Here is a 72,089-nt window from a genome sequence, read left to right on the forward strand (position 1 = left end):
AGGAATTAGGTAATCACAAGTGAAAAATTAGATACAAGCAGGAAAAAAAGTACATTGCCTTATATAGACTGATTGCTAAAAATATTATCATTAAAGGTCTTTCTTGTGGGCTCTCTGAAAGGGATTAGTTGAGTGATATTGGATACTGAGAGACTAGGTTTTCTTGTAAATAAAAAGAACAGATAGGTGATAGATAGATAGATAGATAGATAGATAGATAGATAGATAGATAGATAGATAGATAGATAGATAGAAAGACAGACAGATATTGCAGAAAACTCAGCTGGCAAAAAAAATGTAGATCTTGTAAGCAGTGGGCTTAGACATTTAGTTGAGATTTGCAAGCAGAATGGACATTATGTCTTGGCTTCACTTTACTGTATGTAGTGAGATGTGAGCTACATACTTAGATAGAGGGGGAAATTATTAATAAAGAGAGGCCAGAGTCTGAAGACTTGGAAAATCCTCAATTCATTTAGATTACAAAAGATTCTAAAGCCAAGATAACCTGGAGGTCTCTTACCTTTTAGACCCAGTCTCCAGAAGTGTGACAGCATTAGTTTCTGTTGTTTTAGGCAACGCAGTTGATGGTGATGTTAGGGTGGCCCTGGAAAACTCAAACTACTCAGATGCAACAGAACAGAAACAAGTTGAGGTATATTTGGAAGGACAAAACATTGGGAAGACACAATTTTGAATGCACAAGTGTGCTTTAAGGTATGGCTCTTGTGGATTACAATGACTATTAATTAATAAAAATGAAACTAGCCTATTCTGGTACATGGAAATATCTAAGGTAATATCTTCCTTGTTTGCCAGAGTCTTCAGAATTAGATGTCATTTTGAAGCTATTAGAATAATAGGGATATAGGAATATCAGTAAGGACTCACCATAGTAATGTAATGTATTCCCCATGAAAAATTAACCAGGAATCAGGTGTTGTGTATAAGAAGTAAACAAAACGAACAAGAAACAAGACAATCTACAGTAAAATAAATATTGAATAAAGTATAATAGAATGCCGCTTTCACAAATTAAAACTGCTATTGTATGCCACTTTATTTTAAAAGTCATATACCAGCTTATTTATTTATATATAAATAAAATACATATTAAAAATAGCATATAATCAAAAACTATATTTTACATAGCTAGAACACATTTGATGGAAAACTATGAAAACAACCATATAAATTCACAATACCAATGATCTATCACCAATCATTCACAGATGGACAGAATCATACTTTTTTCTTACCCTATTTTCAATATGTTTTGAAATATATGCAAATTGGATGAATTCATTACTAATCAATTCATAGACATTTTATGTGCTGAAAACTTATTTCTCAAATATACTCTTTATTTGTTGCACACTTAAAATTAAAACAAATACCAATGGAATAATGAAAAAAATCATCCAGTGAATGAAAATAAATGGCATTTAAATCATGTAAAATAAAATCTGTTACAAAAGGAAACAGTTGTGTTATCAATTCAGTAAGCATTGTATCATGATGGAATGATTTTTTGCCTCATCTTCGTGGGATGATGTGGGTGGAAACAGGATAAAGAGTGAAATTAAATATCAAATTTCCTCTTTGTTTACACAAAACTTCTTTTTGAAAAACATGAAAAGTAAATATACACAAATAATAAATGTTTCATTGAAATCTTCAGAAAAAATAAATAAAACAGAAACATTACATGAAAGAGAACTAGATGTGGTTGTTTTTATTTAATTACTTGGGAAATCTTGAAATGATTTGAATGTATACCTCAATGTCAGAAGAACTGAGACATTGAACAAGGCCCAGAGGGCAGGAAGAGAAAGCGGAGAGGAGCCAGAATGAAACTGAAGAACAGAGATGCAGGCTGAGGTAAGTAGTGCACCATGCAGGGTGGAGGGGGCTCCTGTAAGAAAGTTAACACTTTGTTATGAAGAGCATCTTACTAGTAACTTTCTGATAACCTTTTCCAGGGCTTTACATAGCTAAGGCTGACCTCAGTCTCACTATGCAGCCAACAAGGACTTGATCATCTGATATCCCTACCTCTGCCTCCTCAGTGTGAAGATTAAAGTATGCACCAATGCTCCTGCTTTGTGTCGCATGAACAATCCAATGAAGGGTCTCTTGCATGCGGGGAAAGCATTCTATAAACTTAGCTGTATCCTCACACCAAGTTTCTAGTTGTTGTAAAGCAGATAAGGAACCTCACTAGAGGTCAGTCATTGAATTCTATTTTACTTGACAAAAGTGACAGTTTCAAACCATCAAAATTAAAGGCCCTGCTTTCAAGCCTCCTGGCTATTGTGCTCATAATGACAGCTTGTTAGACTTGCGTAGGCCTCTCTGAGCTTAAAAGGCATCTATTTTGTGTGCTAGGAAATGAGGCTGACTAGAAATTCATCTGACAAATTCCCTTTTTCCGTACTAATGACATGAGGCATGAAGTGTTTGCACCTCTCTCAGAAGCAAACGTTCTTTCAAAGGTATTCTGTGACTTAGACAGAATGAGAAAATGCAGATTTCTCCTGTTCATCTGACAATCCACTGCTTCAATTTCAACTTGCTTTTTATTAATCAAATGGTATGAATTTAAACCTTCCCATACCCCCCCAAATATTGTTTGCGTAGCACAGACATCACTCACTTGTAACTCCTTTTCAATTTAGTCCTGTAGAAGTTAATAGCAGAGGTATATTCTGAGGAGCATGGTTTACCCGATGTGGGAATGTTGCAGTATGCTTACATAAACCCAGAAGGCACAGCCCCACAACACTGGGGCTGGTTATATGACACACAACATCACATATGCAAATCTTCATTGATGGAGGACTCTGCTATGAAACTGTATAAATGTAATAATAATGATGTTCAACTCTTAATTAAATTTCATAGTTTTACTAAAAAACTTAAAATTTTAGTTTTGAAGTTTATTTACTTCATTATTTATATACTATTTTTCATATAAAAATTTTAAATAATTATACATATTTTGTACTTATCAAAATTAATAAGCACTTTAGGTAAATCAAGAATAGTTAATGTAAGCTACAACTTCAAAGATGAAGTGAAAGACCAGATGAAACTTCCCCAAGATAATGGGAGAAGAAGCCCTGGTCAAGTGGAAAGGTACTGGAGGCATTCTTGGGGAGTCTCAGCAATGGTGGACTTCTAAGTGTATCTAAAAAAAGCACAGATCAGAGACAGGCCTGAAATCATCTACATCTACTCCGCACAGTGTGTGCACTAAAGAGATGAGACAAACATTTGACTTCTCTGTTCTGCCTTCCCACCAGCCTTCTTTGTGACATCTCGCGTAACAGATTAGAGGAGCTAGATAGTGAGAGCCTTGAGTGTTCTCTCTCTCTCTCTCTCTCTCTCTCTCTCTCTCTCTCTCTCTCTCTCTCTCTCTCTCTCTCTCTCTCACACACACACACACACACACACACACACACACATACACACACACACATACACACACACAGGGGGGGAGGAGAGGGGGAGAGAGGGAGGGAAGGATGGAGGGAGGGAGGGAGACAGAGACAGAGACAGAGAAAATAAACAGCAACATTCATACTCTCCAGGGTTCGATGAATTATCTACTGTGGTATTGAGATCATGATTCAATCCTAATCACTCTATTCTCCACAATCACGTTCATTTGTAACATATATTACAATAACTATCATATTATGGTATTAAAATGTGATGTAGATGAATTTTGAGGAACACCGTTGCATAATGAAATAATTTCTTATAAGAATCCTGGACAGGTGATTTAGAAAAAAAAGAAACCATTTGAGTTTTACAGTAAAATGGTAAAGCTGACTATAATAGGGAAAGGTAGAATCTCTCCATGTAAAGGTAATGTGGGCATTGAAAACCTCCAAGTGAACACAGCTGTGTTCTCTTGCCTCACGTTTGTGTGAATTATGAAGACTTTCTGATGCAGAGGAGAGGCAGGCCCAATTCTGAACTTGTCAGAATTTTAGAAATCAAAGTAGCAATTCATATTCTAATATCAAAGACTTCAAATCATTTTCTTCATATATTTCTCAACTGCATGAGAGCATTTTATAGGAATGATTCAACTAAATAAATGAGTGTGTGAGTCCTTCAGGGCAGGACTTGGAGTGATGTAAATGATTTCTACCGCCACTATTACATACTTCTGTTGATGTCACCTGTTTATCTCTTAAACCTTAGTACAACCAATGCAGTCAAGACATAAGTTATTTTGCTGAACACTCATCCTCTAAGATGCTTTTATTTGGGGGAGGGTTATTATGCAAGTATATGGATGCACAATTTTATATTTAAGCTATTTTATAACAGTTTCAAACTAATTTTATGTTTGAAGGCAATCCAAGCAAGTTTGCTTGTGTGAATAAGTCAATAACCAGTGTGTGTTAGGAGATCCTCTGCCCAATTACAGGCAGCTTTTGGTCCACTTGCAAATTTGTGTCAATATGCTTTATATACAAATATGTTTCTGTTTTAGGTCTTAATTTTATGTGTTTTCTAATATTGTGCAAGTTTCCAATTTAATTAATGAGATGATAAAGTATCTAAGGCAGGTCAATTTTGTGCCTGCTGGGGAGCTGCTAATGTATGTATACATGTGAAAATATCTCTAGGTTATATTTCAACAATGTTGTTTTTTACTTTGGGACGTAAAATTAGATGTACTGTTTGATTTTTTTATTTTTGTCTAGTTGTTTCGAGAAGGAAAATAAATTTAAGTGCAAAACAATAAATGATAACCTTAAATATTTTAATGTTAAATGATAACTTTTAAAAACTATTAATTTTATAGTTCCAGAGCAAATAATCTTTCAGGAGATAATTGATTCCTGAGTTAATGCAAATAAACACATATGATTTGCTGTTGACGACATAGACAATCAATATATTTGATTAAGTTGGCCAATATTGCCTTTCTGGGGATAAAGACAGAACCTACAAAGTTAGTGCACTGCTGACTTGGTTTTTTTACATATAAAAACCATGTAGAGTTTCCCCTCATTCTGCTCCATTTTGTTTCACTATAGCTGCAAAGGTACTGCAGAGGAGAGTGAATTTTATATCACTCTCATTAGTGATCAATTCCAGGAAAGTGGGACTTTGGATACAAAGATCTGCTTGGATTTCAGATGTGTCATCAGTTCTTGGTGACCTGCAGAGGGACAGCTGAGATGACTGGTGGCATTTCAGAGATCATCCTTTCTAGGAGCAAAGGCTCTTCTCTAACTGGCTGAGCTGTACACTGGACTTGATAAGCAGCTAGACCGGGACCCTAGCAGCCTTTGATGGGCAGGGCTGAGAGCAGGCTGCTGTGCTGAAGATGTTTGTGAGCTGAGAAGCCTTTTCTTCTCCTAATGCCATGTTTATTACTGCTTAAGCAGCTCAGTTAATGAGTGAGTGCACTCTCCTGTGTTTGTGTCTCTGCTTTGTTCATTACTACCCAAAATGTTTCCATCTTGCTTCTTCCTAACCAAGCATCCTCTCTAAACACAATTCCCTATCTTCTTTGTTCATGACTTGAGATTGAGATCCCACTTGTCAATAAAGCCCAAAAGCCACTTTATGCTTGAGGAGGGATAGTTCTGTGCTCCTTCCATCTGTTCTTTACAAAATAAAACACAACAAAATTTCTATATTAACATGTTACCTTTGAATTAGTTACCCTAATGTTTTATATGTAGCTTCGTCATACCAATGTTGATGTATCATTTAAAGGTATCTCTTGTGTTTGTGTAGTTGTAAACAAGGGCAAATTAATTTCTGATGAATCTCTGTATCTTCTCTATTATCTGTTCAAGAAACTGATTTCAGTAATATTCACATACTGCTGATAGTCAAAAGACCTCAAGAAAATTTCCAAAAATATCAGCATTCTGGTGTAACAAATTCACAAAGCAAAATAGTGTTCATGTAGCGGTTCAATGCCCGTACCTATAATATATTTGATACTATTTTATTATTGTGTAAAGAACAAAGAAAAATATCACATTCAGATAAGCAATAAATACAAGCTTTGAAAAGGCTTATGCACATTAAGGTGCAAACTCTAGAAATCACATTTGAAAAAAAAATGTTACATGTTAAATGTAAAAATGCACCTTTATGCATGTTTGAAATCCTCACTTTCAAATGGATAAGGAAGGAGAGGCATGGGACAGGATCACAAAGGTCCTGCCAGCAGGGTTTGTAGAACACAGATTCTGATTTCAACAAAGACAAACATGGGCAGGAGACCTGCTCTCTTACCCTGGCCATGGCTCAAGTCATAGCTGAGAAACACGAGATGGTACAGCAGGAGGCTAGCTATGGCTTTGTCATCCCTGTAAGCTTCTCAGCATGAGGAATATTGTGAGTCAGAAAAATACTTTGCGCTTCTACAATACTGATAGATTTCTCTTAAATTAAACATAATTGCAAATCAATGCACTTTCTAAAACTTGAACACACACACACACACACACATACACACACACACATACACACACACACACAAACACACATACACACACACACACACAAGGTGCAGAGCAAAAGAGAAAGGATGGGCTAGGACTCGTTGAGATATAAACCTTAAAAGATATTTGATGGTGTTTTCATCAGTTAGAGATTGTTGAATTTGGAGAAGATTCATATTTAAATTCAATTCATAGACTAAGGTAGATTATATAGACTCAAATTTCCCTATTTTAACAAGCAAATATAACTTGTTGATAACATAACCTTGCATTTTAATTTGGTGTAGGGAAAAATTAAAGAAATAGATATGTCAGGATTTATAAATGAACTGAAATTAAAAATGTTAAGACTTGTAAATTATGGCAGTTTATAATTATACTTTATTATCTGGTTTCACAATGAAATATATTTCGTATACTCTATCTGTTTTAGTTTGGCTTTCTGTTGCTGGGAGGAGACACTATGACCTCTGCAACTCTTATAAAGGAAAACATTTAATTGGGGCTATTTCAGGGGTTTAGTTCATTACCATCATGGAGAGAGGCTTGAGAGCACACAGGCAGGCATGGTGCTGGAGAAGTGGGTTAGAGTTCTACTTCTAAATCAGCAGGCAGCAGGAATAGAGAATAACACTGGGCCTCGCTTGAGCCTCTGAGACCTCAAAGACCACCCCCAATGACATACTTCTTCCAACATAGCCACACCTCCAAAGAGTGACACTCCCTATGAGCCTATGGGGGCCATCTGCATTCAAAGCATCACACTATCTATGTCTATTAAAGGCATACATAGCTAGTAATATTCATGTTTTAATTTTTTCACAACTTTTCAATTACTAAGCCTATAATTTTGTCTAAAACTACATAAGTATAGTTAATTTCCAGCATACAAATTAAACTTAGCTGTAATTAATAATCCCAGATTTCCAGATTCATTAAGGACTGCATATCTGTTGTCATTATTTATTATCTCACACTATGACAGTCATGGGCCCCATGGATTTGTATGATAAATATATCACTATCAGGATACTATAACTCAATTATGAACTTCAAAGCTCTTTCATAAACTAATATAGTTCACATATAAAAATGTCGTTCAGACAACCACTTTCTCCTCTTTAGATATTATAATAACCTGATTCAATAGTATAAAGTTTTGTACTTTTGTCTCCTCATCTTTGCAGGGAGGGGGCAGCAGGTCTGAGAGTAGGAAAAATATAGACATCTAATTACTTCTATGTATTTCAAAGGGATAAAATACTTTGCTGTTAAGGGAAGCAATAGATGTTTTGCCCTGGAACCAAATAAGCTTTCAGGGTTAGTGGAACTAATTTATGCGTGACCAGAGGATGGAAATGAATTATTTCATGGAGAGAAGAACTTTGAAATGTTGATGTCTTGGAGGTGAACATCTAAAATTACTCTATCTTCATTTTAGAAAATTGTAATTTAAATACATAATTCTATTTCAGCTTTGAAAAAATTCTGTTCCCAGCATAGGACAAAGAGTGGAACAGCAAGAATGTATATATTCTGTTAAAATCCTCCTGATAAGTTAAGAATGTAAGCAGTGAGGATGCTGTGAGCCACATTGTCCACAACAGCCACACCCACTCTGCAGTGATGTCAGAAACTGTGAGTGATTTGGGTCCTTAGTTTCTTTTAACCTTATGTGTGACCTGCAAACATTTTTGTTAATGGGGCTAAGAATACTATACACAATCATAAATATTTTAAATGGAAAGAATAGCATGTCTGAGATGACTCACCAAGAAATAAGCTCTAAACCCTCCATGTGCAATTAAGTCTTTATTTCTCCACTTTAAGCTCTTTGAATACCTGCTAGTGGCCAGGCACCATCCTGACACTTTAATGTATTAGAGTTCTTTAAGTATTGCTTCCCACTTCCAAAAAATTCCAATGTGCATATTTTTTTCTTGACAATAAACTTACCAAATAGCCTATTGCATTGACTGATTTACCCAAATGAATTATGTGTTCAATGTGTAGGTGAGAGGGAAAAGAAAGAGATGTGAGCACAAAGTCTTTGTCTCTGACAAACTGATAAGCAGAACACAAGGCCCAGAAATTCACTGCACAGCACAGTATAGCACAGACAGCAGCTGATCTCAGCCTGGATCTAGGCTGCTTCCACCTCACTGCCTGAAGTCTGCAAATCATTTCCACATTCTTGAAGTCATCTTCAAGTTTGACAGTTATCTTCATCTGATATATAAAGCTATTTATTCATTTAGCAATCAAATGATGTTGAACTCATAGAGATGCTTAGCAGTGTGTAGAACACATCCAAACTGCATCAGCGTGCAAAAAGAAAACATAATAGGACATGAGTATCAGGGCGTAACAATTCTCTACAAAGTGGTGAATGCCTCACCACATCCAGTCACCTTTGCTTTAATATAGTTACTCTAAAGCCTTTGCTTAAAAATTCAATTGCTGTATTTATTAAGGGCTTGAATTTGTGCTCACATGGATATGTGGGGCTCTTCATTATTCTAAACTTGACTGATAATCCATAGAAAGAAGGATGAAATATCAAAGTGATTATTCTGAAACTCAGTTAGTTAATAATACTGGAAAGAGGTCATTTTCTCCTTGCCCTCTGTGTTCCTTTTATATCTGCAATAAGAATCTCTCATTGATGACAAGTGGGCTTCAGTTCAAACAGCAATGTCAAGTGATTGGTGATAACTTCTTGAAGCCAATTACAGAAGGAAATTGTGAAACCAATCCACTGTCAGCAGGGAGAACAGCTCTAGAAGATTCTACAGTCTGCCTTGTGCCAATGACTAAGACTGGTGATGATAGATGTATTTGTGACACATGCCTGTGTTATCCTGGTATATAATACCCTGAGAATCTTCAGTTGATTTGGATTAAGTAAGTGGAAGACAGTTTATTATTTTTCTTACAATTGAGGTAAGCCCTGCATCTCAGTTATCACCTAATCTTACAGTATCTGGTCTTTAATTACTCACTAACAGAATCAATAAATCTATATAGACCACTTTTTTATGAGAGTGTCATAAAAGACCTTGCAGATGTATTAAGTGCCATTTATAATAATAATTATAGTCAAATATTATACTAAATGAGTCTACCATGACTTACTAATCTTTATCCTTGAGGACCTGAAAGTTTAATGAGAAGGAGAGTGGATAAAAGCAAAGCAGAAATATGGCAAGGAGTTCTCTGTTGAAAGAAAGTACAAGCAGTTTCCAGAACTCGGAAAACAGGAAGTGACTCTACAAGGTGAAAGACAGTGGTCCTCCCAAACAAGGAGTCAGGAGTCTATACTCTCTATTTCCTAGGATTTATAGATAGTGGGGAACTTGTATTTCATTTTGTACATCTTGAGGCCAAAAGTGAGTAGATGTGACCTTCTGACTTAGGTGAGTCTACATATTGAGTATTTCTCTTGAACAGAGTAAAGAAAATACATACCTGGGCTTAAAAACTATATATAAAGTGAATATTGATATTGTGGAATAATCCTTTTGTACACTGTGAAGATGTGTTGCCTCATTGGTTTAATAAAATGCTAACTGCCCAATAGCTAGGTAGGAGAGCCAGATTGAGAGAACCTGGAAAGAAGAGTGGAGTCACCAGCCAGGTGCAGAGGAAACAGGAGGTGTAAAAGATAAGGTAAAAAGCCATGAGCCATGTGGCATCATATAAATTAATAAACATAGGTTAATTTAAGTTGTAAGAGCTGGTTAGTAATAAGCCTAAACTATCAACCAAGCATTTATAATTAATAATAAATCTCCATGTCATTTATTGGGGAGCCAGTGGTCCCAAACAAACAAAAAACCAAAAAAACCCACCTACATACTGGTGGATTGTCTTTACTTAGATTTAACAGAAATTAGAAAGGGGTACATGATAGGAGAAAAGAGGCTTTATGAAAAGTGAATGAGCTATGAAATAGAAGATATGCAATATAAAAATATGCATTCATGCAAAATATGAATGATGGGGCTATAAAATTACAAGTGGGTGTGAGCAGACAAAAATATGGGAGAGAGTAAGGGAGAAAAACAACCAGAACTATGTATATATATATGAAATGTCATAAAGAATCAGATTACTAAGTATGCTAATTTAAAATGGAAAGAAGAGTATGAATGCTATTTTGAACTATTAAATATAATATTAATTAGCATATTACTTTTAAAGATCTGGCATATGCCAAGTTATAAAATCTCCCAAAGTAACTTAATTAGAGCATTTACTTATATAGAGTGAATCGCCTCTGTAAATATGTTTTCTCATATTTTTTGTTATAAACTATTAGTCTGTCTCACCTAAAACAACAGAGGACAGGAAGATAATTATGTCATTACTCAATACCCACTGGGTGAAATGAAGCTCTTATCATATTCTCAAGAAAAGACTTAGTCAGGTGTACAATTCTATGGGTCATGTTTTCCAGCCTTTATTTCGATCAGTAAATGGAGTTTGAAGTCTTCAGGGGCCCAGGCAAGGTGGTTTCTGTAGCTAAGAATAAAAGGAGAAACATTCCATTTAAATCATGGTTTTATTCATAGTAGTTGACAAGCTCACTTGGAGAGTCCAGTCTTCATGTAAACATAGAACAGCCAATGCAAACCTGCAGAGTCAAGGAGTTGTGTGCTTTACAAGATCATCACTGGGAGTGAGTGCCCCTAGAAAGGCAAGAGATCATCAGACTGAGCAGTCAGTAGAGACTGTGTGGAGAAGATGGGATTTAATAATGTTCTAAACAACAAATCAAACTTATAAAAATGTAGAATGTGACACATTTCAAATTTGAGAAGTGAGCAGAGCTGTGCAAGTTTGAATGTAGGGCTCACAGTATCTTTGCTATAAGAAGTCAAGAGAAATGTTTATTGACTTTAGCCAGTATGGAAATTATTACATGAGATAGTCTCCTGGACTATCTTGTATGTGGGATGGAAACTATAAAATGTGTGTCTTCACAACAAGCAGAAACACAGAAAGATTCCTTCTCCCTAGTGTTCTATCCCAGACACCATAATTTAGAGAACCAGAAGAAATCTGCACAGCTAAGCCTCCTTATAATAAATCAACCTGGGATATGTTGTCAGAGCCCTGACTTTTTTGTAGAGCCCAGATTCGTAGCCTCCAACTCCTAGAGCATTCTGAAAATAGAGACAAATCAGCTCACCTCTGTGGGGTGAAAAATGAGTGTTTCCCTTGATGCTACTTTGAGTGGTTTAGCTCTGTTAGCTGTTTTTTCTGCTGCTCATGAAGAGATTTTCACAGACAATGCAACTTAATTCAAACAAGAACTCTAGTTAGCAACAGAAAGGCATAGTCACTGCATTCTCTCAATTTTTTAATTAAAACAAAAATGTCACAGTTTTCTGAGGAAATAAACTAGCAGTGCTAATCCCAAAGATTCCAGGAACAAGGACACCAACCCAAATTATCATGGTCAAATTAAGTAAAGAAAGATTTTTTATTTGTATACATAGGATGGCTCTCTCTCTAAAAGCACAGTTTAAGTGATCATCATTGGACATGAAGAAGACAAGGTTTCTGCAGCTCAGGATTAGGGGGTTTCCTGGAAGAGGCACTTCAGAGCCATTTGTAGTTAAGGTTATAGGTGGAGCAGAGCCCAATTCTTTGATTTTACAGAGATTTAATCATAAACAGGAATGAGCCCAGTTTGTCTTTATATAAGACGTTTTTTAAGCCTAAAATCTAGGAAAACTGGGTCATCAGGAGATCAATGACAGCCATACTGAATCCACAATCAAATTCTATCAGTTCTTCAGTTATTTCACATCAACTTCAAATTAAACTGAGTGATTAAATTACCACTTCTCACAGTTTCTAATCCTAAGGTTTGGTCTTCTCAATAGGGGGACTAGCACGGAAAAGACAAGAGTTCTATGAAGGACACACACACACACACACACACACACACACACACACACACACACACACACTTTTCAGCTGAAAAGTAAATTGTCAGGTACCATAATTTTCTAGATAGTTGCTTTATTAAGGAAGTAAGATTTATGTAACAAATTCCTTCTTATAATAATTACAACTAAATGTTAATCACAGTGTCAAATATTTAGCTACAATTTTGTGCTTTATTTGTTTAATTAACATAAAAATATGTTTGTTATATATTTTGTTCTAAATTTGCTAGATGAACATAGTTTCACAATTTGATATAGTTTCACCATTTAAGCTGACAAGCATAGGCAAAAAAAAGCCTTCTAAAAACCATATGAAATAAATGATAAAATCCATATTTCATGTGAGAGTGGAGCTTTTATTGTTATTTTCTTACAATGTATCCCACAGTCCTTGTAAATGCTATTATTCTAAAAGCTGGGCACAGCCTCCTGTCTAACTTCCCCTTACTTGGAAACCCCAGCCTTTTACAGAATATGTTCTTAAACCTTATTACTGTGTCCAAACACAGCATAGTGAACAATGCCTTGGGGAACTGTGAGAGAGAGGCTCCAGAAAAAAATAAAAAGAAAAGCAGAAAGCCTCTTACCTCAGGTGCATTTTGTTCCCTGGATTGGTCTTGGATGTGACCTCATGCCTCCTGTGTTAAACATTTACATTCAATTTAAAAGACATGCTCATTCTTGTTGGATGTCAGAGCATAGATATAGAACCCAGTCTGGTGAAAGGATATGCGGAATGCTGTCCTCAGTGTACCCTGAATCTGGATACGGCCTTCTGCCTTGCTTTCATGATTTCCCAGATAAAATTTACAGTATGTGCTAGGCAATGTGTTTAAATTGATCTGTCCTGCTGGGAGGTGGTGGCACATCCCTTTAATCCCAGCACTCAGGAAGCAGAGGCAGGCAGATCTCTGTGAGTTGGAGGCCAGCTTGGGCTACAGAGTGTGTTCCAGGAAAGGCACTAAGCTACACAGAGAAACCTTGTCTCAAAAATACAAAAACTAACAAAAACTGATCTGTCCTGAGAATGGGCTACTCTGTTAATATTTAGTATTTGTTTACTGATGTTTATTTACATTTATTTTCTGAACTCAAATAGCCTTCCTTGGATCATTGCTTTCTTTGTTACATTCATGTATAAAATGTCCTGAAACTGAAGCAAGGCTCTCTGTAGTGGTATTTGCTCCACCCATGACCTTGGGCTCTAGGGCCTGAACGAGGAGATGTTTCCTCCTGTTGTCCATGACCTCTTAAAAGGAGAGGGAGAAGGGTCCCATTCCCTTTCTCCCTGCTCCTGCCTGAGAGGTGGATTCACTCCTGGTCAGTTCAGAGGATGACTTCAGCTGTCTACCCTGCTCTGTATTCGTGAGTGTATTTCCTCAATTTACCTTAATAAATTTCCCCAATACTTCTTAAACAGACTCCCATGGATTTATCGCTTTAGTTGTCTACAGCATTAGACTGTAGTCTGCCCCATCCTTTCAGGTCCTCAGATCATGGGTCCAGAAGACAAGATCTGCACAGGTTGGTTAAAAAGTCGACACTACTGCATATATAACAGAACCTATAGAAAATGTTCACTATAAACACAGCCTTAAAAAGTAATTGAATTTGATCTTTTGTACTGAAGATTCATTTCTCATAAGAAGGTAACTGTTATAGTTCATGAAGTATATTAAGCATAGACTCCATCAAGAAGCATTTGCTGAAGCTGCACTGAGTAAGTACCTACTGCATGCAAGTAATGCTATAGCAGGGACCACTGCACACAACTGCTAAAGACAGAGTCCCCAGGTTCTGAAGATCTCCCGTGTATAGGCTGCACCATGGGCATTCCCTCCATGAAAATGCCTGAATGAGACATCAGGGTCAAAATGCCTTTTTCTGAGGGAAGAGTTCACAACTTCCTTACACTGTCAGAAGATCAGTGACACTAAAGATCAATCAACCCTCATCTGGAAGCAACAGGTGAAGATTATTTGTGGAGCAGGCCGTTTAAGCTGACCAGCATAGGCAAAAAAAAAAAAAAAAAAAAAAAAAAAAAAAAAGGCTGTGTAAAAACCCTCTGAAATAAATGATAAAAAGCCTTATTTCATGCAAGAGTGCAGCTTTTATTTCTATTTTCTTGCAATGTATCCCACAGTCCTTGTAAATGTTATTATTCTAAAAGTTGGACACGGCCTCCTGTCTAACTTCCCCTTACTTGGAAATCCCAAACTCTCTACAGATAGCAACTAAACAGTGGAGTTACCAGGAAGCAGTGGCAGGAAAATCCATACAATCAAAGTGATTGCTTCAGATAGCCTGCCTTCAACCTTGCTTTCAATGGTTAAGACACCATTAGTGGAGGAAACGTTAACAGAAAATGGGTTTGATCTTCACATGTTTTAGTTCATTCATGGAGTCTCCCCTCTCTCCCATTTTCTTTGTACAGAGATTGACATGGGGGGAGTGTAGTGGGCAGCCATTCCAGCTTGGTTCTGGAAGTTCCAACCCCCATTGAGACTCTGGCAACTGTCGCGCCTACGAGGCAGGGCGAGGGGAGGCGCCGGGGGACCCGAGAGCTGGATGGGCCAGCGCTCGCTCTGGGAGCTCTCTCGGTGCCGGAACGTTGACCGGCGCAGACTGACTGTGCAGAGCTCCGGAGAACACCGCTGGACTGCATTACACCTTCCCCAGACCCTGCGACCTACCCATTACTTAATTTGTGAGTTACGCCATTTAATAAATATCCTTTTAACTACGTGGAGTGGCCAAAATAATTTCTCCAATAGGGGAAGGGCTTGGTTCTGCCTCAACTGAATGTACCAGGCTTTGTTGACTCCCCGTGGGAGGCCTTCCCTTTTGGAGGAGTAGATGGGGGGAGCAAGGGAGAGAGGGATGGAAGGGGGAACTGTGGTTGGTATGTAAAATGAAAAATAAATTTTAAATAAATAAATGAAAGACACAGTAAAGTTGATTAATTGGTATTTTTCTGCATTAAAGTGTAAATGATTCAGGCTTCATAAGCCACAGGGTCTCCTGGTGTGAGCCAGTGTGGGGAAGAGCTATCCTTTCACTGCATATTCCTCAGGCCTGGAAAGAACAGTTGGAAAATTTGTTTGAACCAGAGCTTCTTAGATCCTCTTTCCTGATTAAGCCAGTTCAGTTCCTCTCATGTTGGCCTCCTGCTTTTCTTAACGAAATGAACAAATATTTCAGGGTCAGTGTGACCTAAGGCTCAGCACAGAGATCTGTTAGTCTTATTTCATCAAAGATGATTGTTCCCAGTGCTGGGGGAGTCTCTTTGGAAGACTGAATTTGTGAAGCCCTGCAGTTGGTAGCTGTTCCAGATTTGACCTGAAAGTACCATCCCCAGGAGGCTTCTGGCAACTCTCACGCCTACCTCTGACCTGCCCTTGAGGCAGGGCCGAAAAGGGAGTGCTTAAGACCTGAGATCTGGATGTGTGGGCTGTCTTGGTTACTTGTGATCCTGGATGCTGGATGGTAGACTGAGCAGAGTTCTCCAGAGAACACTGCTGGACTGCACTGCACCTCTCCCGGACCCTGTAATCAACCCCTTTACTGGCTGTAAATTACCCCCAAATAAACTTCCTTTTTAACTATGTGGAGTTGCCTTAATAAATCCCCCAATAAAGCCCTGTGTTAATTTCTCTTCTTGAATTACATGGTGCAATTTACAGCTGGTCAGTGCCTCGGTACACTTTATTTAGCTGTTTACTGACTGTAATGGTAGCTGTAAGCTTTACTTCATTTCTTCTTTTTTTTACTCAATTTTTATCAAGAAGTACTTTAATTAATCAAGGTTATTTATTTTTAAGATAATGTCTCTCTATGTAGCCCTTGGCTGCTCACGAGATTTTCTGCATAGTTCAGTCTGGCTTTGAACTCATGGAGATCGGCCTGCCTCTGCCTCCTGAGCACTAGAATTAAAGGTGTGCACAACCCTACACAAGGCATAAATGAAGTTTTTACTTTGTTTTTGAAGAAAGTTGACATATAAGTATTATACTGCATCCTCAGGCAAGGAAAATTACTCCTATTATGTCTTACACTAATTCATGACTGACACATTCAGTAACTAACAGCATTTTGAATGAAGTTCTCTAGGTTTTTATAGTAAATATGAAAGGCTAAAGTCATGCATTGAAGAGCATCACTCTGCTTCCCTTCTGCCCATTTTCTTATCCAAGGATGAGAACAACATGGTACCCAATTGTATATTGATGCCTCTCTGGTGGGGAAAAGCTGAGCTTTCCAAGACATCAAAGCCATAAGCAACACATATTACTCTTTGTGATGTAGGAAAGAACCAGAAGTGGGCAAGGAAGAGGAACAAACAAAGTCCAACTCTCCTTTTCACCAGCATTCTGACGAAAAGACCAAGTTGAGGATCTCAGGGTTGGGACCTTTCCCTCGTTAGAATACTCTGAAGCTGAACACCACTGACTTAATGACAGAGTGCCACTTCTTTCCCTGAATTTTCCTCAGCTTCAGGTTTTCCCATTGTAATGTTGATTGGAAATGGGAATTATTAAACACAGCTCTGCTTCATGCCTCTCTGCTGGAGAGTTTATACTTGTGTATGGTCTCCTCCTTACATAATGCATCTGGGAAGTGCATGAAAGTTTGTGCAAAGCTAAGTCATCCCTCAGGAGACAGCTGAGATACCATCACCTGGTGAACTCTCTACTAATGTCTTCTTCCTCTTGTTCTCATCACCTCAGTGACACATCTGAGAACTCCCACAAGCTGTATTCTCATGCATGTGACTCTGTTCTTACCTCCAGGGTTCTGAGTTATTTTATTACATATCAATCTCTTGTTTCATTACATGCTTGGGTGGATGAGTAATCCAGGTTTATTTACAAAATACAAACCCTGCACATGGAGTTACTCTTAGGACCCAAAGAATTAAAACTTGGGTACACGATGGGAAGAGAATAGCTATGAACAAAACAGATATTTACTTTCCAAAAAAATCAGTACTCCTGACTACATTTATTTCAGTTGTATTACCAGGACATTGAAAATTCCCTTAAACTAATGCAATGGTGCTGTAGAATGTTTTTCTATATGCTGTGGATGTGTTGCTCTGATTGGTTGATAAATAAAGCTGAATTAGCCTATGGCAAGACAGCTTAGAGGCAGGCAGAAATCCAAGCAGATAGACAGGAAGAAAAAGGAGAGACAGAGAGACCCCAGCCTACTGCCCAAGGAACAATATGCCAGCAGACCAGTAAGCCACAGAACACATGGCAAAACATAGATTAATAGAAATGGATTAATTTAAGTTATAAGAGCTAGCTAGCAAGAAGCCTGCCACATGACATGCAATTGGTAATTAAAAATAAGTCTTTAAGTAATTATTTTATAAGCTGCTGTAGGACCATGGGCCGGGTGGGACTGTAGAAACCTTCTAGCTACATTTGGCTGCCCAACATGTTGGCTCAGCTTTCTACCTAAAACTTGAGAAAACTTAAAAGATTCTAAAACAGAGCTAAAAACAGCTTCCTAGTGTTTCTTTCAGTCTAGCCACAGCCTTGAGCTACAGTATGGCAGGTTTGCTGTGTGTAAGATTGACCTGCAGCATGGCAGACTCCCACTGCCACACACGGAGGCATCTCCAAGCCCTGCAGTACATGCGTGGTGGATTTAACTTTTGCTAGTACAAAAAAAAAAAAAAAAAAAGGTTTCTGGGCTACACACTACTAGATGGAGACATTGACCCATTGCCCCCAAAGTTAGTGGAGAGCATGGCTCCCAGAGCTGGAAGTGAATAACCTCCACCATGTTGAAAAGCCGAAATGGGTGGAGTCAGCAGCCAAGGCTGCTGCTTCAGGCCTAAACAAGCAGTTTAGCAGTTTAAAGTCTCTCCTGGTCAGAGAAGGGTTATAGATTCACAATACGTCAGATTCTGATGGAATAAACCTCTAAATGGTTTACATTATATGTAAAACTGTACATAGGCTTGGAAGAGAGAGGAGAAAGAGTATATGTAGTTATATAAAGAAATAATTTTAAAAAATAAGTCTTTAAAGAGACAGTAAAAGTGATATATAAAATAAGCCACGTAAAGATAGAAATCACACAGGAAGTCTGAATTATATTGTCTTTGGGATTTTTAACTGCAGAAAGACATTTGATTGTAAAGGCTACCAAGTTAAAACAATATGTATATTTTAAAGGTATCTTGACTTCAAAATTTATGTCTAAGGATATGTTGCTTTGGAAAACAGGTTCTGCTTTTGTTTCCACAGAAGATGAGAACCTGTGGATTGATTCCACGCTCATATGGTTTGATCAGCCAAGACCTCCTGAAAGGTTTCCAATGACACCATGGCCCAGATGATCCAACATCCACAATGGCTTCAAGGCAACTGGCTCAGACAATGCAGCCTCACAGACTTTTCCAGTCATGACTTGACCATAAGTCTTAATTTTCTCAGGATACCCATAAGATTGCCAGCTCCCCCATCCAGCAGAAAGTAGTAGGAGAAGCTAGGCCCTAAGCCCCAAAATATTGTTTATAAATGTTTATTTTTATTTAAAGGGGGTTGATTGTAAATGCATTCTCTTGCTAAAGAAGAAAAGGGGATATAGATATGATAGGATTAAAGGGCAGATTATTGAATCTACTTTTGAAGAGCAATAACTTATTTGAAATGTTTTACATTGCTATAGAGTTTAGTTTATTACAAATTTAAAGTTAATTTTGTTATACTGTATACATATATATATTTCTACTCTTATTTAAGGTATTATGTTTATATAACATATTTAAATTATAATGTATATTAAGAAATACAGATTAATAATTAGTCATCTATGATAATCACATTTATAGTCACGTTAGTTAAGTTTTCTAGGTATACATAGATATATTTCAATTAGATAGTTAATCTTCAAACACTTCAAAGACCTAAAAATATGGCATTTTAAAATCTTTTAAAAACTTAGACTTTCTGGTCAGGTGGTTGTGGCACATACCTTTAATCCCAGCACTTGGGAGGCAGAGCCAGGTGGATCTCTGTGAGTCGAGGCCAGCTTGGTCTAAAGAGCAAGAGCCAGGACAGGCACCAAAGCTACACAGAGAAAACCTGTCTTGAAAAAAAAATTAGACTTTCTGGACAGTGAGACATGTCTGCTCCTGGCAGCACTAATTTACTTCAAAGAGAAAGATTGGCATTGAAGACATTCTATATGGCATTTATCTTCTTCTTGGCAAAATAGCTATTTAGGCAAGAAATTATTCTTGCCTGGACTGACTGACAAAATGTTGTATCAACTGGACATGCAGGACCCATGGAAAAATGACCAGTAAACTTTGCCAAAACAAAGTAAGACAGTCCTTCAGGTTCCTGCTTCAGAGAGGAGACTGCCAGACATTCTACAGGACACAGGGAAAAGCAGCTGAAAAACTCTAGGCCTATAGGCTGAAGATAGATGCCCCAATGTTGCAGAGGAATATTGGGTGACTGTCCAGGCAGCCAGCTGTCTTTGTCATTCTAGATTTTTGAAAGTTGCTTACAATGCATTTCCTGTTTACTGAAGTAATATTATATCCTTCTGAGGCCTTTGATGTAGTTGAAGACTAGATAGTTATAATTATAATTTTCCTTGGTTATGATAAAAGATAAATTATATAGGAAACCTTAGACTCACAAATACAAGATAAATAGATTATTTTCTTTGGATTTGCCAAATATAAATAGACTAGATATTATAACTATAATTCTTGCTTGATAACTGTTTTGTTACATGTAATTTTACTAGTTTAAAGTTAAAACCTTCCTTTTTTATTTGACAGAAATGGGGAAGTGCTATGTGATGTCTTGCTGTATGCTGCGAATATGTGTTGCTTTGATTGGTTGATAAATAAAGCTCCATTGGCCTATGGCAGGGCAGGATGGAGCCAGGTGGGAAAATCCAAGGGAGATACTGAGAGAAGAAAAAAGAATAGGGCAGCCGCTGGTAGCTGCCACCAGGAGAAGCAAGATGTAAAAGTACTGGTAAGCCACAAGCCACATGGCAAAGTATAAATTTATAAAAATGGGTTAATTTAAGATGTAATAGATAGCTACCAAGAAGTCTGAGCCATTAGGCCATATAGTTTGAAAGTAATATAAGCCTCTGTGTGTTTATTTTGGGTCTGAGCAGCTGCAGGACTGGGCAGAACACAGGAAAACTTCCAGATACGCAAGGGATAAAGCACAAAGCAAAGTGACCAAATGGGACTTGGGTTAGGACCAAGTGGTCCCTGTGATACAGTAGTATTGATTTCATGGCTATTGAAAATCAGTATGGTGGTTCCTCCAAAAACTAAAGTTAGATCTATCATAAGACAGAGTGAGAGCTTACCTAGTGTTTCTATATATACGTGAATATCTCTAAGGCAATGTGCCACAGAGACACCTGTATCTTCATGTTCATGGTCAAACCATCTGCAACAGATAAATTCAGGAGTAAGCTTTGATGTCCATCAACAGAAAAGTAAATACCCAAAATGTGTTATATGCTTCTTAGCTATGAAAGTACTGTCATGAGAGGTCTCTGTAATTGAATGTTTAATAACAGCAATTTTCAAACATTGGCTCAAAATGATTTTAAAAATCAACATTTTGTTCAGATGAGCTAGTCTGAAGCACCCACAGTACATGAGTATATAATTTCATCCCATTTCTGCAGAATTGTATTGCCCACACACTCTGAGTAATATTACCCCATTACAGTGAGAATAGCCTAGTGCTCAACAAGGTCTATGAATGAAACCACAATGAAGGCGGCTACTATGTGGAGTTTGGGGAAAGATGAGCTACACATTGAGTTCAATTTTACTTGTTTCTCTGCTTTCCTCCCTCTCGCATCCCCTCCTCTCCTTTCCTCATCCATTCTCCCTTCACAGATATGAGCAATTATATAGATACAAATATACACAAACATTTTGTGGATTTCATGTATCCATCTCAAACTATTAATGTTGAAGGTTGTTTTTGTTTTTGTTTTTGTTTTTGTTTTATTAGTCATGAATCCTTCTTCCAAGGGCATTTTACATTGATGTGTGTCTTCTTGGCACATTCTTGACCTAGGCTGAGGAGCACACAAATGTGCTTAGCTTTATATTTTTGTATGGAATAATCAATCATTCAATATTATTGCAATTAAAATATTGTGATTTACCCTTTATTTAAAAAGCACAGAACTATAGATGTTAATCCACTCCATTTTTCTTTTATGTTCCTTTTGTGGAATTAATAATGAATGTGGAAGAGTTTCTCTACTTATCCCAGCTGGCTACATCTAGCATCATGAGTTGTCAGTTCAGAAGCCTAAAAATTGTTCACATTCATAAAATCTTTGCTCAAGACACTGTCATTAATTGGCTTCCTCGGCGCTTCATAAAGCTCAGCCATTCCCAGAAGCTGTAAATAAAATTCCTAGTCCTGCTTCTTATTGAAACAAGGAAATTCTTTTTTTTTCTGGTGCAGACTCATGACTAAATTGATAGAATTATTTTTCTTCTACAACCATCCTTTGGTGTGTGTGTGTGTGTGTGTGTGTGTGTGTGTGTGTGTGTGTGTGTGTGTGTGTTTTCCCCTTCAGAAATATATTCCCTCCCTCAGGTATCATGATGCACTAAATTGAGGCTTGGTGTCTTTTATATTTTTGGTGATAAAACCTTCATTCTTATTCCTTATTATGCCTACTGGACCCAGCACTATCCAATGAGTGTTGGGACTGTGGCACAATACTTAGACAGTAGACAAAAAAAATTGTAACAGGTTTAAGAAAACTAGGTGGCCACTTTCATTAACATCTGCCTCACATTTGCCAATGTGCCTCAGATCCAATAAAATATACTCATTTCAATCATATTTTCATTAAGTTTTAAAATTGCATACATCCAAGAACCACTGTCTCAAAAAAAGATCTCTAATTTTTGCATCACTTCAAATGGTTTCCTCATATACCTCTGCTGCATATTCCACAGGTTGCATCAGAAAGCTCTTATTTGGTTTTTATCTTTACTATCCCTAGATCTGGAGCCTGTTTTAAAAAAAAATTGTTCCACACAGTGCACATGTTATGTCCACTTTATGTTTCCCAGAGCATTATTTAACTCAATATTATGCCTTTGTGATATAGTCATGAATTTATTAGAAAATTACTGCTTCACATGGCCATTGTATACTAACTTAAAACTGCCACAATGATTCTAAAATACTGTTTCCTCTTCACACTCTGAACTGATGCGGCATTGGGATCCCAGTTACTCTATACCTCTGGGATGTTTTCAAATTGTGGGTTCCTTATATTGTAATTTTTATTTACATTCTCTTAATATCTACTAATCTAATCATTTACTTTCATATATTCTTTTGTAAAATATCTGAGCAAGCCTTCTTGTCATTTTTAGTTTCTGATGACTATGTTTACCACTTTTGACCCATTGACATGCAAATTTTCTTCATGTATCCTAAAGATAAATAATGTTTAAAATATGCAGAGTAAAACAATTATATACCAGTTTTAAATTTTTCTCACTGGCTGTTTTTGTGTATCAATTTTAAGGGAAAGTCTGTGACAGTCTTTCTTCTGGGTTATTTTGCTTTCTTATTTCAAGGTCTAAAACAAGTCTCCTGAATTTATGTGGAAGTACTGATTTTTTTTTTACTTTGGTATGATTTTCTTTTGTTATATTTGAAAATATCCTGTAGACACTATGTAGAAATCGAGTTTGATTTCTCCCCCAGGGTCACCTAGCTATTCCTACATTATTGGTTAAAAGCACTTTCTTTTCTACCTTTACAATAGCATTTTTTAAAAAAATTAAAGGATTAAAACTGTTCCCTTGCCTACACCAGTTTATTGAACTGAAAGATACGGAGTGTACCACATGTAGACAAAGCCTCTACATACTTGAAGAACTTGGATAAAGCCAGCATTATGTACTTACAGTGTGGTACAGTGTACAAAACTTGGGCCACACAGTATATTAGAAATTTGTTGAAGGATTTAGTCAAGAGCCATTTAGTCCTACAAATGTCATATCCACTTAATAAACTGTGGACCCTAGGACTTTGGTGAGCAACTTTGCTGGATTACTAGAATTCATCTAGGAAATTACTAACCCTGGAGATAGTCTTGGGAATCTCTAAACAGAAAGACATCTTTTGAAGCTATAGAAGGACCAGAGTGAAAATTAGAATACTTAAATTATTGCTACACTGTCTAACTTTAGTTCACAATATTCATTATCATGATTATATTTTGTATAACTACAAATACACTAGTTGTGATCCTAACATATTCTCGTGGCTTATGTGGGGACTTTACATTTCCCTATGCCTTTAGAACTGGTCTTTCATTCTCTGGTCAACACTCCTTTGGATTGAGTAGAGTCATGTTATGTCTCAGACTGGCTGGGCTTCCCTACTTGTCTCAGTGATGTCCTCACTAGGGATGGATGTTTCTAATAGGTGTATTTTAAGGAGGAGACTGGTGTCAGTCTTTGGAGCAGGGACATTCTGCTGCCACCAGATCCCAGAAGGGTTCAGGCACTACTCGGACTAAGAGGGCCCCTATCCAACCTTGAAGTGTTGCTTTACTCTAACAGCTTTTCTGACCCTCCAAGAATTATTAAACATAAATATGAAAAAGATGAAGAAGAAATAGAGGTAAGATGGGAAGGAATTAAGGAAATAAAGAAATGAAGTAATTGAGTGAAATATCAAACCAATTTTTTCTCTGTCAAATGATAATAAAGTCCTACGATAATTATCATTTGCTGTCAACTTGACTACATCTGGAATTAACTGAAAACCCAAGCAATTTGGTTCACGTGTGAGGAATTTTTAGTTAACTGGATCATTTGAGATAGGAAGACCCATCCTAAGACTAGGCCACATCTTGTGGAACATATAAAAGATATGGGAGAAATAAGTTTTTGCTTTTTGCATGCTTGCCCTCATTCTCACTTGTAAATTCATATATCCTGCTGCCAAGGCATTCATTCACTGATGCTAGAGCCTACTTCTTCAGGATTCTGATGCCTACTGAGGACCAGCTGAGACACCCAGTCTTATTGGCTAAACACCTGTTACATTCTGGACTTTCCATCAGAAGATGGCCATTGTTGAACTAGCTGGACCATAGCCTGGAAGTCACTTTAATAAATCCCATACATACAAACATGCATATATATGGATATACATGTCCTTTCTATCAATTCTGTTCATATAGACAACCCTGACTAACACAACTAATGCAACTTCTAAAGCAGAAGTGCTTTGTACATTACTATGATTTCATATACAATGGCAAATATATGGCATAAGTACTCTAAAGAAATTAAATAAAACTAAAATTAAACCACAATTATGTCTGACCTTTATCTGTCTTTTATTTTTCACACCATGGATTTGTGGAAAATGTGCTACATATAAGTTATAAAAAAGAATCCTGAATTACCAACCTTAATTTATGCAACAATTTAACATTAGCTATAGCAACTTTTATGACTTCAGAATTATCAATCTATGAAACTGAAACAGCCTCCCAGATGACCTATGGATCTGTTTCACACTAAAGGCCTTTATAGATTTTACTGAAGGCTGAGAAATATTTCTATTAGAAATGGCAACTTATATTAACTTTGCTCAAAGAAAGCTTGCCAGTTTTGTACTTGCAACTGAATTTTGAAAGTAAAATTTTTTTATATTTTAAAATAATGTATAATTTCATTTTATTCACTTAACACATTTTCCTTTATATGGATTATACCAAATACTATTAACTTTTGGGGTGTTATTTAGTAAATAAAGGCAAGTACTACTGGCTATAAATTATCAGCCTGGTGATATAGAGCCCTAAGCTAGGGCCCCTTAAGGATCTTTGGTAATCTTGAAGTTTTAGAAAATAAGTAAAGTTGTCCCTCCTCTGAGTCTTGATGGCTCTTTTGAAATGAGTATCAATTTATTACAGAACAATCCTGTCTCAAAAGCAAACAAATATACCAACACTGCCTCAGAGAAAGGGAGGTGCCTTATCCAAGAACAAATCTCAGCAGGGATGAAGCACCCAAGATATACTAATGCATGTTCTGGATCTGTATTCCAAACTCAGGACATACCCGAGACTCATCTCCACTCTGTCTCTTCCCCATCCTCAAGTGTTGACCAGGAGGACATTATGCTATGTATTTTCCAAGCAACTCCCAAGTCACAACACAGTCACACAAACACTAAGAAGCTAATTTAAGATCAATAAACAAACATACTTTATTCAATAAATTACATGTGTGTTACAGTAAAAGTTACCATAAATAAAATCAGAGATGCATTTAAGGGCTTACTTACTTACTTCAAATAAATTAAGTTGTGTCATAAGATATAAATCACAGGAACAAAGACAACTTTGGACAAACAGGTTTGGAAAATTGGGACTATTAAATCACCATTTCATATAACAGGTCTACATTAACATGCACACAAAAGAAAAACCAAGAAAATCTCAATTCTTACCAAAGATTTCAACTAATTTATTTTATATTAATTCAATTATTTGGGCCATTTCTCTACCTTTATTACTCCCAAACTGTGTTTGCAGAAGTACTAGTTCACATACATGCATTTATTACCCTTCGACTTATGTTTAATGCACATTAGCTTTATGTACAAGGAAGTTGAGTACAAAAGGAAAAACAAAAGCTGGAGAGATGGCTTAGCCATTAAAACCATGCACTGTCCTTGCAGAGAACCTGGGTTTGGCTCCCAGCAGCCAAGTCAGGGAGGTCACAACCACTGGTAACTCCAGCACTGCATTACCTCATGCCTTCTGGACCCTGAGGACACCTGCACTCACATAAGTGCACTTGCAAATGTGTGCGCACATGCACACACAGAGTTAAATTTTTTTAATATCTAAAAAAATGAAGGAAAACAGAAATGTGGTTTTAAAAATCTGAAATTTTATTCAAGTGGAGAAAACACAGAACAATAAATAAATAATTGCATTAGTTGTTAAGCAGTCTTAGAAAAGGAGCCCAGTTAGTTCATTAAAACATAAACAGTAGTGACAAGTGCAACATACTATAATTCATATATAAGGTGGCACAATGACAATCCCACTAAGATGTGTGCCCACCTGACTCATCTACTTGAGTGACTTGATTTCAAATTCCAAGTAAAACACCCTTGAAAGATGTACTTGATACTACTATTGATGTTTATTACATCAGGAGTATTTCACAGAATCTGCGAGCTCTCATTGGACCAAGAGTGGCTTCTGGAGACACAGAATCTTTCAAAGATCTATATACAAATTCTTCATTTCTTGAAAGCATGAAACAAATGCAAACTCTGTTACAAAATGTAGCGGGAAAAAGATTTAGGTAATGTAGAAAAATGTTCAGTGAACTCTAGGAACAGTTACAGACTAGTGTATAAACTCTACTTAATATGTGGACACACAACTAAATGGTTGTATTTCTTTTTTATTGTTGAATCATGTTATTTGCAGAATTTTTAAGTATTATACCACAAAATTAATTTACATGCAAAGTTAAAAAGTAAATGTAAAAACGAACAAGTAATATTTAGGAAAAAAAAATATGATGCTCCAGTGGCCTATCTTGCCACTTTTGTTGGAACAAGGCACTGTAAAAAATATTTGCAAGCTATTGTACATACATACATTTTGAATGAATTTGATAATTTTGGAAATATTTTCATTTTTTAATTTATGAGCATATCTTTATATGTATGTAGTTACATATTATTTTTATTTTGATTGAGGGTAGTACTTTCAATATCATTGTGATATTTAGTCTTGTGAAAATAAATATAAAATTTTTCTATAGTTTATTTTACAGTGAAAATACCAGTTTTTATATTTAAAGTAAGTATTATTCAATTAATTGTAACTAGAGGCTTTTCTGTCCCACCAGGTCCTGCAGCCATTTCCAAATAATCACTCAGAGGCCTAATATTAATTACAAACTGTTTGGCCTATTGCTCAGGCTTATTATTACTAGCTCTTACAATTTAAATTAACCCATTTCTCTATATATATATATATATATATATATATATATATATATATATATATATCCACATAGCCATGGCACTACAGATCTGCTGGCATATTGCTCCTTGGGCTGCTAGATGGAGTCTACCCCTGGCTCTGCCTTTCTTCTCCCTGTATCTCTGTTTGGATTTCCCACCTGGCTCTATCCTGATTTGCCATTGGCCAAAGCAGCTTTATTTATTAACAAAAGAGAGCAATACATATTCATAGCATACAGAAAGGTATCCCATATCATTTTCCCTTTTCTGTCTTATCAAAAAGGAAGGTCTTAACTTTAGCATAGTAAAATTAGATATAACAAAACATCAAGAAAGAATTATACTTACAATATTTAGTCTATTTATATTTGTCAAAATTAAAAATACTCTATCATCTGTCTTCTTTGTGAGTCTAAAGTCTCATATCTAATTTACCTTTTATCATAATTAAGAAAAAACTATAATTATAACTATTATATGAATTAAGGAAAACTGCTAGGAACGGCATATAAAATGCCTGATGTGCTGCCAGCAAAAATTTTTTAAAAAAGGGAACCCAAAACTGTAAACCATCAACCTCCATATGTTCCCCTCCAAATCCTCTCCTTAGCTTGCCTCTAAAGGACCAAGGCAGAAATGCCTACGTGTCCCAAGGTCATGTTTTATGCCGTGCACATGTCATGTCCTTCTCCATATAAATACTTCTTGTAATGCTAGTCTTTTTTTTAAATCTGATCTTCATATTCTGTGTTCCTAAATCAATAATAATTTCTGTAATACAAAAATAAAATAAAATAAATTTCACAAAAAATTATACGAAAATAATCACTCAGGCTAAAATTAAAGCAGTTATACAATTTATTTTTTTTTAATATTTATTTACAGTTATACAATTTATTAAAAAAAAAAAAAAAACAAACAAAGAAAAAAACCCTGAAGCCTAAAAAAGCTTTTCAGGCTTAAATAAACTGTACCAAATATATAATCAACTATAGCACTTAATATAATATATATCAACACACTAAACTCAAATTAAACATAATAAATCATTCAATTTCTAAAAATATTCCAAGGGCATTATATAAAACTTAAAACCCTAAAAAATATTGACTAAAAACCTATAAATAAAACAACATATAAATAAAATAACAAACTAAAATATGAAAACCTAAAATAAAAAATAATGGCTTCCACCAAAAAAAATAGCAACTTTAACGCAAATATTTTTAATTCCTCCAAAAAAATATAAAAAAATATGGTAGTAATTAAAATAATTACTACAAATTTTATTAAATCCCTAAATTAAGAAAAGCTGCCAAAATTAGTTTCCTTTCATAAAAGTTCTAAAAATTAAATCAAATCTTCTTTAAAAATATTAAAATATAAAAAACAAAAATTGCTAATTTGCAAAAACAAATTTCTTATCTAAAATCATTGTGGCCCACCAGTCATAAAGCTTAATGTTTGCAAAGGGCTAAAAAAAACTTAGTTGGCTGTAAAACTCTTAAAATCAAAACAGGCTATATAAAAAATGTCTAATACATTAATCACTATTTTTATTTTACCTTTTTTGCAAAATTCCATGTTGCTAGCCTCTGGATCAAGTGCTCAAAAGATTATATAATCATTAATAATAAAAATAAATTATGCTTGCTTTAATATTAAATCTAAAATAATTCCTATATTTAATAAAAATAATAAAAATACATTAATAATTTTCTAAAAATGACCTTTAAAATTATAAAAACATTCTATATTAAATAATTTCCCCTTTTCTTTCTATTTTCCCTTTCTTATAATAATAAGAAACTAAGGTTACCAAAACAAAAGCAAAAGCTAAAAAAGCTACAGCAAAAAAACTACTTAGCAACTATAAAAGCCCAAAATAACCTATCAGCTTGCACAAACGCTATTTCTAAATCATTACTGCACCTTCCAAGTATCCTATCCTTCAAACCCCAAAAACTGCTAAGGCTAGTCCCTGGCAGAAAACTATAATTATAACATATTGTTATATGAATAATTCTATTATTCATATAAAGCAATAATTATATTATTCATATAATGATATGAATAACTTTTATTATCATAAGAATAAGATAACCATGCAAAAATCATTTTTTGTTGATATTTTCTCAGTGGGTCTTTACTTCCTGAAGTCCATTCTATGCTGATGTGATTTTATTTTGGCTCAGGAAACATCCAATTTGTAATGGTATCCATAGTCTTCCTGACCCAGTGTGTCTTTGCTGTGGAATGTTGTTCTATATTATATACAGCATAGATATGCGTTGCTCTGACTGGTTGGTAAATACAATGCTGATTGGCCAGTAGCCAGGCAGGAAGTATAGGTGGGATAAGCAGACAATGAGAATTCTGGGAAGAGGAAGAGCAGAGTCAGGAGTCACCAGCCAGACACAGAGGAAGCAAGATGACAAGGCAGAACTGAGAAAAGGTGCCAAGCTAAACATAAATAAGAATTATAGGTTAATTTAAGTGTAAGAGTTAGTCAGTAATAAGCCTGAGCTAATGGCCAAACAATTATAATTAATGTAAGCTTCTGAGTGATTGTTTTATAAGTGGGCCACAGGACTGCAGGTGCCTGGTGGGACTGGAGAAACTTTTTGGCTACATTTGTCATACCAACATGGGGCTCTCAAATTTCCATAAGGCCTAAAAGAGTTTAAAAAGGGCTTCTGAACACACAATAATGGAGCCAAAAACAGCTTTCTACTTCATGTTTCATGTGAGTTGAGATATAGAGACGCCAAGGTACAGAGACACCGTGGCATGTGGACTTGAGCTACAGTATGGTGGGATCACAGCATATGGTTTTGAGTGCAGCATGGCAGAGTCCTGAAACTGTACACAGTGGCGTCTGCAAGCTGCACAGCATGGTGTGTGTGGTGGATATAGCTTTTCCTAGTACAGACAAAAAAAGAAAGAAGGAAGGAAGGAAGGGAGGGAGGGAGGGAGGGAGGGAGGAAGGAAGGAAGGAAGGAAGGAAGGAAGGAAGGAAGGAAGGAAGGAAGGAAGGAAGGAAGGAAGAAACGGTTTTAGGCTGCACACTGCTGGATGGAAGCATAGATCCACTGCTTCATGGAGTCAGTGATAAGAATGGTTCCTCCAGAACTGGCAGTAAACATAGTTCCACCATGTTGGAAAGCTAAGGTGGGCAGAACCAGCAGCAAAAGCTTCCATTTCAGTACTAGCCACTGCAGTTTAAAGCAGATTCAGATGGGATAAGCCCTAAACAGTTTACAGTGTGTGTAAAAATGTACATAGGCTTGGAAGAGAGAGGAAAAGGAATATAGACAGTTATATAAAGAAATAGAAAGCTTTAAAAAATAAAGTATTTAAAGACAAAGTAAAAGTAATATAAAAATAAGCCATGTAAGATGGAAATCATACAGAGAGTCTGGATTATAATGTCTTTGGGATTTTTAACTGCAGAGAGACATTTAATTGTAAAGGCTACTCAATTAAACCAGTATACACATATCAAAGGTATCTTGACTTCAAAATTTGGATGTAAGGACATGTTGCTTTAGAAAAGAGGTTCTGCTTTTGTTTCCACAGAAGATGAGAACCTGTGGATTGATTCCTAAAATTTTCTTTGTATCTTCATAAGACTACCAGCACCCCCTATCAGCAGGAAGTAGTAGGAGAAGCTATGCCCAAATTTCCAAAATATTATTTGTGCATGTTATATTTTTATAAATATAAATAAATTTTTATATTTATTTATGAATAAAATCTCTTTATATTCTGGCAAGATGTAGCAAAGTAGTGAAGTGTATATGTATATATATAATTATATATATATATATATATATATATATATATATATATATATGATAAGAGGGTAGATTATTGAACCTACTTTTAAAGAGCAACAACTTATTTAAAATGCTTTATATTTTATGGATTTTAGTTTATTGGTACCAATTTAAGGTTAATTTTGTTATACTGATGTATATTTCTCTTGTTTAAAGTATTTTGTTTGTACAACTCATTTGAAATTGTAGTGTATAGTTGAGAAATACAGATTAATAATTAGTCATCCATGTTAATCACACTTGTAGTCATGTTAGTTACATTTTCTAGATATACATAGATATATTTCAGTTAGGTAGGTAATCATTAAACACTTCAAAGACCTACAGAATATGGCATTTAAAATGTTTTAAGGACTTAGGCTTTTCTGGACATTCAGACATGTCTGTTCCTGGCAGCACCAATGTACTTCAGAGAAGATGATGGGCATCCAAGAAACTACATATGGAGTTTGCTTTCCTTATGGCAAAAGTTAGCCATTTGGGCAAGAAACTGTTTTTGCCTGGACTGCTGGACAAAATGTTGTACCAACTGGGCATGTAAGACCCATGGGAAAAAAATGACCACTAAATTTTGCCAAAACAAGGCGAGATGGTCCTTTCAGGTTCCTGCTTCACAGAGGAGACTGCCAGACATTCTACAGGACACAGGAAGAAGTGACTGAGAGACTTCGGCCTGTAGGCTAAAGAATAGATGCCCCAATGTTACAGAGGAACTTTGGATGACTGTCCAGGAGGCCAGCTATCTCTGGCATTCTAGATTTTTTGGAAGTTGCTTACAATGCATTTCCTGTTTACTTAGGTAATATTATATCTTTCTGAGGTCTTTGATACAGTTGAAGACTAGATAGTTATAATTTGCCTTGGTTATGATAAAAGATAAATTAGATATGAAACCTTAGACTCACAAATATAGGATACATAGAATATTTTCTTTAATTTTGCCCAATACAAGTAGACTAGACATTGTAACTGTAATTCTTGCTTGATAACTGTTTTATTATATGTAGTTTTACTATGTTAAAGTTAAAACCTTCCTTTTTGACTAGACAGAAAAGGGGAAGTTCTGTGGAATATTGTTCTGTATGCTGTGAATGTGTGTTGCTCTGATTGGTTGATAAATACAATGCTGATTGGCCAATAGCCAGGCAGGAAGTATAGGTGGGATAAGCAGACAAAGAAAATTCTGTGAAGAGAAAAGATGAGTCAGGAGTCACCTGCCAGACACAGAGGAAGCAAGATGACAAGACAGAACTGACAAAAGGTTCCAAGTCACATAGCTAAACATAAATAAGAATTATGGGTTAATTTAAATATAAGAGCTAGTTAATAATAAACCTGAGCTAATGACCAAGCAGTTATAATTAATATAAGCTTCTGAGTGATTGTTTTATAAGCAGGCCACAGGATGCCTGGCAGGACTGGAGAAATTTACTGGCTACATGTCTTTATCATTACTATACAGAAATGCTAGCTAACACCTCCCTTAAGCAGCCAGCCCGCCTTTTCCCCAACAAATGAGAGCTTTGCAATGTATTAGTTCCTTCCCACAGTCATATGACAGACAGCTCTGAAACCCAATAGTAACACCAACTCCAGAATAGAATCTCATGCAGTTTTTATTCCTCTTGTCTTGCTAGATTGTTTTATAATTTTTAATTGTGACATACATCAATCATGTAGAAAATAATAAAACAAGCATTTACAAACAACATTACAGGTCTATTTCACCCACTTCTTTACAGATACAGTTGGAATCTTTAAGATGGTGCACATTGTTGATTCTTACAACATGCTATGAGACAGCCGTTGAGAAAGTAACATTTATCTTCTTCAAACTCACAACCTACAGGGAAACATTAGTTTGCAGAATTCTTTAGGTCAAGTTCCCAGGGTTTTGTGATTGGTCTTTTAAATGAATACAATTACTGAAGCTGTAAGGTTGGAATGAAAGAGTTTCAAAAATTAATAAAAGAAATTGAGTGTTTAAAATGAACCTTGAGAAGTTGTTTAACAAGTGAGCAGTTTGCCAAAATAAATAAATATGGAGGAACTTTTTTTTTAGGCAAATAATAGTGTCATTTATGAGTTTAGTCTTAATCTTTCTCGGGTAAATGCTTTCTGAAACAAGCAGAAAACTCATTATGTGACAGCCCAACTGCACTGGATCAGGACAATGTTAGTTCTTGCTACTGTGTGTGTGCACATGCGTATGTGCGTGCGTGCGTGCGTGCGTGCGTGTGTGTGTGTGTGTGTGTGTGTGTGCTTATGTGCGTGTGTGTTTAGTCTGTCATCTTATCATTCCATTATTATTCAACATTTCATCAAATCTTAAAGCATTATAAATGTCAGCTCTAGCTGAGTAAACTAAATTTCTATGAACAGAAACTTACCCAGGCTTAGGGACTCACACATAAGTGCATATTTTATTATTATTGAAACAAGTATTCTATGATTTTGATAGTTTCAAGATTTCTGAGGAATAAACATTCTTATTTTCCTCCATTGACCTTCCTTAGCATTACTCTGCGGATGTGTGATTTGAGCATTCCTATGCTTGCTCTAATACTTCATCTTCTTCTGCATTTTACCTGTAAGATCACTGTATAGTGTGAAGACGTTGACACAGCCATCACTCTTCAGTTTGCAGGTCCCAATAGCTAAGGAAAGAAAGCAAGTAATGTAAATGAAAATACTTTTCACTACCATAAACTGTAAATTTCATAAGTGAAATATTTTCAGATTCACTACACTTATGTTTCAATATATTTTATCAAAATTTACACATTTGAGGAATAAAAACAACCCTTTGCAATTATCTGGATTCAAAGCAAAAAGGTAATTGTTTTTTTTTCTAAAAACATTCTATCAAGTGTTGCTTCAGGAATTTTCAATTGGTATGTGAAAAGACATTGCTTTGTGTCAAGATGAAAAGTAACCCGAGCTGAGTATTGATGGGCTATAGAGGCCACAGCAGCTAGCTGCACATGGGTGAGTCCTGGATTTCCTATTATCACTGTCACAGGATTAATCACAACAATGACAAGCCAGGGCATCCACGGCTCACTTTCCTTCAGGAAATATGGAAACAGTCCTAGCAGAAATACATACTTAACAAACATGAAGTCAATGCAAAATTAACTATAGAATATATGGATTATATTATGTGAAGATTGCTGCTTTTATTTTTATAAACCTATAACTTAGAGTTTTCATATAAAGTATTTAAAAAATTGCTAATTATATGTTAATTAAATGTTAGGATACATGCATAGTTTCCAACACCTTGGATAGGATTCCCCTGTAAACTAAGTTTCTGTTATCAACACTCAAGCTTAGAACAGTCAAGCTGGCTCAGTGGATAATTCCTGGAAAAGGCAGAAAGAGAAAAACTGACTCAACAGAGGTGTCCTGTGATGATTACATCACATTAATATAGAGCTTATGCATAAAAAATAATAAATAAAAAATTAAAGTAAGTTGCAAGAGGCATGTAAGATGGTTCAGCCTGATGACCTGACTTTTATCCCCAGGACCTACATGCTGGAAGGAGAGAAACAACCCTGCATGTGTACAAATACCTTAACACATTTTAGCTGGGGCACACACATGCTGGACAGGTATATACACACACACACACACACACACACACACACACACACGCCTACACATGCATACATAAATGTAATGAAAATGAAAAAAATATAATGTCTGAATTCATCATGGAGAATAAAGAACTGATATTGTAGTCTGTGGATGCTTTAGACAGGGAAGGAGTCCCTGGAAGGTTAGAGGAATATTTTCAGTTTTCAGGATTGATCTCTTTGTTATGTGTCATAGGTAGGCAGCTATAATATGAATTTTGGCTACATATTGATTGCATATATACATATGTATATATAAGTATATAATATGTATATTATTACTTTATATATGTATAATATGTATACTATTACTTTTCTATACTCTTACTATAGAAGGAGAAAGGGTCATTTTTGAAATGCAGGGTGCTTATGCCCAAAGAACTCTGAAAACTCAGGTACTAGTTCAAATAAGCCACCAGGATGAGCCAACTGAAAGGAGAGACAAATCATTAGAACTTAGTTCAAGGAAACAATGTAAAGTCTAAGGACCATGGGCTTTGAATTGAGATGGAGGCATGAGAAAATATGTTTACATCTAAGTACTTAATTAGCATATAATTAGCAACTATAAAATACTTTGCATGAAAACTCATTTTCTGAAAGTTGGTCATTACACTTGTCAGTGGATTATGAAAACAACAGTTAATAATCTGGGAGGCTAATGTCAAAAGCAAACACTTAAAAACTCCATGTTAAAACCCATGCATCCATTGGAGCATTCAGAGGTGGAAATTTACATACAAATGTCTATGGTACGAGTAACCATATAGTGACAGATAAAAATGTGCTGGTTAATAGGAAAGGAAGTTACAAAGAGATAGCAATGTCTGTCATTGAGGATGTAAACCTTGGGACCAATAAAGAACAGTCTTTTCTTTCCATTGTTACCTAAGCATGTCTACTCTATCCTGAAAATATCAGCATATGAAAATGTGAGACCAACAAACTGCCTGCAATATGCTAATGAAAATACACATTTATTCCTTAAGTCTATTCTTAAAAGTGTGTGTGTCTATGTGTGATTGCATGTGTGTGTGTGTGTGTGTGTGCGCGCATACGTAAGCACATGCATATGTTATGATGTATACTCTAAAGTAGTAACACTGTAAGAACAGAAAATATTCTGAGCAAACTGAATCAAGGAATACATGAAAATATATGAAGGACATTTTGAAAACTGAACAATTTGGGAAATGTTCATAGTTGTATACTGCTATATAAAAGAAAGGGAACACATAAAGAGGGAGTGATTGTTTCTTATATCAAAAATGTGTAAATTTATGAGGAAAAGCAAAATCAAGACAACTAGTGTCCATCCCTTCAGCTGGAGTGAGGATTCTCGGTTATACAGCTGTCTGAAATGCTCATGCTGGTATAAGGAACAAGATAAACTCCCTGGGTCTGCCATCTCTAACCTGATGGGAGTACATAATCTAAACTAGACACACTGAAAAGTGTGCTTTACTGCTCTGCAGGGTATTTCTCAGTGCAACCAATTAGATAAACAAGTCAATTTTTCCCTATTACCTTCTTTTCTATTAATTATAATGTCATTAATTTCTAAATCAATGTAAAATTCATGCATATATGTTTGTTGTCACTTTTTTCTATAAAAAACACATGTAGTCAGAAAAACTTAAAATACATGTAGTAGCTCATTAATAATAATTTTCATTTGGCAGTATTTAACTTTTCAAAATTCCTGAGATTTCTCACATCTTTCCACTACTATTAAAACACTTGATTCTTATTAGTGGGACAAAGCTGTATTCCACTTTCTAATATCCTATGTATCCAATATCAGTATCCTATTGGTTTTGGCCCTGTGTTACACCCCAATGAATAGATCATAAGGTTATTTAGTGACTGATTCACTTCCAGCTCTGATTTGTCAAAACTTTTCAAGTTCTGATACTCATTACTGTTAACCATTGATTAAAAAAATATCTGTTCCAAAGTACAAGCCAGTTAAAGACAGAGATGTGAACACCTGGGTAAGACAACTATGGGAATGATGATCCTTTGATCCTTCAGCTTACATGGCAAAAGCCAAACACAGGATCATTTCATTGGATGCTGAAAAAGCCTTTGACAAAATCGAACACCCCTTCATGATAAAGGTTCTAGAGAGATCAGGAATACAAGGAACATACCTAAACATAATAAAGACCAACAACAAGCCAATAGCCAACATTAAATTAAATGGAGAGAAACTCAAAGCAATTCCACTAAAATCAGGAACAAGACAAGGCTGTCCACTCTCCCCATACTTATTCAACATAGTACTTGAAGTTCTAGCTAGAGCAATAAGACAACAAAAGGAGATCAAGGGGAAACAAATTGGAAAGAAAGAAGTCAAACTTTCGTTATTTGCAGATGATATGATAGTATACATAAGTGACCCCAAAAATTCTACTAGGGAACTCCTACAGCTGATAAACTCCTTCAGTAAGGTGGCAGTATACAAGATTAACTCAAAAAAATCAGTAGCCCTCCTATATACAAATGAAAAAGGGGTTGAGAAAGAAATCATAGAAACATCACCCTTTACAATAGCCACAAATAATATAAAATACTTGGAGTAACTCTAAGCAAGTGAAAGACCTGTATGATAAGAACTTTAAGTCTCTGAAGAAAGAAATCAAAGAAGATATCAGAAATGGAAAGATCTCCCATATTCATGGATAGGTAGAATCAACATAGTAAAAATAGCAATCTTGCCAAAAGCAATCTACAGATTCAATGCAATCCCCATCAAAATCCCAAGACAATTCTTCACAGACTTGGAAAGAACAATACTTAACTTTATATGGAAAAACAAAAAACCTAGGAAAGCTAAAAGAATCCTGTATAATAAAGCAACCTCTGAAGGCATCATGATCCCTGACCTCAAGCTCTACTATAGAGCTATAGTAATAAAAACAGCTTGGTATTGGCATAAAAACCAACATGTGGACCAATAGAATCAAATTGAAGACCCTAACATTAAACCACACACCTATGAACATACGATTTTCAACAAAGAAGCCAAAACTGTACCATGGAAAAAAGAAAGCATCTTCAACCAAATGGTGCTGGCATAACTGGATGTCAATATGCAGAAGATTGCAAATAGTTCCATATCTGCCAACATGCACAAAACTCAAGTCCAAGTGGATCAAAGACCTCAACATAAATACAGTTACATAAACTTGATAGAAGAGAAAGTAGGAAGTAGTCTGGAACAAATTGGTACAGGAGACCACTTCCTAAATATAACACCAGTAACACAGACACTGAGAGCGACAATTAATAAATGGGACCTCCTGAAACTGAGAAGCTTTTGTAAAGCAAAGGACATGGTCAATAAGACCAAATGACAGCCTACAGAATGGGAAAAGATCTTCACCAACCCCACATGTGACAGAGGGCTGATCTCCAAAATATATAAAGAACTCAAAAAGCTAGACTTCAAAATACTGAACAATCCAATTTTTAAAAAATGGGCTACAGAGCTTAACAGAATTCTCAACAGAAGAATCTCAAATGGTTGAAAGGCTCAACATCCTTAGTCATCAGGGAAATGCAAAACGAAACAACTCTGAGATACCATCTCACATCTGTCAGAATGGCTAAGATCAAAAATCACTGAAGACAGCTTATGGTGGAGAGGATGTGGAACAAGGAGAACACTCCTCCACTGTTGGTGGGAATGCAAACTTCTACAGCCACTCTGGAAATCAGTATGGTGGTTTCTCAGAAAATTGGAAACAAGTTTTCCTCAAGCCCCAATTATACCTCTCTTGGGCATAACAAGGAATGCTCAATCTTACCACAAGGCCACATGCTCAACTATGTTCATATCAGCATTATTTGTAATAGCAAGAACTTGGAAACAGCCTAGATGTCCCTCAATTGAAGAATGGATAAAGAAAATGTGGCACATAGACACAATGGAGTATTACTCAGCAGTAAAAAACAATGATATCATGAAATTTGCAGGCAAATGGATAGAACTAGAAAATATCATCTTGAGCGAGGTAACCCAGACTCAGAAGGACAAACATAGTATGTACTCACTCATAAGTGAATACTAAATGTGAGGGAAGGGATGGCCAGACTGCAACCCACAACTCCAGAGAGGTTAGCTAGCAGAGAAAGACCCTAGGAGAGACACATGGGTGACCCTACAAAGGAGAAGTGGATGAGATCTACATGAGCAGACTGCGTGTGGGGGGTGGCAGAGGGTGAGGAGTAGGGGGACGAGAACATAGGGAAATGGGAGGGTCAAGCTGGAACAGGGACAGAGTGGGAGGGCAGGGAGGATGATACCATGATATATGAGGACATCATGGGAATAGGAAGAGGCAAGGTTCTGGGGAAGCTCTCAGGAATCCACAAGGTTGACCCCAATGTGGTCTGCTGGCAGTGGTCCAGAGGGCCTTTGTCCAGTGACTGATGGAGGCAGATGCAGAGATCCACAGCCAGGCATCAGGCTGAGCTCCAGGAATCCAATAGATGAGAGAGAGGAGAGATTCTGCAGGTGAGGGATGTCGAAATCATGATGGGAGGACATGCAGAGATGACAGGCCACCTGAGTGGAAGCCCATGAACTGTGGACTGGTGGCTGTGGAGCCCCCATGGGACTGGACTAAGCCCTCTGGATACGGAAGACAGTTGTTTGGCTCGAACTGTTTGGGGGGCATGCAGGCAAGGGGATAGGGATCTGTCCCTGGTCTATGGGCAGGCTTCTGGGAATCCGATGCCTGAGGTGTGACACCTTGCACAGCCTTGGTGCAGTGGGAAGGGGCTTGGACCTGCCAAGGCTCAGTGTGCTGGGCTCTGCTGACTCCCCATGGGAGACCTCGATTTGGGGGATGTGGAGATGCAGGGTGGCTTGGGAAAAAGGTCTGGGGGTGGCAGGAGGGAGGAGGGGGAATCTGTGGATAATATGTGGAGTGAGTAGAAAAATTCTTAATAAAGAAAAATGAAAATACAGGGAAAAAAAGAATCATGCTGTCAGTGGGAATGTAACGTGAACTAGATTAGTCATTGAAATTTTCCTAGTAAACCAGTTTTATTGTCAAAAAAAAAACCTTTTCAAGTTCTGATACTTATTATTATTAACCATTGATTAAGAAAATATCTGTTCCAAAGTACAGGCCAGTTAAAGACGGAGATGTGAACACCTAGGGAAGACAACCAAGGGAATGATGATCCGTCGGCTTACATGGCGAAAGCCAAACACACCTGTTATATCTGAGACATTTTACTGAGGGTCATTTGTACAGTAATTAGCAATACTTTATTTGATATTATACTAGTACATCAAGTTAAAAAATGTATACTGCCTTGAAAATAAGCAAAATTACTTAAGAAATGATTACCTTCAAGTTATGTATTTATTTAGAAGGTTTTACTTAAGGAAACTTCTGTTTCATTCATCCATACAAAGTATATGTGCATGTTTTCTGTATTATATGTAATGTGTATAAATATATTCACATCATGTTTCTATTTCTTCAGCATATATTTACAGCATACAAGTGCTTATGTATAAAATTTTAAAATATTTGTTTAATTTTAACTATGTGTATGCTTATGTGTTTGTGTTGTTACCTGCTCTTGAGTACAGTGCCCATAGAGGCCAGAAGAGGGCATCAGATCTCCTGGAGCTGGAGTGGCAGGCAGTTCTGAGTTTCTAAGAAGGAAACTGAACTCAGGTCTTCTTCATATGCTCTTAACTGTTTAAATATCTCCCTGGCCCAGGAGAACATTTTTCAAGAAACAAAATACTAACAAAAAGAATAAGAAAGACATAATGAAAAGGTATCAAAATATTGAGGAAATGTATTTCTACTAGAAATAGGTGCCAGACAGATTACCAAGAATTGGCAATGTTTTAGGTTCCCTATTAGGTGCTTGAAAACTATCATATTTAATTCTTAGATGACATTTTATGAAGATACTCATTTGTAACTAAATACATGATAAATATTTATCACAAGTGCAATGGCAGACTTCTTTGAGTAAATTGTATTCAAGATTTTATGAAGTCATGAATCATAGTGGTGTTTAAGTTTTGAGTAATAAAGGAGTAAACTCAGTGATGCCTTCAATACTTTACAGAATTCTCAGAGAAACTTTTCCCAAAGCACTGAGTAGAGATTCCACTGAACATTTATTTATAAGGAACATTTTTTGTCTATTTAAGCAACTGTACACACTTTAAACAGAACTAGAGTTTATCAGGTTCACAATATACCTTCCTATTAGGATCAGTAATTGGCAGCAACCTATTACTCTGTAAAAATTCAGAAAACTTTAGGTATAAAGGCATTTTATAACTACATATTTCTACTGTGGAGAATTTAAAGCAATCTCACTAATAATTCAGTATGACCATTTAGCTATAACTGTAACAGCAGCATAAACCTTTGGTGCATTTTAATGATTAAGCTTACTTCAAGAAAAAGACATTTTACCTCTATCAAATGAGCCATAAGTAATATTTTTGTACGGTATTTTCAGTTACCTGTGTCATGTATTTCCAAGGTAAAAAGCATTATTATAAATTATGATCATTATTTTTAAATTAAATGAGAAATTCTGGAAACTTTAAGGTGACCAATTTCTGTTTTTATTTGTGTTAAATCAGGACTAATTTCTCTTCATTTACAGTGGAACAAAGTGAGTATCAAAATCAATAAATGGATTTGATCTCATTTGGATTTAAATATACTTTTAGAAGAGGAGAATATCATGGGCATTGTAGCTAGAGTTTTTCTGCCTTGCCCACAGTCAGGACAAATCTCTCTCACCCGCCAGTCCCACAGCCACTCAGACACAACCAAGTAAACACAGAGACTTATATTGCTTACAAACTGTATGGCCATGCCAGGCTTCTTGCTAACTGTTCTTATAGCTTAAATTAATCCATTTCCATAAATCCACGTGGCTGTGGCTTACCGGCATCTTCACATGCTGCTTGTCATGGCGGTGGCTGGCAGTGACTCCTTCTGCCTTCCTGTTCTTTTCTTTTCTCCTCTCTGTTAGTCCCGCCTATACTTCCTGCCTAGCCACTGGCCAATTAGTGTTTTATTTATTGACCAATCAGAGCAATTTGACATACAGACCATCCCACAGCAGGGCATATATATGAGCATGTCATTTATATATGATTTCCACTTTTAAGTGCCATTTTTTAGTTGTACTTTGTGAGAGGACATCAGCATGTTGAGCATTTGTTGCCCTGTGGAAAACATGACTTCAGAAGAAAGAACACAGGTTCACATGCTATGAGAATTCATCTTTTTTATCTTCACATCTTTGCAATGATATGAACTTGTGTCATATATGCTCACTCTGAGAAAATGCACACAGGTATGCACAGATAACTGCTCATAAATAAGATAGTGGTAGAGCTAGAGACAGGGCTCAGCATTAAGAACTCTTGATGACCTTCCAATGGATTGGAGTTCTAGTCCCAGTACCCATGTCAGGCAGCTCACAAGGGCCACTAACTCCAGCTCCCAAGTCTCTGAAGCTCTCTTCAGGCCTTTTTGATCATTGCACACACATGACATTCACTCACATATACACAAGACATAGAAACATAAGTAGAAATAAATATTTCTTTTAAAAGTAGTGAAGGTAAATAAATTTTAATTGGAGAGCACATCTTATAAGATACAATATAATGATGGTAAAATAAAGTGTCATTGACTATCAAGCAAAATCTCAATGTAAATTTAACACATAACCAAAAAAAAGCCTGTGAGTTTAAATCCTGCAATATATGTCTCAGGCACAATATTTTTCTGTTTTGAAAATTACATTTCTAGGCACAGTTTGTTGTACTTCCTACGCGTTAATCACTTGTATAATTGTGGCATAGTCTTGTATCATCTTCACAACACTATCATGAGGTGTACACAATCATTTTCAGCTGCTGAGTATTTTCTAAACAAATATCTATATTGATCACCATGTACCACTCAATATCCATTTCATAAAAGTACACTCATATCATCCCTAATACAACTTCTACATAATTTCATTGCAGTTGATGTCTTGTAGATGGAATCTGAAGTAAAAAAAAAAAAAAGAGTGAGAAATTTTCTAAAATTTTTACAGTAACTGCATGTTGATGCAGAAATTCAAGCTTAACCATTGTGGCTTTAAGTCAGAGATTAGAATGGCTACAATACAAATAATATGTAACTAATGATGGACATGAAAGAAATAGTAATGTAATATCTAATTGTAACATTGCCTTTAGACTCAGGGTAGAGAATCCTCTCCTGGCTTTCATATTTCAGCAGAGCAATCTAGCTGTCCATCTGTTGTAAAGCCCTGGGAGACTGTCATGGACTGGCCCATCGGGAGTACCACGACCGTAGGAGAATCAGGGCTTGGGTAGTCAGGAAGGCAAGGATTTGGCGACTGACAGACAGACAACAAACATATTTAAAAGTGGTTTGAATCTGTTGTAATTTTATTTTTGTAAATTAGTAGTTTATATATAGAAAAGAAAACTATCAAATCATACAGGGAACAACAAGAGCTTGGCAATAATTTAATTATATCATTTTTAAAAAACATCAAGCATATAGTTATTAATCGGTGTTAGACATATCCTTTTATTTACAAGAACTTTATGACCCAAAGAGCAGTCTGTGTTTTTTAAACTTAGTATAGTTTTTAGACTTGTGTAGGCTTTTTGTAGCTGTGTCCTTTATCTTTATCTTAGTCGTTTGTTAGTTTATTATTTATTTTTATTTTTTTGGTTTTTATGACCCATTTAGTCAATTTGGATGTTGTAGATCTTTTTTAAGTCTTTTTTTAGTTTTTTATCATATATCTTTTTTAATATAAAACCTTTTTATCTGTTGGAATATGGACATTTGTACTTTTACACCTGTAAGGGGAAGGGGTTTTGTTGTAGTCCTTAAGTTTTTTATGTTGAACTTTTTTAACAGAGGGGCCCACCATCTGTCTCCTATGAGATAATGTTTTTTGTCATAAATCATCTTAGTTGGGATTTTTAGTGGGTGAGTGTTTATTTTTTAGAAGTGTCTGAACTATTATACTTTTTATTATCTAGCGGCTTGAGGCTTGAGGTCTTTAAGGAATAGTTTATTTTGTTATATCTAAATAAGGTCCATGTCCAGCTTTTCCTTTTTTCCATAGTTTACAACTTAAGTATTTATTAATTTTGGCTGTGTTTTATAGATTAATTAGAACATTATCAGAAAAACAGTTATACAGAACCCATAGTCCAGAGAGCTTATGATCTTTGAAGCACGTCTCTTTTGAGAACGAGACATAACATGGGTACTCTGTCAGGGACCTCTAGGGAGCTTAGTCCCGTGAGACATGTATCTCTCGTCCGTTATTATTGACATAATTGTTTATGTCACACGGACGACACTGGAGTTGGTGTGGCATTTTTTTGTTTTTTTGTTTTTAAGACAGTTTTAGTAGATCACACCTCATTGTGTGTAGGGAACGTAGGATAATTTTAAAAAGACAATGAAAAAATAACACAACCAAAAGAAAATAAGAATCAATACCCCAATGAATGTAAAGTATTGTGTCCAATCTAGAGGATTTAAGAGAGCGGACATCTGACACAAGATCACGAGCTAAGGCATTTAAAGAGTTACTCTCTAAATGAGCTTTATTTATAGTTGTGATATTTTTTTGTAAAGCTTTTATGTCATGAGTGGTATCTGAATCTTTTTAGACTCTTTGTAGATGATTTTTTACCTTTTTTCAACTTTGACTAGTGTTATAAGGCAGAGGAGTGACATAAATATATTGATATGTAGTATGACATCTAGTCTCTAATCTATTTTGAATATTAACCAAATCTTGTCTAAGAGTCAGTACCATTTTTTTTAATACATTAATCTTTGTTTTTAATTTTTTATCTATAAGGGACTGTTTTGACAAAGCCAAAGTAACATTCTTGTTTAATTCATTAACAAAATGAGCAGTATGGATTTTTTGCACTAAGGCGGTGGTAGTTACAGCAAAGGTGGTAATAATAGCTATTAAGGCAGATATGCCTAAAATTAATGTAGCAACAAATCTCTTAGGTCTAATAAGTGCATGTAATCTTTTTAATATCTGTAAAGCAGAATTTTTATACCAATCTTCCTCCAACAGATCAACAGGCAACATAACATAAGGTGGTCTCTTAACCAAAATTATAACTGATAATTTTTTATCTAAAGTTGAATCAATGTAATTGGTCAATCGACATGTATGACAAAAAATCCTATAAGAACCACCTACAACAGTAATATCTATATGTATAGGATGACCAAGTAATATAGCAAAGGGATAGCTTACACATGAGCAAACAGTATAAGGAATAGAAACTGTTTTATTAGGCCTTTTTTGAAGAATAACATTAGCACTGGCAGCCAATCTAAATAAATGAGGGGTATAAGACCAAAAATTGTTTCCATTGACGGAGTGTGCCTGAGCTGTAAGGATAGATAAAAGAGCAAGAAAAATAAATTTAGGGGTCTGTGGCTTATTTTGTGTGGTCACAAGCTCCGTGACCTGTTGAGTCAGATTTTTTAATTGTGTCCAAGTTGGTAGGCTCCGAGGAGTCAGCGAAAGGTGTTGTAGCTCTTTAGCTCTTGTTTTTGTTTTTTTTCCTGTCTTTTCTAGAGGAGCCGGTGGGATAAGCTGATCTGGGATCTAGACTGGAGAGTTGGCATCCTGAGGAAAAAACATATGCATATCCTCTCCCAGAGGAAATTAAGACACCCGGACCTTTCCAGGTGCCGGGTTAACAGGTCTTTTTTATATTATTTTTGGGAGGGCCGTATTTTTTGGTCCTCCCCAATGAATCATAGTTGGGGAATCTCCCTGTTTATTAACATTTAAATGATTGATAACGAAGAGAGAATGAGATAACAAATGATGTGGAAAGAAATACACATTAGCTGCCTTTAAACGAGTTATTTGATTCTTTAATATTTGATGTGAACGTTTAATTACTGTTTGTCCTTGTAGGTTATAGGGGATTTTTGTAGTATGTAAGATACTCCATTTTTGTAAAAATTGATTAAAAGCTTTAGAGACATAAGCAGAGGCATTGTCAGTTTTTAACCTGTGGGGGAGTTCTATAACTGAAAAACTTTGTATCATATGTTGAATGACATCTTTTACTGTTTTACCTGTTTTTGTTGATGTAAACAACATATGAGAATAAGTATCCACTGTGACATGAACATAAGCCAATTTTTTAAATTTAGGAATGTGGGTGATATCCATCTGTCATAAAGACAGAGGCTTTAATCTACGTGGATTGACCCCCATTTTAATGGATGATATACTTGAGGGCAATTTTTACAATTTTTAACAATTTGTTGAGCTTGTTTTTTAGTAATTAAACATCTTTTTAAAAACCAAAGCATTTTGGTGATGTAGTTTATGACTCTCTTTAGCTTTAGTTATATTTATAATACATCTTTTGGTTAATGTATCTGTTAAATGATTGCCCTCACTCAGAGGTCCTGGCAGGGCAGTATGTTCCCTAATATGTCCTATGTAAAACCTCTCTTTTTGTTGTCTGATTAAATTTTGTAGTCCCTGTAATAATGGCAAGATATGAGAATGTCCTGATAATAAAGCAGTCTCAATAGCTAGAAAAAGTTTACCCACATATTTTGAGTCTGTATAAAGGTTAAATTTTTTTGAAACAGATCTAAATGCAAGTAAGACAGCTTTTATTTTTGACGGCTGTGTAGATATCTGAGTTCCTTTTTTAAGTAACAGAGATCTGTCAAAGATGTAAACCATAGACCTTCCATTAGAGGAACCATCTGTAAAAATACAGACAGCAGCTTCCAAAGGCTGAGAAGAGGTTTTTGTAGGAAAAATAACTTTAGCTTCTTTAAAAAATTTTATAAGGGGATGTTTAGGATAAAGATGTTTAATTTGTCCTGAAAATCCTTGTAAGGCTATATCTAAGTTTTTATCTTCCTTTAAGAGACTTTTAAATTGTAGCTTATTATAAGTGATAATAATATCATCCATCTCTTTACCAAATAATTTCTTAGCTCTTTGTTTAGTTTTAATAATTAACAGGAAGCAGAGATAAGGATAGGAGGCCAACATTTTTGACTGTACATGAGGAAGATGTATCCATTCTAAAATTTTTTTTTGTCATAAACACCCCATAGGAGTATAGGGTGTCCTGAAAATAATAAAAGACCATTTCTTTTTATATGTAAATTGTTTTAACTTTGTTTTATCTAACTGTCTTTTTACCAATTCTAAGGCTCATAAAGCCTCAAAAGTAAGGACATGAGGAGATCTTGGGTCAGCATCTCCTTGTAATAAAGAATACAATGGACTTAATTTTTTTGTAGTAATTTTCAAACAGGGTCTAATCTAGTTGATATTTTTTAACAATTTTTGAAAATCATTTAATGTCTGTAACTTATCTAACCTGAGATTTATTTTTTGAGAACATATATAATCATTATGTATCCATTGTCTTAAATAACTTAATGGCTTATCTCTCTGAATTTTATCAGGGGCAATAATTAATCCGAAATAGGTCAGTTGTTTTATGGCACATTGTAACAATTTTTTTAGTACTGACATAGTATGATGAGCCAGTAGGATATTATCCATATAATGAATGATGTAAGCATCTGAAAATTGATCCCTAGCCTTCAAAAGAGTCTGATCCACAAATTTCTGGCACAAAGAAGGACTATTCTTTATTCTTTGTGGCAAGACCCATTATTGAAATCTTTGATAGGGTCTCTTTAAATTTACTAATCGAATGTTAAAGGCAACTCTTTTATAATTATCTGGATGTAGTTTAATTTAAAAAAAAAAAAACAATCTTGAAGATCAATAATTATAATATGTCATCCTTTGGGCACTGCCACAGGAGAAGGTAACCCTGGCTGCAGGGCCCCCGTGTCTACCATTGTAGTATTGAGAGCTCTAAGATCTTGTATTAATCTCTATTTTTTTGACTTTTTTTTTATTACGAAGATGGGAGTACTCCAAGGACTATTGTTCTCTTTAATATGTCCTTTTTTTAATTGTTTTTGTATTAACTGTTTAATGGCCTGTATATTTTGTATCATTTATTTTTTTTGATCTATGTTATAACTTAAGCTTTTATATCTCAGACCTTATATGAACTTGTGTATTTATATTATAAAAAACACCTTTTTATGTCTTAAGGTATTTTTATCTTTATAGTTTAAGTTTAATTTTTATATCTTTTTGTTTAATTATTTAGCAAGAAACATAGATTGTTGATTATTAAAGTAGTTATTGTACAGTGGGTTCCTTTAAACAAAGGAATAATAAAAAGTTACTTTGAAACTTGTTTGGTGAGCTATCCTCTATTTGGAATTTGATAACAAGACAAATTATTTTTAGACCTGGAAATTAAAAATGTAATCTAAATGACCCAAAAGTGTAATTTGAACAAAGCTCTGGTGGTAAGTAAGAGGCATAGTATAGTTTTATGTATAGTGGGACACTTAAACATTTTAAATGCCAGGGGGCTGAATCAGGAATTTTTTAAGTTATTTATCATATTTAGTATGTTTATAAATTTAGTTTTGAGTACATTAGAGAAGTTGATCATTTATATGATAATCAAGCATTAATTTATATCCTTATAATTATCTTTAATAGCTCATAATTGGAGTAAAAGTTATTTGTAACAGTTTGTAGTTTAAACTAGTAACTTGTAGTAGCTAGATGATTAGTCATTTGTATTTTTAATTATCTTCAATAATTTACAATTTTAGTGAATTTTTTAACAGTTTATAGTATAAGTTAGTTATCTTTTGGAACTTTGTTTTAACTCTATTAGATTTAGCTTTAAAGTAATTATTTTGAATTGAAGTTATTTTAGCATTGAAATAAAACCTTTTAATCATGAGTATAATATATAGGGATATTGAAAATTTTATTAACTCTTTTCTAGCATACTATGAATGAAAACAGATACAATAAGGGAATCAAAATAGCTGTTTCATGGGTAATAGGAGAAAAAGTTTATTCCAAACAGTCAAGGGGAATGATTCTCAGAGTAAAATGAGAATTGGAGAATGCAGGCAGTTTTTAGGGAGAGGTAAGGAAGTTAAAGGAGGGAGCTGAGAGGGTAAATGTCCTGGTAACAAGAGTTTTAATCTAGGACGTCTCTAAACAGACTGAAAGACTTGTCAGATAGAAATATCCCAAATCACAGAGGAGAGGCGTCCCTCTCCATGTGATGGGGGCCCAGGTAGGGCTAAAGGAGGCTTCCTGACACACCGGTGTGATTTTTCTAGTAGAAGTAAATAAAACAGGGAGCTCCATAGTGACACTTACCCAGAGGAAGAGGAGAGACATATGCTCAGAGCAGAAAAGGGAGAAAACAGCTGGAGAAATGAGAAGGTAGAATTATCCCCAGTATTAGGATTAAGGTAAGGATGGGTGAGGGAATCACCTTTTAGAATTTAACAGGGAACCATCTTAAAAGAGGGTCTCCAGATAAAACTGTTTCACAGGCAGTACCAGATATGCCTAAGTCATAAATTATAATGTTTAAGTCTCTCCCTATTTATTGTTATTATATTATTATTATTATTATTATTATTATCATTCCTAAGAAACAGAGCAGATGGCATAAGGTGAAAGTCCATCTTTATTATGATATTTTGTTTTTTTTTTTAATATGTTGTATTATATCTATAATGAATCTTTTTTATTTAGACTCATTATGGCCCATACCTTTTATAAAGTTCTGTTTTATATCTATAAAGAGTCTTTTTTCTTAAACTCTTTATGGCCCATGACTTATTTATAATTATTATCTTTTTATCTCATTTTAGTTTTTTATCTACTTTTTATCAAGGGAGCTCTTAAAACCCTTTTTCTCCTGTTAAAGAAGTTCCATCTTTGTGGAACTTGGATTTGCATACATTCCTCAAGTGTCTTTCTTTTTGACACCGTGAACATAATCCAGGAGCCGTATTTTTACGGTCCTTGTTACCTTACTCTGTACATGCCTTTTGCATGTGACCTGCTTGCCCACACTTAAAACAGGTGGGTTCTGGGGATAGATTATTGCTGCCCCCATATGGTTTTTTTACATAGGCGCTAAATCTCTGTCCTTTCATAACTACAGCATATGCCATACCTTGAACAAATGCTGGTGAGGCATCCATGTAAGCCTTAATATAATAAACAGCCTTTCCTGTTTTGACTCATGTTGCCCCATGCTACCTTAAGATTACTTGCCCTTAACCGATCATCCTTTATCGGCGGAACTGCAGCTTCCTGGCAAGAGCCGATCCTAAACCTTAAAAGAAAGAAAAAGAAGAGAGAAAGAATTACCTGTCCCAAGTCCCTGTTCGGGCGCCATCTGCCACGGACTGGCCCACCGGGAGTACCACGACCGTAGGAGAATCAGGGCTTGGGTAGTCAGGAAGGCAAGGATTCGGCGACTGACAGACAGACAACAAACACACTCAAAAGTGGTTTGAATCTGTTGCAATTTTACTTCTGCAAATCAGTAGTTTATATACAGAAAAGAAAACTATCAAATCATACAGGGAACAACAAGAGCTTGGCAATAATTCAATTACATCATCTTTAAAAAACATCAAGCACACAGTTACTAATCGGTGCTAGACATATCCTTTCACTCACAAGAACTTTATGACCCAAAGAGCAGTCTGTGTTTTTTAAATTTAGTACAGTTCCTAGACTTGTGTAGGCTTCTTGCAGCTGTGTCCTTCATCTTTATCTCAGCCGCTCGCTAGTTTATTATTCATTTTTACTTTTCTGGTTCTCATGACCCATTTAGCCAATTTGGATGTTGCAGATCCTCCCTAAGTCTTTCTTCAGTTCTTTACCATATATCTCTTCTAATATAAAACCTTTTTACCTGCTGGAATATGGACACTTGTACTTTTACACCTGTAAGGGGAAGGGGTTCTGCTGTAGTCCTTAAGTTTTCCATGCTGAACTTCCTCAACAGAGGGGCCCACCATCTGCCTCCTATGAGATAATGTTTTCTGCCATAAATCACCTTAGTTGGGATTCCTAGTGGGTGAGTGTTCATTCCCTAGAAGTGCCTGAACTATTATACTTTCTATTATCTAGCGGCTTGAGGCTTGAGGTCTTTAAGGAATAGTTCATTCTGTTATATCTAAATAAGGTCCATGTCCAGCTTCCCCTTTCCTCCACAGTTCACAACCTAAGCATTCATTAATTTTGGCTGTGTTTTATAGATTAATTAGAACATTATCAGAAAAACAGTTATACAGAACCCATAGCCCAGAGAGCTCATGATCTCTGAAGCACGTCTCCTTCGAGAACGAGACATAACACGGGTACTCTGCCAGGGACCTCCAGGGAGCTTAGTCCCGTGAGACACGTATCTCCCGTCCGCTATTATTGACATAATTGTTCATGTCACATGGACGACACTGGAGTTGGTGTGGCAGGAGACACTTATGGTCAGAGCCACTGCTGCTGTGTCTGCGTCTATAGAGTCCTGCATTCTAGTTCTCTCATCTTCTACAGCCTTCTGGAGCCTCCTATGCAGCAGCACACTTCCTAATGCTGTCCACACTCACAATGTCAACTGTGTCATGCCCAGGGGATGGTCATTGGTAGCTTTAGAATGGAAGACACTAATTGTGGATATGTGTGTAAAGGACTGTAAATGTGCCAATGAGGACAATCCTGGGAAATGAAAGGGCAAAGTACTAGGAATAGCATCTGGCTATGGTCTAGAGGCCTTCAGCCATCCTCCCTGTACTTCAGTCCCCAGAGGTAAAATCAGGGTTCCCATGAATTCTACACTGAAACTCTAACACTCAAGTCATTAAGAAGGTATTAAGAAGGTATATTTGTTATACCAGGAGAGAAAACTATTAATTTCTAACAAACATTAATTTTTCTATATTTGTCTTGAGTTATGTAAATAATCGAGGCTTTTTTTTTTTCAAAAAAAAAAACCCCATATTACACTATTATTCTTCCTATTTAACTTAAGTCTTTTGTAAAATATGTGTTTGGAAAGAGCAGGGCACACGGCTGAGGGAAGAATCTCTTCCCTTTCTTCCATTAATTACATGTTATCTATATTTCATTGAACAGATGTTTTATGAATTAATGACATGCAGTTGGGATTCAAAGCTTAAACTGCACATGCAAGATCATGCCAGAAAGCAAGTGGATAGAATCTTTAGAGATCTTTCTTGCAGTAAATTTAATGCTCCTATACCTAAATACAATCGATTCTAGTTTTCCTATCAGTTACCATCATTCTTTCAAACATTTTGCCAGAGTTAAGGAAAGCTACTGATTGTGTTTCTTTGTGTGTTTTCAAGTATTGATTGTTATTCTTTTTTCTTTTTGCTTCTGAAATACCCATCATATATATGTGTGTGTGTGTGTGTGTGTGTGTGTGTGTGTGTGTGTGTGTGTGTGGTATTGCTTTATAAACAACAGTAAGAGCTTGTCTAGTTAAACCAGAGATTAGGATGACTAAGATATGAATGATAATGAGCCATTATTGATGAACATGAAATATTAATGCAATTCCTATTTGTAGCATGGCCCTTTGACCCAGGCTAAAGAATCCTGTTCTGGTATGCACATGATGAGAAAATATAAATAAAGGCAAAAAAACATACATATGATTAAAGAGAATGAAAAAATAAAGGGTGTTTACATCTTTGGAGAAAAAAGAATAGTCATGTTGTGAATATTTTCTTCTGCACTTCTTTATTTAAAGATTGTTTTTAGCCTGTTTAAAGATTGTTTTTAGCCTGTAATAATGCTTGTAGCCTACAGGAATGTGACTGTTGCAGGAGAAATCACATAGGAAGGAAGTTTAAATGTGTTTGCAAAGGCAATTGATGAGAAACACTGCTAGAGAATAGAAGTACATGCTCAAGGCTTTCGTCTTTGCCACTGGCCTCTTTGCTCTTGGTCAATTTGATCTTATAGACAATTGTGAATATTAATGCCTTACTTATGTTTGTACCATTCAACAAGAATAAACATCCTTTGTGTCTGCATTTGAGGGAGGTAAATCAAATAGTGAAGTTTTAACATCTTTTTCTCATACACTGACGACAGGATGGCCTCTGGATCCTTCAGTGAAGGGGATCAAGAGACTTCCAATGATAGAATGAGCTTTAGTTAGGGGAAGGCAGTTGTTTAGATAACAGTTTCTGGACCATAGCTCACATCCTCATTCAGGGATTACTAACTGAAAGTGGAAGTGGTGAAATTTCTGACAACAGAGGAAAGTTTCTGAATGCACAACCAATAAAAATCAGTTCAAAACCCAACCCGCACAGTATCTGAGGCATTTCTGGCAGTGCTCACCCATGCTGTATACACAACTTCCCTGCAGCCTTGGTTCTGAGTACTCAGTATATTCCTTCACACTGTGCATGCCATCACAGCAAGCAGTGCCCACAAATGCTACCTGAAACACCTTGGCTCAGATGGGAGATGAGCATGTTATGATCTGAGAGGATTTTATCTTACAAAGGAAGTTTTCTGCTCATCTAGGAATATTAAATGTCTGAATTACATAAACAGAGACTTCTAATATTATCTTACCAGCATTTTTCAGTGTTTAAGTACGACGGTGGTTATCTTTAGACTATACTGCCACAGAATGTTTGATTTTTTTGTTTTTTGGGTTTTTTTTTTTTTGTTTTTTGTTTGTTTGTTTTTTTCGAGACTTAAGAATTGCTATTTGAGTTTCTGGGTTGAACTTCAAGAACACACACACACACACACACACACACACACACAAATAATTACATGAAATTTGGCTAGGAGTTAGGTAAGACTTTTCAGCAACTTAAGCAATGTCCCTTCTGCTATTTTGTCTATACATTTATGTGAAGCAGTATTCTCAGCACAATCATTACAAAATAAAATACAGATGAATTCTAAGAAAAACATTGAAGATGCTCTACATCCTGCAATTTTAAAGACTTATTCTAGATAATACACCATGTAAAAATAAGCAAGTACATCCACCTAATCAGAATGCAAATTAACTTACATTTTAATAAATAGTAAAATTATGCATATACTACACAAATTATTTAAAAGTAGGTTTATGTTTAATTATCAGTAAATACTTTATTTGTTCTCTTACTATATCTAGTTCATATGCAAATTTTGCAAGTAAAGGAGATGGTGAGGAGAAAAAAATTCAAGAACCTCTGGTATAGAAAATAAGGGCTACAGGAAAACATTGGATGTGGGCAGAAATGTGATGATAGATTTGGCAGGAAGTAGGGGAACAATTGCAGATTCCACTATAGGGTATATACAAGTAGGCAACTCAACGTGTTCTACAAAGAGAGTAGTATTTTATCTCCTTCTCTGTCTCTGTTTGTCTGTCTTTCATATCTTTGTTCACACTCCCTTACACACACAAACATGATGCTTGAAGTTGTATCAAGTAATATGTGGAACAACATAATACTGAGGGATCAACTCAGCGCTGTTAAATTCTGGTGCTTCTGGAGGATGAGTACTAACACTGTTGTAGAGATAACAAAATGAGGATGGCAGTGGAAAATGCACAAAGTGGCTTTCCCTACCTTAATAAACACTAGTACACCATTTGGACTCCACCAGCCCTGTCTCAGGATGCTGTACCAATACCCAGCAAATAAACAAGAGACTTCTTTGAGGTGCTCCCTTGAGAACACTGCTGTCATACAATAAATAGCACCCTGAGTAACAAATTAAAGAACTTTCCATACAGACCATGGCCTTGAGCTCAGTGAGGAGTCAGCACACTGCTCATGTGAACTGAGCTCCACTCCTTGCCTGCCTTTCCATTTTCTTCTTTAAAGGCCTATGTGATATGATTTGGTTCTAATCATTTTTGTAAGAAACAAAGTGTGTGTGTGTGTGTGTGTGTGTGTGTGTGTGTGTGTGTGTGAATGAAATTATGGTTTGATAGAATATTTTACATTGCCCACCAAAGCCAAAAAATATTTTTTAGCTGGCTCTACACAGAAAAATTTTATAAACAGTCCGAAGCCTAGGACTCAAACTCCTGTGGAAATCTCCAGGCATACATCTTGGCCTTTGTTTACAACTCCCTCTGATATTTAAGGTAGACCAAGAGCAGGGAGATAATACTTTTATATATTACTTTCTCCCTAAGAAACAACCATGTGCCTCTTAAAAGACCAATAAAACATCGCAGACTGTGCTAGGCCGCATGTCTGCATCCTCTGCTGTTCATTTTCGACTCTGTAGAAATCTTATAGAGTCTTGTAGAAGGGCAGATTCCTAAATTCCATCCCAGGGATTGCATGCTCATGGTCTACTGTACTATGCATGGGAATCTGCATTTTGAGCTCCTTGCTGAGTGACCTGATATAATCACATCACAAAGCATACATTTTAATGGCAGCAACATTTGGATTTAGAAGTGCTTATGTGCTTGAGAGATAGCTTAGGTGTTAAAAGTGCATGACCACCTACTCTGCTTGCAGAGAACCTGAGCTGAGTTTCTAGCACCCACAAGAGGCAGCTCATAGTCTCCTGTAACTCCAGCTCCAGGGGACCCCATGTCACTGGCTTCCATAGACACCTGCACTCACTAGTATGCAGAGCATATACACACATACAGGCAAATACACATACAATAAATCTTGATAAAAGACTGGCTTGCTCCCTTTTAAAGGATCTCCAAGTACAAACTGTGGGAACATGGGGTCTCTGTTGCACTGAGTACAGTGCAAACTCACTTGCACTGGGCACAGCCGTCAGCTAGCTTGGGATTGCTGTTGTTCTTACTGTTGTAATAACCAAATGCCTAAGGCAACCTGACTCTGTATAGTAAAGAGGGTAATTTTTCACCCAAGTTTGGAGGCTGAAGTTCCAAGACTGGGGATTCCTATTTGTTTTGGCCTCTGGTGAAGTTTAAGTACTGAATGATCACACAGCATGGGAACATATAAGAAGAAGAAATCTCATGAGAAACAGGCAGCCAGCAAGTGGCTGAGGGTAGGGGTTGACTTGTAACAACAGCTCATTCTTGCCATCTCTTCTGACTGTAGCTCCTGACGACTGCAGGAGGTTAAGGTTGCTTTTACCTTTTAAACATCCTCTCCCTTCAGTTTTTCCACAGGATCACCACATTCAACCCATATACAAGCTATCACATCAATGAATTAATAAAATAAGTTTCTAATCTATTGGAATATATTACACATTAATTGGAACAAGCTGATTAAAAATACATAAGGAAAATAGGCTTAATTCCAGCTGAATATGTTTCTGACTGACACAGAGAATGTGAAAATTGTAAGAAGTCATGCATGAAATGGGATCAACACAGTTGTCATTACAGTGAAGACCTGAACAAAGTGAGGGCAGAAGTCAGAGAAATATCTCAGACATGAACGTCCACAAGAGAGATACCATAAGCATGGATGTTGGCACATCCATTTATTCAACAAATAAAATAGTAAAGCTGGGAATGTGGAATATAGCTCAACAGTAGAGTATTTACCTGGCATGCATGAGGTATATGAGATATAAAATCCATCATCAGTACTGCATATATATATATATATATATATATGCATATATACTAGTGACCTTTATAAACTGGGTCAGGAAAGGAAATAGATGTCCTAGTTGCAGCTCAGTAAAGCCCACTTTGACTTCTGACCTACAGATATGTAAGATGAAAACAACAAGAAGTGTGATGCTGCCAAGAATGTGGTCATTTTGTTATAAAGTCATAGAGAGCAATATAGGAGATAAATATATGGAAAGTCTGTATGGTTATGTCCATGTAAACTGGTATGTCATTTTTCTCATAATCTGCTTGACAACATCAAAACTACAGTGGCAATGTAAAGCTGCTTACTATGATACAACTTATGCATAGGTACATGCATTCATGCACATTATAGGTGAGTACATATGATGTATATTACAAAAATTGCATAAATTACAGACATCTAATGGGATACTTACATAATAATTAATACTTTGAAGTAATAGCTAGACTAATACTCTTGAACATTACTCAGTGTAATTGCTGCTCAGATAGAATCACTGTCGATTATCTAAGTGTTATTGGCAAGGGATTCACCCAATTGGATTCAAAAACTTATATAAAAAAAAGCATGGACTCCAGTGAAAGTCTAGAGTGATAGTTCAGTAGATCTCTATGATGTAAACAGTGTCTCCACCACTACCCACCAGCAAGCCTCATTTAGTAAACAAGGCAGCCTCAACAACCAAGACCTCTCCTGTAATGACTGGCTTTGTAGAGGCTTGCCGGCCCTCGTTCAGAGGGTACTTACTATACTTCAGCCATTCAGCTCAGATCTCCTGCGCCTATTGCTGTGAGCACACTCCTACAGAAAGTGGATTGTTGTTTTATCAGCTCGTCTGATGCTCTCTTCCCAAGCATTAACATTCTAAAATTAAATTAGTTAGGCTCCAGTTTTTTGTTGTAATTTTTCCTAATTCTAGTTGGCTCACTGTTGCTTTGGTTTGTACTGATTACTCTGAGTCTAGAGTCCTAACAGAGCACTTCTTCACTGACTCTGTCCTTCTGTTGGGAGAACACTCCTCCATCCTATGAAGCAATTCTGCATCTTCCCTGGGCATGAGTAGGGTGTCAATGTGGTTATGGGTAATTACCAGTGTGTGGATGCATGCCAGGTGTGCTCTGCTTATATCTTAATTCTGTCTCCACTGTGACTGCTCACTCTGCCCTGGTGTGTAGATTTACATCCACTTCATCTAGGGTTAGAGCAAAGAGATTCCCAAGGATGGCTGAAGGAATGAGAGGAATATGTGAGAACATTTGCTTTCCCACATCCTTGGTGTCAAACTAATGAACGGTAAGTTGAATTTTCTGTACATTTACCATAAATTGAATAAGTATGTTGATTTACTTTTTCTAGTTTTGTGCCAAGTACTTTGAATACATTTACTTAATCCCTACATAAACAACTCACACACACACACACACACACACACACACACATACACACACACACATACATGCACACACGCATGCATGCATGTACATAAATGTGTGCAGGTAACCAGGGAGTTAGCTTGGTCTAGTTGCCTTAAGAGGCATACGGCATAGGTTTTTCAGGTTAGAGTCCATGGCTCCTGGGGCACTGTTATGCCCAAATCGTGGGGTCCCCCCCAAACCACCAAGGAGTCTGAATCTGTATGCAAAAGCAAAGGGCCTTTATTCAAACAAGCTCCAGCTTGGACCCTCCATGTGTCCATTGCAGTGCTATGATTGAAGAATGCCCTGGCAGGGTGGGGGTTTTTAATCATGGAAGTTGGGAGTGAGGGGATTTCCAAGGTTTAGGACCCTGATTGTCTGACTTTTGTCTAGGGGTAAAAAGTGTGTGCTGGGAATGTTTGGAATGTCAGGTATTTCCCCCTAGATGCTGGCCCTCCCTAGGTGGAGGCAGCTTATGGCTTTTTCTGGAGACCAGGTGGTACCTGCCAGTAAGCCTATCATGGCAGCTGTGACTGGGCCTCTAAGCATGTAGTCAGGCTGTTTTGCCCCTTCCTCCCCCCCCCCCCCCACACACAGTTCGCCTTCCAATTCTTGAGAGGGTGATGCACTCCTTCAGATAGTGAAGCGTTCAGGGCAGTTTGTGTGTTTCTCTGTATGCTCCCTTAGTAATTAAGAAAGTATGGAAACTTGATAGGACAATTGGTCTCAGATAATAATCTTGTGTACCCTGTATGACTTGCAAACTTCACTGTATCCTGGCAATAATAACCGTATTGATCCTGGCAACTGCCATTATATTCCGTTTCTGATAAAGGTATAAAAATATCTGATTGCTCTCAATAAAATTGTCACAGACTCAGATGTACTGTGGCCCCTCCAATCCAAGACTGGTTTCATTCCAAGGCCATTTGAGGTGACTTTGGCCAGGTAAGTTGTTGTACCCATGTGGCAAAACCCCCAGAGACTACCAAGGAGCCAGTTTCCAATGCAAGTACACGAGGGTCTTTTTACTGTCAGGTTTAAACCTGGACCACCACCCGGCTGATGGAAAGCTCAGGGGTAGGAAGATTTTTTAAGGAAAAAAAAAAAACAAACACAAGCTGGGAATTATATACCTTGGCACTTTGAGATTGGGTGAAAGGAATGTGGGGCAAGGTGATTTTTTTTTGAAACTATTGGTCTAGACTTTTGGTGTGAAACCACAACCTGCTGACAGGTTATCTGGATATCTGCAAGGGCCATAAACTGCTGAGAGAATGTCTGCAGGATCACCTGGATCTTGTTAAACTTTGCTGCCCTCTTTCTTAATTGGCTGCTTCTAGTGTAGCTGTTCGAGTTGTCATGGCACATTCCTGAGGTTCTTCCTGGAACTGAGTACAGCCCCTGGTCATCAGGTGGTCTAAGATGTCAGCCTTTCACTAAGATGGAGTTTGCAAAGTCAAGTCTAGGCTTTCATATTGCCTTCACAAAGTAAGTGCAGATGCTTACATACATACATACATACACATACATATATAAATGTTACTATGGTCAACTTCCCTCAGATTTACATTTTATAGAAAAAGAAAAGGTATTTTCTTCCATGCAACAATCTGGGTTTAGAGTGACATGTAGGATGAGTGTCACTGGCTTCACACATGGGAAGAAAAACATACTCAGGACTCTGCAATTGACTTGTCTGTGATGTGATGACATCACCTGTGCATACTAATCTGTGACCATCTGTCCCATGGGTTCAGACAATTTCATTCCATCTCTAGAGGGTACCACCAAATCCCAGATGACTGTGAGCTAATTTGCATGATTTCTCTACAGCTGTTCCTTGTTTTCTTGTGACTTTTATTGAAATGTACATCTGCTTGAAAACAGTTTCTCTCCACCCTGTTAATCTCTTCCTCAAAAGCAGTCAAACTTATTTCATGCCTCTAGTCTTTCAGGATTTAACTTGTGGAGTCCCAAGCCTAACAATGACAGAGATAAGAATGGGAGACACTGGCTGGAGCAGAACCTCTGCTTCTCAAGGGGATGAAGCTCTGAATAAGCCTGACCTCTCAGAGATGACATCACCATCAAGTTCTTGTTACTGTAGAGCAGATTATTGAGTGCAGGGCCTCGTACAGTCCAGGCCGCTGCTCAGCAGCTGAGCTTATCCCCACTCAGAGCTTTTATTATCTTTTGCTCAACTTGTAATTCTCTTCTAGCAGTAGAATATCTAAAACCAAAGAAAGATCGTGAGAAGGAGTACATTTGTTGCTCCTTGTGGTGGGAAGTATTCCACCTTAATGACAGATCTGTGTTCTAGCAGAGCTTGCCAGCAGGAAAATACTTCCCACTTTGTAGACTTCTTTTTCATAATGAGTACATTTAGTAATATCAAATTATAGTAGTGTAGGAATAAATTTTCTGTTAAACTCAGAAAGCCATTGACCTTCTGCCAGGCACTTAAAGATTTCTTGAGTAAAGGCACAGGGTTGTTTTTCCTCCCACCGAGCAATACAGGATTGCATGGCAAGGCCTCTTCTCTGCACTCTACCTGTTGAAGGTGCTGGTTTAACTACCTCCCCTTTCATTTCCCTGTCCCTCTTAGCTCAGGCATTGCCATGGTGACAGGCATCATTTGGAGATGTCTTTCATAGCAGCTCTAAGGCATTTAAGGGTGCCTGACCATTCCTCGTAGCACAACGCACGCTTTACATTATTAACCAAACACCTCTACAGAGAAACTTTGTCTCTAATAAGTGCAATGCACTTGCTGTTCTCTTCTGTATTATTTATGCAAGCTCACAATGGATTTTATGTTTCACTTATAAGTCAGGACTCTCAGCTGAAAATGATAATCTGTGTCAGAGCACAGAGAAATTAAAAAAAAACTAATGTTCTTGAGTTTAAGAAAATGAGTATTTATCATAAGAAAATGAATAGTGCATTTGTTCTAAAATTTATGATTCAGGAAGATATAAGGAGATCTCATGATCTAAAGCTGAGTTTTAATGTGGTGTATGTGGAGCAACTCGAGTTTACATTCTAAACGTGATTCCAGGTATAGTGTCCTTGGTGGCTCTGGGTTTGGAAATTCCTGTGGCTTTGGCATTCCTGGGACTGAGGGGAGGGTGATAGACTTAATTTCCTCCAACTGGCCAATTTACCGGTATCTTTCCTCAGAGTTCTAAGGCTGCCCCCTTGTGGCAATCCAAGGTATATATTTGGAAGATGTTGCTTCCAAATTCCAATAAAGGCTACAGAAGGAATTTAGGACATGAGTTCTCTCTCTGGTAGGAATGGGAGACTGATCATGCTTTACCAGGAAAGTACAGTGGTTAGGGACCAGAGGAAACTGTGACCAAAATTGCTATTTGCTACAATGTTGGATAATCATTTAGCTTCCCTTGTCCTTTTAGTTGTGAGCCAGAGCCATTAACAGCTGAGCCAACTTTCCACCCCACAGCATCCGTGAAGAGCTAGAAAAGCACTTAATTCATCTCATGAGACTGTTGTGAGGAATAAGTGAATTAGCACAGAGACTGGGGCATTCCTAGTCATATTTTAGCACATGAAACAGCAGCTCTCTGTAGGGTCCATACTCTCAGCTGCAGCACAAGTCTGTCTATCTAATTCATATTTCTCCAGATTTTCCTGAAATAAGATTTAAGCTAAAGACCAAGGATGTAAAAAGTGCATCTTAATTCTACATAATTCTGAAGCATTTAGTCATCTAACTGTGGTTACTGCACAGTCAACTTTGTGCATCACAGACCCTCGGTGGTGACAGGGGGCAGAGATTGATTGACATAAGTGACATTCAGACATTCCACAGTACCTATCACTGCATCAGACCTCTCTGAACTGTGTAGTTACAGTGTCTTATGCCTTGGGAGTCTGCCACTGACATACATTCAGGTGTCTGTCCCAGGCAGCAGGAGTCCTTAGGAATCCAGATCAGAACAACCACCCACTGACCCCGAGCAGTGCCAGCTGCAGATGTACCACAGCAAGATGGGCTTGTGTCCAAGGCACATGGCTCTCTGAATGTGCTCCGTCAGTCATTCTTAGGCTACAGTGTCTCATGGATCAAAAACCATTATACTAAAACCAGTGAAACTAAAAGCCACCCAAAATACAAAAACAAGTGAGAATTGGGACAAATATCTATCTGGTAATGACAATTTGCCTATTTTCCTACTGTCTGGAAAATAATGAACAAAATTCAAATCATCAACTTCCATCCTCTATGTTTTCCATGTATCGTATGGGGGATAAATACAGACTAAATTTCCTTTGATCTAAAATTACTACTTTTCCTCCATTTGAATATTTTTTAAAATTATGCATGACATTTTAATGTGATAATGCTCATTTTCCTTTCAGAATAAAGTCTGTTAATAAATCAATGCTGCATTTATAATCATTGCTGGCATTTCAGATTCAAAATTAGAAGAAGAAAAGCTGATGCTGATTATAACACACTATGAGGGATCAAATGAACGTCTTCTTGTGTGTATTTTCAGGTTATAAACCCAGCAAGAGACATCTTCAAATTGTAGAAGTCTTGGGATTTTAAAATGTACACATTGATTTGCATGCACACACATGCACACACACACACCAAGTAGACACACATCACATGTTCTCAAACCACTTTTGCTACTGATACCATCCCCAAATCCTCATGTGGACTATGCATCCCTGTGATCATCATGTAGACCTTGAAGAGAATAGAAACTAGACAAAGAAGCCCCGACTTCTTTGAATTTGCAGCATGTGAGGACATTGAGAAGTATGGCTAGGTGAGCCCTCTAAAGGTTTCTTTTTCTTTTTCTTTTTTTTTTGTATGAAGTTTATTTTTATTTTTTTTTTATTTTACAAACCAATCACAGATCCCCCTCTTCCTGACTCTTCATCCTCCCCCACCAACCCATCCCCCATTCCCTCCTACAAGAAGGTAAGGCCTCCCCTGGAAAATCAGCAGAGCCTGCTACATTCAGTAGAGGCAGGTCCAAGCTCCTCCACCTACCTCAAGGCTGTACAAGGTGCCCCACCATAGGTAGTGGGTTCCAAAAAGCCTGCTCATGCACCAGGGATAGATTCTAATCCTACTGCCAGGGGACCCCTTAAGCAGATCAAGCTACACAACTGTCTTACTAATCTAATGTTTCTTAGTAAGAGACACCAAAGACAAAGTTGAAGGTTTGAAATTTTGTTTCTGGTTTTTTTTTTTCCTACACTCTTTGGCCAAATCTTGAGTTCCAATGAGAAACAAGTCGTATTTCTGAGAACTACTTGACTCTGATTCTTCTTGTGGACCTAATTTCCCAGCCTAAGAAGTAATGATAATGTGGCCTTATATCAGGAAACAGGAGATGGATCATTAGAGAGAAGTAAGTGAATGTTTGTTCAGTCGCATGAACCTGTGTGTCAGGATAACAACATTCATAGCTTCACCTACTTGCACATCCTAATCACCCACAAAGACTCAACCTTTCAATACCACCAAAGTGAACAGTTAAGTTTACACATGACCTTCTGTGCAGACCACACAATGTAGAACATGGGGATGTCACACACACACACACACACACACACACACACACACACACACACACTTCTCATGTGAGTCACTAAAAAAGAAGCTGGTTTGCCTGATGCTCTTCAAAGGGGATGATGAGATCCCAAACACAAATCACATGCCTGTGGGGTTGATGTCCTACTGTTGCCATCTTGAAACTCTTAAGATGTGTCTCTGAATTTGCAGCCTTCTGCCTGATGGTGGATGAGTGTGCATGTGGTAAAGGGTTATGCCCACCCTGTCCCCACTTCCTGCTGCTGGAGTCTGCATGCATCATCCATGATGCTCTGAGCATCAGATTAGGCAGGTATATGGGGCCAGTGACCCCAAAGGCCAAGTTGTGAGTTACATGTTCTCAGTCTGTTTTGGATGGTGAAACTATTCTGACTCAGAAAACAAGAACCAACTAACTCCATTGGATTTATTGTTCTTCACTTGATATTACTGTAGTAGCCAACTGCTGTTGTAGAAATAGATACAGAGAAGGAAGAAGAAAAGAGTAGACAACCAGGGCTCATTTCTCCTCCAGCAACCAAAAAGTAAAAGAAATCATTAAGTTAAAATGGTGCAATTCTACTGTTGTATAAAAAAAAATCACATATGGATACATATCTACACGTGTGTGTATGTATGTATATATATATATATATATATATATATATATATAGACACTATATGTAATGAGAAGCAATGTATTAAGCTCCTAATGCATGTTGTGTAATTTCCATGATTTCATATATATCTTGGATTTTCTAATTTAAAAGTAACAGCTAAATGTCTTAATTATTAAAATATGAAAGATTTAATTTAAAGCATTTTAAACTAACACTATACAATGCAAAAGTTTGTGGCAAATAAAAATTGGTGTTATTGCTTATTTCAAATACTTGTAAGTAGTAACCAAATGCTAAAAAGAGAGAGAAGTAAGAAAAGTCGGCTCTTTCTTGTTTGCTCACTTTTGTTTTGTTTTTGTTGAAGAGATAGGGTCTCACCCCCCTGGTCCAGGCTGGCCTCACCCCTCTAAGTTTCCTGCTTCCAATTCTAGTGATACAGTTACAGACATACGTCCATCTACCTAGCAAGAAAAAGCTTTTTAATTTAGCACAACTAATACACTTTCTTCCCTCCTGATGGGCTCAACAACTAGCATTTTTTTACTATGCCCTGTAATTATTTTTAATAATGCTTAAATTATTGTTTTAAAATTTCTTACATTAATCCAATGTACCTTGATCATATCCACCTCCTCCCTACCTGCAACTTTCTCCACCACCACCCCAATCCCTCCATTGTATCTCCTTTTTTTGGTTCACTCAGAAAAGAATATATGGTCAATGTAAAAGAAAGAACACAAAAATGCCAGGAGAGAAGCAGAACATACTTGGAAATTCTAATGACTTACTTGCTAGCTCGATGTCTCCAGTTTCTCTGCCTACAAAACACCCTCACTTATAGTCCTCCCATCTGTTACATCATCTTGTCTACCAGCCACTGATACTCACTAGGCTCATAGTTTCCATGTCTTCTTTCAGAGGTCTTCCTGGCTATCATTACTGAGTCAGTCAAAGGATTGAAGAGATACCCTGAAATAACAACCTATTCACTCTATCAAGCCCATTGCTGATGATTACTTGCATCTCAACTTTGGAGTGGAGATCTGCCGGAAGCAGGCTGAGTAGTGAGTGACATCTATGTCTTGTATACACTTAGCTCTTTTAGTATCAGAGTGAGGTCAATGAAATCAACAAATACACTCGATGCCCATTTGCTGCATCTAGAAATGAAGAATCACCACAGTCAACTATCATAAATGAGTGTCATTGGTCCTAGAAGGCAACTGTAGAAATGACATGAGTTTGGACATCATCTCTGAGTTACCATCAAGATTGTTCTTTTTAGGTAAGTTAAATATTCTCTGAGTACACTTCTTCCTTAATGGGGAGTAGAAAATCTCATAGAACAAAGTCCTCCACTCAAAAACAAACACATTTATTTACTATCTCAACATTTTTCACCATAAGGACTATTGACATGAACCAGGCCCCCTTTTCACCTGTATCCATCCAGGATTCTGAGTAATGTGCCATTGATGAGAAGACTTGAGCTCTATCCAGATTCTTTCTGCAGAGACTAATGGTGACAGCAGCCACATTAATCTGCAGAAGCAAGAGTTGTGGTCATGATAAAGCCAGCCAGCCTGCCCTGATATCACCAGGGAAGTGAGTGCAAGAGCCAATGCATGGTGTCAATAGGAATGAAAGCTACACCAGAGTAGGGCTGTTCTAGAATCTGAGCATTGCTCTGCTGCTGCACTAAGCCCTGACTAGTTCTTTGTCCCTCCCAGACTCTGAGAGCTTCCTGATAACCCCTGAGTAAATGTTCAGTTTACATTAGCTGGGACTCTTTCTCTCTGATGCTTCAGCTCATAACCCAATTGAAGCGTCAGTTAATGTGTGTATTCAGATCCCAGGAGGTCTTGACAAATGGTGTAGAAACAAATAATAACTCATTTCTGAGAATGTTTCTATACTCTTCTTGGAAAGGCCAACCAAATCTTATTGATGACAGTGTTCTGGAGGAAGAATGATGGATGATTATTTCATATTGTGTTATAGAAATGACTACTGCATCTGGATATGCCAGATCAGCTACAAAGGGATAAGTTAGCTAAAGGGGAAGAATGTCCTTTGCTTTATGTCTGTGTGGATTTAGAAAAAATATCCATGTGCTGTAGCATCATGATTCCCTAAAGACATTTAAAAGAGCCAGTTCATGTTCATTTGGGACTCTCAGGAAAGGCTATTTGATTTGATGAAGTACAGTGTCTTAGCTAGTCTGGGCTGCTGTAAGAAAACGCCTTATACTAAGCAATTTATAAAGAAGAGAAATTAATTGCTCATTATTCTGGAGGCTGAGGCTTGCCTTTCCTCGTGCATAGCATCATCTCTGTGTAGACAGTAGAATAGAAAAGGGCTCCTTCAAGTTTTCCTCTTAGGATAACACCATTCACAGTTTCATCCACTTGTATGTCCTAATGACCTGTCAATATGACAAAAATGAAAACTAGGTTCCATGTGCCTTGCTGAGGGACATAGATGTACAAAACCACACTGTACCTCATACTGGAATGTCCTATACATAATTTTGTCATGCCAGTTACTGTGAAAGAATGACAGACAGCTTGACTGATGTGATTCAAGAACAGTCCTGAGGTCCTATATTTGGAGCCAACAGAGGCCAGTGAGCCTTTTTCCCAATAGGAGCCTGTGCATGTAATATAAAACACAGACGAAGGGGAACAGAAAGGACACTGGCATTTAACAAGGATTCTACACAGCTCTCAGAAAGTCTGCTTTGACAGAAGATTTACGTCAAAAGCATCAGCCTTAAGTTCCTTGGCCTTTGCAAGGAGTTTGCTTAGCTTTCTCGCTTGACCTTCACTGTGGCATTGACTCCTCTTCCAGAATGTTCTCTGAGATCTGGGGAGATGTTTATTGTTAAAGTTGAGAGCCCAACCCCCCATAGACTTTATAGGGTGCTACTTTCCTTTTGCTTAAAAAAAATGAGATTTATGTGAGTTGGAATGACTCTTTGACCTTAGCCACCCTGCACTCTTCTCCCTTTTGCACTTACAATCTCCACTTCCTCTGATTCAGCTCTTTATTGCTATCAGTCCACGAGTCGGTGCCTTATCTCTTTCCAAGGAACAAAGAGGGGCACTGAGTTCCACAATTATCAGCAAGGGGATTTGGCTGAAAGGAAAGAAATTTTCAACTAAAATAGGTCTTAAAAGTAGAAGGAGATGCTGTATCATTAAATAGAAATTCTTACCATCACTTAAGAATGTTAGGCATCAATGTAATGCATTATATCTTCCTGCAGATCAGCCACATCTAGAAATAAAACAGTTTGCAGTTTCTTTCCTTAGGGTCTTGATATCTCAGACATATCTCTAGGCATTAGAGTTTGAGAGGACAGAATTCCACACTGGGAGGTAGAACAGAATTAAAAGGGCTTCTTTTCATATGCCTTTCTATTTTTACTAGGACTGGCAATCTTTCTCAAAATCTAAGAACACGTCCTTCATTATACATCCTTCTTCCAGAAAGATCACTGCTTCATGTCCTGGTGTTGAACCCCTCATACCTGAAAAAAAAATCTGTACTTCATGAGCAAGACATAATGATGTGTTCATTGTCTTTCAGGAAAACAGTCTGACTTCCAGCAAGACAGATATGAGTGGTTTGTTTTTCTTACGAGAAAGCCAGAGTGGTGAAATCAGACACTTGGAAACATAACTGAAATGAGGGGCAACAGGGCTTACTTTTTCGTGACTAATGGCCTAAATTGTGGAATTCACTACCATGAAAATGCCTCTTCCTGCTGTGTTTCCTCATATTCAGTCCATGACAGGAGGCGGGGCTGAGGACAGCAGCTGCAGAGGGAGGTGAGACATTGCCATGAAGAGGGGGAATCACATCCATGGAGTTTTTTTTTTTTTTTCCTTTCAGATCTTTAGATCACAACAGGTAAATGGTGAGCACCACATGCAGAGACAGATGAGTGGGAGGCAGCTATAACCCTTCCTGTTTGTGAGATACTGTCCTGAAGAGCCTATGAAGACATGGCTCACAATGATAAATGTCTGAGAAGAAAGAGGGATTCAATTAGAAACAGTTCAGATTGCATCATTAAAAAAAATGTTGTTAGCTGAGGAGGGACCTGCTGAAAGAGAAGGCTAGATAGAAGTCTGAGATGAGATGATCCTTGGACAGGAATACCTCAACTATAAATAATATCCATGACAATTATGTAAATGTACCTCATTTTCATTATCTATTTTTCAATTACTTTGCTGTTTTAAGAAATAACATCATGAAATTTGCAAGCAAATGGATGGAACTAGAAAAAGTCATCCAGAGTGCGGTAACTCAGATCCTGAAAGATAATCATGGTATATAGTCACTTATAAGTGGATATTAGCTGTAAAGTAAAAATAACCATGCTACAATCCACAGCTTCAGAGAGGCTAGGTAACAAAAAGGGATCAAGAGGATGTGAATGGATCTACCTGGGAAGGGAGAATGGAATAGATTTTGTGGGTAGACTGGGGGAGGGTGGGGATGGGAACAGGAGGGAACAAGTCGGGGGGTGGAGGGAGGGGGGACTGTGAGAGATGCATGGAACTGAGGGACATATCGGGAATGTGGCAGAAACCTAGTGCAATGGGAACTCCCAGGAATCTACAGGAGTGAAAACTCCTGGTAATGGGGGATAGAGTTTGATTTTGCCATCTTCTGTAACTAGGAAAGGCTTCCAGTGGAGGGACTGGGACACCAACACAGCCACAAAAACCTTCGCCTACAATTTGTCCTACCTGCAAGATGTGCTGGAGTAAAGGTGGCACAGAACATGTGGGAGTGTGCAACCAATGACTAGTCCAGCCTGAGACCCACACCACAAAAGGGAGCCCATGTTTGATTGACACTGTCTGGAGGGCCAGGTACCAGGGTCTGGATAGCCAACGAACTAGAATAGAGTCAAAGAGTTCCTGGGGGTGGGGGGAGTCAATGAAATGGTTCCTAATGATACTCTGATATACTTGTAGACCAAAGGATAGCATCATGATTACCAGAGAGGCTTCATTCATCAACTGATGGGAGCAGATGCCAGAGACCCACAACCAAACATTAGGCAGAGTTGGGGGAATCCTGCAGAAGTGGGAAAGGATTGTAGGTGCCAGAGGGGTCAAGGAAACCACAAGAAAATGGCCAACAGAATCAATTAACCAGGACTCATAAGGCCACACAGAGATTGAACCAACAATCAGGGAGCCTGTATGGGTCTGACCTAGGTCTTCTGCATACATGTTATGGTTATGCAGTTGGGTGTTCTTGTGGGACACCTAACAGTGGGAGCGAGGGCTGTCTGTGACTCTTTTGGCTGCTTTTGGAACTCTTTCCTCCTACTGGTTTGCCTTGTGCAGCCTTAACATGAGGAGATGTGCCTAGGCTCATTGCAACAAATGTCATCTTTGGTTGATAACCCTGGGAGGCATGCCCTTTTCTTATGGGAAACAGAGGAGGAGTGGATCTGGGGGAGAGGGGAGGGCTCTGGGAGGAAAAGAGGGAGGGGAAACAGCAGTTGGGATGTAATGTATGAGAGAAGAATGATTAAAAAATGGGGGAAAAAATCCATGACCATAGCAAACCTTATAATTAAATATGTGTGCAAATGAGTACAGTTGAGTGGATCCAAACCCTAACTCCTAACAGTATTAATTTCTTTGTGACCTTTGGTTCTTTCATCTTATTATCTGTTTCCTGTTTCAAAATAACCAAATCGAGCCTTATTATAAGTACTCATGGCCATACAAGTTGAAGATGTACTTTTCATTTAGAAAACAGTGTATTAAATAAAACAATGTGACCCACAGTACACATTATACTTTGGGACAGTAACAGAACTGTTGTTGTTTCCTGCCGCCCTCAGGAGTCCAGGTATATGAAGCCAGAAAATAAGGGTAAATCAATCAATCAATAAATACTGCTACTTATTCAAAGGATAACACAAAAAGATTGGATAAAAGTCTGATCAAATACTGCCTGAAGAGTTGTTCCTGAGAGGAAAAGCAGAAGCAATGGGAACTTTATTTTTAAATTCTCTAACATCTGTGTATCTATTTCCATTTTGTCATGTTTTCTGACATTCTCCTTCATGAGGGTCATCTATCTGTATCTATCATCTACCTGCCATCTCTCTACCAGGAGATTAAGATTTTCAGGAGTAGGTTTAAGGGTTTTGAACTTGACAAATCCCAAAGTTTTAACACAGGCTGACTGAGGTCCATGTGGAGATGATGTCATGTCTCCACCCTCTACTCAGTCCAGAGCAGAGCATCAGAAACCTCATTCCTTCTCACTGGCACATTCTTCAGATGTTGTAAGGTTCACTCCATTATGGAAGATAATTCACTTTGCTTATAACATACTGACTTAAGTTTTACTTACATCTAAAGAGGACCTCTAGAGAAGCATCTGGACTGGTGTTTGACAATTATTGGGTACCGTGGCTAAGGCAAGTTGATAAATAAATCATCCCTCACTTCACAAAGTAGTGGGAAATTGTACACTGAAAGGAACTAAATGCTCAACTTTCCATGCTGTCTGGTCTTGCCTTCTTGGTTGTAAGCCTAGCCTTCAATGGCCAAGCCAGCTCCTCAGCCTCACTATTAGGTCTTAATACTTGGTAAATATCTCAGTCCTTATCATATGTAGGATAATGTATGTATTCCTCAAGTACATTAATATACACAACACATCAAAAAGTAATTAGTCACATGGCATCAACTATCACAGGCTCTGGTGTCAAAAGAGAACAACATATAGGGCTTTATCTAGGTGAGGTGAGCAGAAACCAGATATTCCCATAAGAAATAATTAGACTTCTTTCCTAACTAGCTTCAAGGAATCACAACACAATGTTTTTTATTAAAGGATCCTTGGTTATGAGTTGATAAAGGTGAAGGCCATTCTTCCTACAATGTCCTAGCACATAAAAGAAGGAATATTACCAAAAGTCTCAAATGAGTGATAGAGAGCTTATCAGAAATATGGCATATTAATATTAGGAAAAGGAGTAACAAAAATAAAACCTGTGTTGATTTAAACAAACCCTGTGAATGGAAACTGGAACTAACTAATTCAGTTTTTCAAATATCCAAATCTTACCTGGTACTGTACATAGATAAGGGCATGGCTATATGTAACAAGTTAAACCAGTCTTGCTGGTTGTTCAAAAAGAAATCGGGTGCTTTTGTTTCAGACATGAATTCAGTGGTCTGCTATCACTAGGATTTGTGAGCTTAAGTACACTACTTGCGCTGTGGAGTTCTGTTTATTTTCACTGGTCATTATATAAATTGGTTTTGGGGTTTCCTTAAGGATTAAACATGATTACACATGTAAGAGATTCAGAGCTTAGTGAAACACAAGACAGGAGTTCCTTGCCTTAGATGCTGTGAGACTGCTGCTATACTTCACATTTTATGTTCTTCCCTTGCCTGATTTGCTTCTCATTGCTGTGGTGAAACACTGAGCAAAAGCAACTCGGGGAGGAAAGGGTGTATTTTATCTTAGAGCTTAGTCTGTCATCTAGAGAAGCCAAGAACTCAAGAGAGGAGGCAAACACCACTGAGGAATGCTGTTTACTGGCTTGCTTTTCCTCTCCTACTGAGCCAAGTATTGTATACAGACCAGGAACATTTGCCTAGGGTGGTGCCATGCACAGTGGGCTTGGCCTCTCACATCTATCATCAGTCAAAACCATGGCCTACAAACATGCCCATAGGCCAATATCACATGGTATTGCACAAAGATACCTGCATGGCTGTGCACAGCAAATTAAACCAGTCTTGTTGGTTGTTTAAATGGCCCACAGACATGCTAAAGTTATGCAGACACACTGAAGACAAAGTCTCTCTCTCTCTCTCTCTC

This window comes from Peromyscus maniculatus, chromosome 1 (genome assembly GCF_049852395.1).
Source record: "Peromyscus maniculatus bairdii isolate BWxNUB_F1_BW_parent chromosome 1, HU_Pman_BW_mat_3.1, whole genome shotgun sequence".
Lineage (NCBI taxonomy): Eukaryota > Metazoa > Chordata > Mammalia > Rodentia > Cricetidae > Peromyscus > Peromyscus maniculatus.